The sequence below is a fragment of the Zootoca vivipara genome, chromosome 2, assembly GCF_963506605.1.
Source record: "Zootoca vivipara chromosome 2, rZooViv1.1, whole genome shotgun sequence".
Taxonomy (NCBI): Eukaryota; Metazoa; Chordata; class Lepidosauria; order Squamata; family Lacertidae; genus Zootoca; species Zootoca vivipara.
This window is the reverse complement of record NC_083277.1, coordinates 18,200,731-18,256,165: the sequence shown is the minus strand read 5'-3', so window position 1 is coordinate 18,256,165 and position 55,435 is coordinate 18,200,731. Positions and strand designations below refer to the sequence as shown.

Genomic DNA, 55,435 nt, shown 5'->3' with positions numbered 1-55,435 from the left:
CCCTAGCTCACCAATAAGGAGTGCTGCTTATCATCCCTCCTGCAGCACCTTGAGATTTCTCGAGGCATGAATCCTGTGCACTGCCAAGTCCATCTCCATAGAATTAAGGGATGGATAGAAATCTTAGAGCACCATCCACCCATTACTTCCAAAGCCTCCATGGGCTTCAATTTCAAGTTAATAATATGTGCCCCACTCCCATTGCAATTGGGACTTTACTGTGGCAGGAGTGCAAAGGGAATACAGTGGTACCTTGGTTCTCAAACGCCTTGTTACTCAAACAGCTTGGAACCCAAACACTGCAAACCAGGAAGTAAGTGTTCCGGTTTGCCAACATTTTTCGGAAGCCGAACATGCTCTGTTTTGAGTGTTATGCTTCTGTTTTGAGTGTTACGCTGAGGTCTGCCTGTTTTTGCTATTTATTTTGCGTTTTTGTTTTTGCGGCTCTTTTTTGTTCTGTTTTCGTGACTGTGTGGAACCCAGTTCAGCTACTGACTGATTGTGTGACTGCAGTACATTGTTTATTGCTTTCATTTTATGGATCAATGGTCTCGTTAGATAGTAAAATTCATGTTAATTTGCTGTTTTAGGGGTTGTTTTTAAAAGTCTGGAACGGATTAATCCACTGTGCATTACTCTCTATGGGAAAGTGTGCCTTGATTTTGGAACGCTTTGGTTTTAGAACTGCCTTCCGGAACAGATTAAGTTTGGGAAGCAAGGTACCACTGTAAATGTGTTTTTACGGATATCACCTGTGGCTCTCCAGATGTTGCCGAGCTATTGTCTCTGACCACTGGTTATGCTCGCTGGAGCTGATGGGATTTGGGAGTCCCACAACATCTGGGCAGCCACAGGAAAGCTACCCCTGTACTGGCAGCTTCAGGGTGCAATGGCACGACTCTGCTTTCAGACCACCCCATTTCTCACAGCTGTACAGTATCACACCAACCCACACATTCAAACATCATTAGTCTGAGGAAAGCCACTGTTCACAGGTGGGGCGGATGGGGGGAGAGAGATAGACCCTGCCCCTATGAAAGGAATACTGCAACAGTGTCTTTTGCTTCTGGGAAGCATACAATCAAGGCTCGAAGGCAAGAGTTCCTCCCTCTTGGTCCATCCCCATTACTTGGTAAAGGAACGAGCGACAAATAACACAGACACATAAAGGTCCAGCTTGGGGATACCTGAATGTATTTTGCATTCCAGTTATTTGCTCTTGGCACAGAACCAAGAGAGATCCCCGTAGATAGTGTAAGGCCCCAGACCTTTAACTCGGCTGTAGGAAAAGTGAAGATTCGGAGCAACAACACTTTTTCTAGGTTTTTTTAAAAAACAAAAACAAAACAAACACCGAATTACATGATTTCTCTAACTTGTGGACAGATGGGAGTAGTGGAAGGGAGGCAAAATCTGGCTGAGCTTGTTGCTACCAAGCTAGAGGAAACATCCCACAGTACATTTCAGAGAGCAATTCAAAGTGTTGGTGCTGACCTTTAAAGGAGCGTCTCCATCCCCATCTCTCAACCAGCTCCGAGGACCTTCTGGCGGTTCCCTCACTGTGAGAAGTGAGGTTACAGGGAACGAGGCAGAGGGCCTTCTTGGTAGTGGCACCCGCCCTGTGGAACGCCCTCTCATCAGATGTCAAGGAAATACAATAACTATCTGACTTTTAGAAGACATCTGAAGGCAGCCCTGTTTAGGGAAGTTTTTAAATATTCTGTCGGGAGCCGCCCACAGTGGCTGGGGAAACCCAACCAAATGGGAGGGGTATAAATAATAAATTATTAGAATAAACTGACTTGTTTTTAGTGTTTAGACCTTACTGACTGAGCCATTCTCTCACCCCGTGTGTGAGGAGGCCTGAGCTCAGCTGCATTTTAACCAGCCACTTTTGTTTCAGACAAGAATGGAGTCTGAAACTAATGGTTTTTTTATACCAATCATTTAGGAACTTTTTTGCCATTTTGTAACCAAGCAACATTTTACTGCCTTTGCAACTTTTTTTGATTGCTGTATGGAAAAGCACACGAATCTGACCTTTGAAGAATTTTGTAAGTAAACCCGTTTAAAACTTACTAAACGTATGGTTGATCTTCGTGCTAGCGAAGTGAGATACTTTGGAGAGAACTATTAAGAAGGGACATTTTGGAATTCATTGGAAAGGGCTTTTCTTTGCTGCATATTTTAACATGTTAAATCTCTGCTGAGGCTTTCTCACCAAAGAGTACTTGCCCCCAAAGTGGGTCTTGGCTTCCAGGGTTCCAACAGTTCCCCCCTCCTTACTACTACCCCCTCCTTTCTGCCCAGCACGGTAACTATATATACTAATGCCCACCCCTCACGAAAGGGGGGATAATTATTTGCTACCCTCCAATTCCAAGAAGGTACCCCCTCCACTTTGTTGTGCCTGGCGAGGCTGCCGTTGTATACTGCTTGTCGAACGCAGGACCTCCGCGACGGACACCACTGCGTCCACCATGGGGTGGAGGATATCCCGTGTGCGCCGAAGCTCCGCCTCAATCATGTTGAGCTCCTTAATCCTAATCTCCCTCTCCAGGTGGCTGTCCCTGGCCCTCGCCTCTCTATCCAGCTGGGCCTCCCTTGCCCTGGCTTCGCGGTCTAGCTGGGCCTCCCGTGTCCGGGCCTCCCTGTCCAGAAGCATTTCCCTCAGCATTGCCTCACGGAACTCCCCGGTGCTGATCTCGCCCCTCTCGTGAAGCGCCTCCATAGTCTCCCAGGTCCGACGGTAGTCGGTCATGATCTCGTGCATCATTTCTTCGTGGGACCGCCTCTTCCTCTCCCGCATGGACGCCATCCTCTCTGCTGTCGTCAGGGGGCGCCCCAGGGAGTTGTCCCGTCTGCCTCTGCCTGGAGAGGGAAAGCAAATTGTAATCTCTGGTGAGCTCTGTCAACTGCAAAGGTGTTGTTGTTGTTTTTAACCAATCGCTCAGCCCCGGCTGGCACAGTTGCAAAGGACAGAGAAGAGCAGGTGGCTGAGACTCCAGATTCCCTCTTTCCGTTTGGGTTTATCAGGAGAGCAGGGATTTACAGAAGCCTGAAGCTTTCTTTGCAAAGGTAGAGCAAGCTAGCACTGGGGGTGGGTGCAGGGGTTATAAGATGACTGGCAGGTGGTTTGGCCTGCAGGTTGGGGAGAAAAACCGGCCAGCTGGGCCAAAACACATCCCCCACCCCTGCGTTAGCGAGGGCCTCACTAGAGCCAAAGAGACCCGGGTTCAAGTTCCCCTCAGTCACAAAGCTCGCTGGGTGGCCTTGGGCAAGTCACCGCCTCTCATCCTAACCTGCATCAATCACATGTCTTTTCTAAGGATGACATGGTGTGTAGGAGAGAGCCATGTACTAAACTCCTTGGAGGAAGAAGGGGATAAACTTTCAATAAAGAGCAAGTCTCTTGTGCTGATCTTTAACATTGGCAGGTGGCCCCATTCCATTCCCTTGTTCCTGGATGCCGGGGCCCAGACTGAAAATGTCCCATAGAGCAGTATGAGAGCAGCCTTGAGTTCCAGGACAGGTGGGATATAAAAGTAGGAAAATAATAATAATAAAACGAATAACCCTAGTTGTATGCTACCATGTGCCACTGGTGGGTGTGCATAATGTGGCAACACGAGAAAAGGCCGTCTTTGTAGTGGCACACCTGGTGCTGAAATACTTGCCATTGCAGCCAGCGCCAGCTGGAGACCTGTTTGCCCAGGCATTTCCGGCGATTCAGGGCTGTGCTAGGTAGCATGCTCTATGGTGTGCGCTTCTGATTTACAGCCGTTTCGAATGGGATCTTATAGAATCTGCACTTGTACCCTGTCCTGGGATCCACTGAGGTGAAGGAAAGGTTGCAAATGCTCTTAATAAAATCGTATCTACGGTAAGCCGCAGCAGCAATTTTGTTTGGAAGAGTTTATAATGCAACCAAGCGTCATAATACATCTGTTGCCAATAATCAATGTCATGGGTAGCATAGCTATTCTCATATCGCCTGTGGAATCAAGCCCACTGACAGCCTTTCCCCACCCTCTCAGCCAGCCAAATCTGCCCCACAGACACTTTCCCTCCTGCCTCCATTTTCTGTCCTTCCTATAACCCTGCTTCCTTTTCCCTTGCCTGCCTGCCAGCTTATCCCACCATCCAATCAATTTGCCAGGGTGGAGCTGTGCACTCGCCCGGAATGAATGCCGATTGGCTGCAGGGATGAAAATCTAGGTAGCCTCCTCCCAGGCTCCTTCAGAGCCTCCCAGGCCCCCTCCCTCTCACATTCTGACCAAAATTGGCCAGGCCTAGACACACAGCACCATATGGCACTCCCGGCTAACCGGGGCAGTTTGCATAGCACCCAACCTTACGCAGGCTCCGCTTCCAAGACTAAATTTCAAGTCTGTTCCTCCCTGGCAAGGCAGATCTAATTCGGGTCTCTAAACAGGGGGGAAATCAGGTCGTGCCACCCTACCCAAGAGCCCAGAAATGTTCTTGTCGGTTCCCACAACTGGTTGACACTTTGCTGGCCAAACAGCCAAGAGCGCCCACAGAAAGGCCACCGCGGCAACAGAACGTTTGCTCACCAGCCACAGAATGGTGCCCATCTTCGCTGGGGCCAGCCACTGGTTGCCCATATAAAGGCAGAGATTTGTCACTGGGGCATTCCTCCCCTATTTTGGTTTCAATCACATCCGGGTCGCCGGCCACCAGCTCTCGCGAGACCCCGAGGTTCGGTTCCGTTTCAGTGTCCGTGTCGGCATCCATGCTCGAGAGGGTGTTTGGCGGCGTCATCTGATTGCCCTCCTCTTCGGAGACCTGCGCCTCCATGTCTTCCGCGTCTTCCGTTTTCACCACCACCCGGGCAGACCCGTCCATGCTCGGCAGGCTCCGGTTCGCCACGCCGTCCATTTCGCCGCCAAACATCCGGTCCAGCTCTCGGAAGTAGCGGCAGGAAACCGGCTCGGCGCCGGCGCACACCTGCGCATCCTTGGCTCTCCGGTAGCTGCGCTTCAGGTCCCGGGCCCGGTTCCGACACTGCGAGGCGTTGCGCTCGTGACCCCTGGCGATCATCTGGGCCGAGAGGTCCTCGTAGATGTCGCTGTTGGGAGGCCGGTTTTCGATCCACCTCAGAATCAGCAGCTCACCCCAGAGGGCGAGGAAGTTCCGCGTCTCCATCTCTGACCAAACTGGGGCGCGGGGCTGCAAGCGCTGGCGAGGGGTATGTGGCATGCCTGCTTTGGCCTTGCCCAGGATTATCAGCACTGGACTCCAGGCAGCTCCAGGTGCCCCCACTACCTGAGAGGTGCCAAACTTCCCTCAGGAGACCCAGCAGCCACAGCTGGAGGGAAGAACTCACAGCTTGCATGGAACAGGAAGGCACCAGAAGAAAGCCAAGATGGAACCTTTTGCACCAGCGAGTGTTCACATGAACAGTTGTTAGTCAGTAGTAACGTCGTGGGCGGAGCTTTGGCCGGGACTTGCAAGGATCTCTTTCGGACACTTGGCGTGGCCAATCCCGCCTCGAGGCGTCACAGCCCCCAACCCACCGAGTGGCTCCTTCCAGGGAGAGGTGGAAGCAGCTGCGCGAGCGGGCCAATAGGCCAAGCGGGGAGGCGGAGGCGGCTGCTGCAAGCAATGGATCCACCCTGCCTTTGCAGACAGGAAAAGGAAGGATTCCCAGCGGCGGCGGCGGCTTCCCACACACCCCTTTGCCCGCCTCGCCGGCTTTGCGTGCTGCAAGCGGTGAGAATCCATCGGAGCGCCTAGCGGAATCAGGGGAGGCTTCTCTCTGGAGCGCCTCTAAAGGAAAGCTACTGGGTCCCCCCCCTCTCTGCCTGCCTCCCCCTACAAGCCCCTGGATCTCTTGCTTTTCTTGCTCGGGTCGGGAGCAAGCAAAGCCATGTCAGCTTAACATATATTTCAAACAGCGCGAATGTTGACCTTGCAGAACTGCTTGCAATTGCGCCGCTGTTCTCCCCCTGCTGGTTTCGTTAGGGATTTGCAGAGCTGCAAGAAAGAAAAGAAAAAGAGATGGGTAGTAGCATCGGCGCCCCTGGATCAGTCCCTGAAAGAGCGTTCAAGAAGCTTGCAAACTTTTGCAGTTGGAAGCAATGCAGCAAATGGTCATGGAGGGCAGCGGGATTGAAGGGGCGGGGGCCATGCACTAGGGCTGCTTGAGAGACGAGAAAGACGTGGCATTGTGGAATGCTACCATTGATGTCTGGGGAAGAAACGAGGTGTTGGGGGGGGGGGATGCCAGTTGAAGCCGGATGAGTATGGCTGGTACTGCAAGAGATCCCGACCTCCGCCTCGTAGAGTCGTCTTAAAGATTTCTTACTCCGTTCCCCACGATTTTCAAACGCTTTGCTTTTGCCCTCTGGGGGGCGCCCAAGCCCGTTTTGTTAAAGCTGCATTACCGGTATACTGTATATCATATACAGTACAGCCAGATCGATAAAGGACTGGGATTTTCTCCTCCAATAGTTTAGACCTGGAATTAAAGTTTAGGAACCAGCAAACCTCCCAGAACCACCGGCTAGTAACATTATTGTTCATAGACAAGCCCACCCCGATATTTAGACTGTTGCTGCGTGTTTAAATCTGTTTTGGGTCTGTTGTTGATTTTATTTTTCTGAATGTTTTAAATTATTGTTAAATCTTTTTACCGTTTCCGTGAATTGCCTCGAGGGTTGTTATCGTTGTTGTTAGCAGTGTATATGTTTCTTTAATGAACAAATAAAAAAATAAAATATCAGGAGGTTTCTAATTACTATTCCCCCCCCCATTTAAAAACCAATCCAGATTCTTCCTCACTTGCTTGAATGCTACTGAGCACCTTTCTTTACCAGCCTGCCCCACACCGACTGACCTCTGGCCCCCTCACTATCCTTCAACCTAGCCTACCTCACAGGGATGTTGCGAGGAGGAGGAAACAGGAAACGGGCGCGCTGATTGGTTGGCTGGCAGCTTGGCCTGGCGTACCTACGCGCGCCGAGCGACAAACCAGCTCTGCGAAGTGAGGGCTCGGGAGGCGGCTTCGCTCGGCGGCTCTGAGCATGCTCGCGGGAGCCGGGCATGCTCAGTTAGCACCGAGGCATGGGCTCTCTTGACCTGCGTGCGTCCGTAGATGCCGATAGATACAAGTAGATAGGTAGATGGACACGCAAGGGGGCACCAAGTGAGTAACGAGCGGCGGGACTGCGTGGGCAGCGGCGGCGGCGGAGGAGACGCCGCTTGGGCACGCGAGGAGGGAGGAGCCCGGGCAGGTCTAGCGACCGCCGCTCCTGCCTCCAACGGGGGACGGGTCAGGCGGAGGGAGGTCGAGGCGCCCTCTGCTTCGCTGCCTCCTCCTCCAGCGACATCCCAGCGTCGGGTGGGATAGGGATGCTTCCCCTCGTGGGAAGGGAAGGGGCCCACACAGGCCTGGCTGCTATTAGTCCGTATTAAATTTTACACACACACACACACACACACACACACACACACACACACACACACACACACACAAGCCTATTTGTGGTTACTTTTGTCCTGCCTCATAATAACCCAGCGACGTAAGTGCTGCTGCAGCTGCAGCCTCTCAACTCCAGAGAGTAACAAGCAAGGAAGGGGTGGGTGGGTGGAATAATAACTAATAATAGTAATTATCATCATCATCTCATTTATACCCCTCCCATCTGGCTGGGTTTCACCAGCCAGCCACTCTGGGCGGCTTCCAGCAAAATATGAAAACGTAACAAAACGTCAAACCTTAAAAACGAAACAAAAAGTATTATTATTATTATTATTTTATTATGAAGTGCCTGTAAGGTCTTCTTGAAGACTGGAGTCTGCTTCATCTGCTGTAGTGTTGGGTGGTTTGTTTGTGTGTGTGTTTGCACAGGCACAGGTAATTGGAGGGTGGGGTGGGGGAGATAGTCAAACATTTCAAATGGGGAAAGAAAAGCACATAATATTAAGCACTGCCCGTTTGCAACAGCATCAGTTGGTTTGCACCACAACAAATGAGATTAGTTCTGTGAATAGCATGGTTGCATATAGATATTGCATTTATTTGAGCCAAGTAGGTGTCAAGTGGCTTGCTTGAACCTGAACTTCAGAAGGTGGTACTGCATTTTTAAAATTATTATTATTTTGCTGTTTGAACATTTTTATTCATGGCCCTCTTAGCTAAGGATGAAAGTTTCATCAGAAAGCGGTACTCTTTCTAATATTATCCAAGTCATGTAACATAATTAACGCTAAATTAAAAGTGCCCTACGTATTTTAAAATTAAAGAATGTTATTTCTGGAGTGAACCCTGTGATATAACTCTCGCATTCTGTGTTGTTCTAAATGAAAGAAATCAAATTACGGCTGCAGTCCTATGCACTGTTACCTGAGAGTAAATTACACTGCTCAGTGGGACTTTTGAGTGACATGCATAGGGTTGTGCTATAAAACACTTGCCTTTCCTATTATATCAATTGGAACGATAGTCTTTAATGAAATTTCCTGAATGGGAATTAATTTTAATTCAGGCAGGCTAAATACTATACATATTTATTTAGCTAAAATACTGTACTGTTTTGTTTCAGCTAAAACAAATCTGGTTTCAATCTTTTCTTACACCCTCAGTTTTGATTAGGAATAGCCAATCATACCATGTCTCCCAGATACGCAACTTAGCACTTCATGTTCTTACAAGAAGATAAGACAAGTTCCTGGAGGATAAGGTTTTCAATGGGTCCCTTCCAATTCTACAATTCTATGAATACCAGTTGCTGAGAATGACAGTAGGGAAGAGTGCTGTTGAACTCATGTCCGCTGTAAGAACAGGATGCTGAACTAGATTGGCCATTGGCCAGATCCAGCAGGTTCCTGTTATGTTCTCATGCTTAGGGTGAAGCTATATATTACAACTGGCAGTTGGGCCAATTTGTGTGAAATTGTAATACGCTTGGCTTCTGTCCTATGAGCTAAAAAAAACCAATATGAAGGATGTGAGAACATCAGGGACAGGTAGGAGCCTTATGTGTAGCTACTGAGCATAGCTCAGTTGGTAGATTACGAGACTCTTCATCTCAGGGTTGTGGGTTTGAGCCCCACATTGGGCAGAATATTCCTGCATTGCAGGGGGTTGGACTAGATGACCCTCGTGGTCCCTTCGAGTTCTATAATTCTGTGATTCTGCTGCTATCTAGTCTCCATGTGCAAGGTATGTTGCCACATTCTACAGTCCCACATGTGCAAGCTGCTCCTGCCTGCCACGCTCATTGGCTTTGCATGGTCAGAGCCAAGTGGGCAGATTGATAGGCAGATACAAGAAGGCCTTTTCTGACAGCTGCTTGAGATTGTAAGAGGGTGGCTTTCCCAGTCCAGAATGCCTCTTGTGCCCAAAAAAGCTACAAGCAATGACATTTGGTAGTATCATAGAATCCTAGAGTTGGAAGAGACCACAAGGGCCATCCAGTCCAACCCCCTGCCAAGCAGGAAACACCATCAAAGCATTCCTGACATATGCCTGTCAAGCCTCTGCTTAAAGACCTCCAAAGAAGGAGACTCCACCACACTCCTTGGCAGCAAATTCCACTGCTGAACAGCTCTTACTGTCAGGAAGTTCTTCCTAATGTTTAGGTGGAATCTTTTTTCTTGTAGTTTGAATCCATTGCTCCGTGTCCGCTTCTCTGGAGCAGCAGAAAACAACCTTTCACCCTCTTCTATATGACATCCTTTCATATATTTGAACGTCGCTATCATATCACCCCTTAATCTTCTCTTCTCCAGGCTAAACATGCCCAGCTCCCTAAGCCGTTCCTCATAAGGCATTGTTTCCAGGCCTTTGACCATTTTGGTTGCCCTCTTCTGGACACGTTCCAGCCTGTCAGTATCCTTCTTGAACTGTGGTGCCCAGAACTGGACACAGTATTCCAGGTGAGGTCTGACCAGAGCAGAATACAGTGGTACTATTACTTCCCTTGATCTAGATGCTATACTCCTATTGATGCAGCCCAGAATTGCATTGGCTTTTTTAGCTGCTGCATCACACTGTTGACTCATGTCAAGTTTGTGGTCTAGTATTGGATAGTTTGTTTTGGCCTTCCTCACTTTTCACCTCTTATAATGAATGGTATAAAGCCTGTTCGGCATTCCACATCTGGTGCTCCAGAGGGCAAAAGAATAACTGGAAAAAGAAGTCTGCAACAAATATCCTTGTCTATGTTGTGTTACATAATTTGGGTGCTTTTATGTGGAATATATTTCTTCTTTTTGGTATTTGGATATCTGATGTTGTTACTGTTTCTGTAAGGCCTCACAGGACAGAACTCTACGATGACATCCCGCCAACATGCTGGCCGATTGTGTATTCTCCAGATTACAATATTACATTTATGGGACTGGAGAAACTACATCCATTTGATGCTGGAAAATGGGGGAAAGTAATAAATTTTTTGAAAGGTAAAGTGCGTGCCAAATGGAGAGTCTTAAGCTTTTGTAGAAATTGTGCTGTATTAGTATTCTGCAAAAAAATAATCTGCAAGAAATAATTCCATGTAGATTGTTATTGATGTGTGCACCAGTTATGATTACTTTTGTATTTTTATTGTATTTTATATGGATGATTAGTATGCTGTGTGTTAGATCTGCAGTTCTGCACTGCCTTAAAAGCAGCAGTGGTATAGCTATCAGTCCTGAATAAACTATCGTTTTCTGCTTAGTGTGCAATGGAGTTTACAGCAAAGTAGAAGCCTAATTTAGTAATGGAAAGTCTTATGTGCTGGCTTCTCCAGTATTGAAATGTGTACCTTATTTATATGAGATGTTGGATGTAATGTGCTTTTCTTTTTCAATTCAGAAGCAAAACTGATTGCCGATGATTTGATTGTACAAGCTCGAGAAGCAACTGAAGAAGACCTTTTAGTTGGTCACACGAGAAGCTACTTGAATCGATTAAAGGTGTTGTATCTTCCACTTGTGTTTGAAACAAACTTTGATCCCCCCCGCTTGTCCTGTATGTTTCTCTCTCACTCACACACACACAGAAAACAAACTCCTCAGTACATGTAAGTGAACATAAAGCAGAAAACAACAAAAACATTTTCTTTCATAGCTTTAGAATTCTTGTTTTCATGATTTACACCCCCCCTCCCCAAGTCTTAGGTTTGTCCTTAGGTTATAGCATAGCTGCCAAGTTCTCCCTTTTTTTAAGGGAAATTCCATTATGCTGAATAGGCTTCCTCGCGAGAAAAGGGAAAACTTGGCAGCTATGGGTTATAGTGGCGGGTGGGAGGGGTATTGAATAGAAAATTAAAAATAGAAATCTGCCACAAATTATCTATAAAAAAACCTGAAATCATTAAGAAGTTATTATGTAATTTTAGAACTTTGTTTTAATAGGGTTTACCTTGTGCCTAATGGCAGTACAGACCAACAGTAAGAGGAACGTGAGTGTCTAGATTGAGAGACAGGCCTTAGCTGTACTATTTTCTTGGTACCTCTGTTTGAAAGCTGGAAAAGCCAGTTTCATATTAAAGCTTCACAGAGATTATTTACCTGACTGCTTTTAATTGGAAAGGCTTGTTTGTATTGAACTATCATATGACCAATTAATGCAACTCTGATTTAATGCAGAGAACGATTCCCTTAAGATCTGAATTTGGGTGTTCTCCAGCTGCATTAGTAAGCGGAAGAAGCTAGCTGATGTTACTAGCCTTGTTTTCATGTCACGAAAAGGCACGGTGTGTTTTTAACTACTTTAATTGTATGGGTGCTTCTGTCTTCACATGGGAGTCCCTCTTTGTGCAGCTTCTCTCCCTGCTCCCGATCCACGGCTCAAACAAGCTACTGTATATACTGTGGTTTATTCTGTCATCAGAAACCTGATGTTGGTCAGTCTGTTGATTTTCAAACAAAGCATGAGCAATAAACAATAAATAAAGCAATATCCTATCTTGTTGTAGTTGCTCATTTGTATAACTCAGGCCTTAAAATTTTAAATGGAAAACTCTGCAGCATTGTTGAGGGAAGCTGATTTCCTGTCTTCTGAAATTGCTTTTATATAAACAGGCACTAGGGTGCCAGTATTAACAAAGCAAAGCGAAACAAAAACATTGGGAGCAATTGAAGCAGCTGCATGGTTTCTGAGCCACCAAGTTTCCCTCTCTCTTTCAATTCAAGTTCATTCAGGTTTTTATGTCTTGAAGCAGTTGTGACTCTTTGCATGAATCAATTTTATTCATTATATTATATTGCAGACATTCTGGGGAGAAACTTAATCCTCTTCTGATGTATACTGCTTTCCTCTTTACTGTAGAATATTTACAGAAATCAGGAATGGTTTATGGTTTTAACCGTACAATTTTTATAATTCGCAAAAATTGCCTTTTTTATTGCCATTCCATTTATTTGGCATTTTACTGGGTCCTGTTCCTGTTCTTGGCCTTCTCACTAGCTGTGTGTATTTTCTTGCTTGAAATGTCTGGAAGATTCCCCACCACGGCTACTACTCCAAATCAGCCAAATTGGGCTGGTTTTTTTTTAATGGGATGTTTGTTTTTTGAAGTTTTGAAATCACTGAGAGTCTGCTGAATGCAAGACCATGTGTCATTTGGCTGGTTTTTCTTCAGATGATATCTCTTAAAACACCACTTAAATTATATTGCCTGTAGTTCGTATACAGGTGCAAAACTTAGGTTTGTGATAATCTCCCAAAGATGGTTTTTACTTGAGAGTCCAATGCTATTCTTTCCAGGGGTGCATTCTCTATGCATGCAAACTTTTCATTGCATGCGTGTTTTTTAAATCTCAGTGATGAGAAAAGACTATTAAAAACCCTAAAACAGATGTGTAGTTTATGCTCACATTTTAGAACTATCTTAGTTCTAAACCAGGCATCAGCAACCTTTTTCAGCCATGGTGGACCGGACTTTTTTGGGGTGGTGGTGGTGGTGGTGAACGAATTCCTATGCCCCACAAAAAAACCCACAAATAAAAGCACACATTCTACTCATGTAAAAACACCAGGCAGGCCCCACAAATAACCCAGAGATGCATTTTAAATAAAAGCACACATTCTACTAATGTAAAAACACACTTGATTCCAGGACCGCCCGCGGACCGGATTTAGAAGGTGGTTGGGCAGGATCTGGCCCACGGGCCTTAGGTTGCCTACCCCTGTTCTAAACAGTGGAAAACAGTCTGCTAAATTTGCATTTATTTAACATTCGGGCTCAGTGCAGACCATAGTTAAGACATCCTTTTCACTCACACATTCCTTCCTTCCTTCCAATTTTGGACCTGTGAATGGTAATAAGAGTTATGCATGCCCCAGGTTTTCCTTTTTGTTTTACTAATAGTCCATCGCCTAAGGACTGTGCAACTCCACTTTTGATTGTGTTGCAAACTTTGGTTTAGATTTAACCACCTTTAGAGGAAATGCTTGTGTGGATGCAATGCTAACCCTTGTTCATTCAGAAAATGAAATAAAGGGTGAAGTTCATGCAAAAGGAGAATTGTGTGTAAACATGGGGCCCTTATGGTTGCTTAAATTTGAGAAGGAGATGAGGCAGCATTACACTTGCATTGGCCTGTGTGCAAATTATGCTGACTTCTGATAGCTCCTTGTTTTGAAAGTCCCGTCCCCCCCCAAGAACTGCACTTGTTTCTTCCTAATGAAGAGTAAAGTTCTGCATTTCATGGATGTGGTTTTAGGACTGCTGATATTCTCCCTATGACAAGTTTGGGGGGGACTGACAGTGGTCTTATCATTTCTTGATGCCTGTCCTTTACTGGGGTGGAATTTGATTTTTAGTTTAGCAATCGGTGTCAATAGCCAGATAATAGCAGTTTGGCTTTGCCTTTGCTATGGGGCTAGCAGCAAGATTTGTGTCTTGGCCATTCCCTCATCCTCCGTCCAGGGGTCCTTTACCTCCATGTCCTGCAATGGAAACTGAAATAGAACAGGTTACGTACTGTTTCATATGATGGGCAGAAGGGAAATGAAAAATGAAAAAGCAACCAGAGTTTCCTAGGTTTCCTAGGCCTTTCTGTATTTTAATGTTTTGTTGGAAGCCGCCCAAAGTGGCTGGGGGAACCCGGCCAGATGGGCGGGGTATAAATAATAAATTATTATTATTATATTATTATTATTGACTCACCCTCATTCTAGCCAGCTTCCACACCACTGGCATTGCCCAAGATAGGAGAAGAAACCCCCTCCCAGCTCTGATCATGCAGTTGCACTTATCCTGGCCATATAATCAAGCCAGACTAATAATATTTCTCAGCGTATACCGCACTGGTTATTTTTTTCCTATGAAGAGGCGATGTTTGGGTAGGTTAGTAGCAGTGCTTCTAATGCAAAATGGTAAAACTCGTGCTGCTTTTGTGGGACCTCTTTCAAGACAATTTGCCATATACATTTAATACTTCCCTCAAATATATCGGGAAATTATATTTCAGTACGTAGCCCCAGGCCAGATTTTTGACATTGCAGTTTAGTTATGGCTGTGAGTTGTTCAAGATGTTTGAATATATTTTCTTCCAACTTTTTTTGTACTGCTTACAGAATCATATACTGGAAAGCGTTGAAGAGGTATTCCAGAAATCATTTTGCGCTTTTGCTGTACACTTGAAAGTGCTATGAATATGAAATACAGCTTAGTTATTTGTTGTACCGTCATTTTAAGTGTGCTGTTACCCTGCATTAGCTAATTACGGCACTGAAATCATTGCCATTATCCATTGTTGCTCTGTACTTTTGCCTTTGCAGTTAACGTTCTTCTGTTGTTGTTTTTTAATGTTTTCTAAATTATTTTTAGATTAGGCACAACAACTCTAAAGCATTATTAAAGAGCAGCAATAACTGCTTTATTTCCGAGACCAGTGATCTGAATTAAAAGATTGCATCATATAGCGATTTAATCTGCTCCTCTCCTTTGCTCATCTTACACTTTCCCTGGATGTCATTGGTGATTTTTGTAATTTTATTATTTGTTTAAATGCACACGTTTTTGCTTCGCATATAGCTGTATTATGAACAGATATGAACTCTAAACTGTCATACGAGGGAGTAAGTCACATTCACAACACTGAGGGATTTACTTCTGAGTATAAATGTTTAGATGGTGCTGCTAATGAATCAGTTATTTAAGCTGCCCACCTGTAAATACTGATTTGGGAGCGAGTCCTATTGAACTCAACAGTGCTTACTTTTGGGTAGACATGAATTGCCCTGAGAGTGACTAATCCGTCATCTTTTGTTTTCTTTCCAGTGGTCATTTGTTGTGGCTACAATTACAGAGATCCCACCTGTTCTTTTTCTGCCCAATTTTCTTGTTCAGAGAAAGGTGCTTAGGCCTTTAAGAACTCAAACTGGAGGAACAATAATGGTAAATATTTTGTTTCATTTTGTCTCTCTTCTGTTGATTCTAATTCCAAAGCCATTTTAAAAGGGTAATGCACATATTTAATTATTATAATTCTTAGGTCTATAAATAGTTATGCCCATTGGCCTATGTGCTACAAAAGGACAAAACTACCTTTGATGGAAGGAATGTAGGAAGCTTTGTTATACCAGATCTAGTGATGTGAAATTCTCGAGAATAATCTTTTGGAGTCGAAACAAAATAAAAAAAATTCCTTCCAGTAGCACCTTAGAGACCAACTAAGTTTGCCATTGGTATGAGCTTTCGTGTGCATGCACACTTCTTCAGAATATTCTTGATTAATGAGAATATTAGAGAATTTTCATTGAGGAGAATATACATTAACATTAAATAAATTATCATTATATGATTTCAGTATGTCAATCTCTGGTAAATGGCACCTTGTACCATTGAATGCAAAAGCCAGTTACTGGCACTAAATAAAAATATAGAAATGTCAACTGTTTAAATTAAGGCCACCTCACATGCTGTTACAGGGACACAGGTGGCGCTGTGGGTTAAACCACAGGGCCGAGGGCTTGCTGATCAGCAGGTCGGTGGTTCGAATCCCTGCAACGGGGTGAGCTCCCATTGCTCGGTCCCAGCTCCTGCCAACCTAGGGACCGCTACAGCGGGAAGGTAAACAGTGTTTCCATGTGCTGCTCTGGTTCGCCAGAAGCGGCTTTGTCATGCTGGCCACATGACCTGGAAGCTGTGCGCTGGCTCCCTCGGCCAATAATGCGAGATAAGCGCCGCAACCCCAGAGTCGGTCACGACTGAACCTAATGGTCAGGGGTCCCTTTACCTTTACATGCTGTTACACATAATTGTATAGGCCTAGGTACTTTAAGTGTATAAAACATTAAAGCTACTTTCTGTAAAAAAATAATAATGAAAAATCACACCGTATTGCCAAGGTTATAGAATTGCTAAGAATAAGGTCATACCAAAATAGAAAAAAAGGTTATTACATATCGTTGAAATACATATGAATTCAAACGTTCATAAAATTAATGAATAGCATTTTTAAAACTAAAAAAAGTGTTCTATAGCTCACATTTCAGAACTGCCAATGGTGAATTACACAATGCCCAGTAATGTAACTGGATTTTTTAAAAAATAAAATAAAATTATTCATTACTTAACATTGGCAATATCACAGCATGACTTATTATTTACTAGATTTTTTAAAAAGGTGGGTTGTAAAACTGGTTCTTACATTAGAATTTACAGTTTGTGGAGAATATTCTCCCGAGAATTTTCTTGAGAATATTCTCTGGATAATATTCTCACCTCACCTCACTAGCCAGATTTGCCCATCCAGCCCAACAACAACAGCAATTTTATTATTCATACCCCACCCCTCTGGCTGGATTTCCTCAGCCACTCTGGGCAGCTTCCAGCAGAATATTAAAATACAATGATTCATTGTATTTTGAAAATTAATTAATTAAGATTTTCCCCTCCCCTATTTCATTTTTTTGAAGGCAGGGAAACTGGCCATTGAGAGAGGATGGGCAATTAATATTGGTGAGTAGCAATGTATCTTTCTTCCTCCTTCAATGCCTCTCTGCAAAAAATTTGATCCACATTCTGGTCATCTTTTATATCTGCCCCGGTTTGTTCCTCTTTAGTCTTCACTGGCCACATCTGATCTTGCCAACCTTCTTGGGCAGGCATGTGCAAACTCGGCCCTCCAGATGTTTTGGGACTACAACTCCCATCATCCCTGACCACTGGTCCTGATAGCTAGGGATGATGGGAGTTGTAGTCCCAAAACATCTGGAGGGCTGAGTTTGCCTATGCCTGTTCTTGGGTCTGTGGAAAAGTTTTGTGCGCCGCAACAAGAAGCCTGCGCACTCTCCTCCAGTAATTAGATTTTTTAAAGGAGGCAATCCCCCATCTCCCCGCTGTGACCCTCCCCGTAACCCCTCCTCCATTGAAAGAAACCCTGTTGTAATCCATTTAAATCCTAATTGCAGTCTGGAGGGGTTCAGCTGGGGAGGGGAGAGCCAAGCAAAAGTTTCTGAGCTCCTCCACATGGGAGGAGGACTCTCTCTCCTCCCCCCTTGCATGTCTGCAATAGAAGGCTTCTTTCAAGCCTAAATGCAGTAGGGGCAGGAGGGGATCTTGCAGACATCAGGGAATATATTTTGGGGTGCATGTGTGCAGCGGCGAAGGAAGGCTTCGTGACACCTGGGGCGGGCGTCGCTACGTAGGGTGCATGTGCGGTGTCACTGCGTATGACACATGCGCTGTATGTAGCGACGCCGCTACATGTGCTGTACATAGTGGTTTGCCAGCGCTGCTGCTCCAGCGCTGCATGGATGGTGACGGGATCCTCTGCTCGCCGCTGCAACTGCAAACTGAAGATCCCGCAAACGGGATCCCGGCACTGTCCGTGCGGCGCTGAAGCGCCACCGCCAGCAAACCGCTAAGTACCGCGCATGTGCGCCGTCGCTACACAGGGCGCATGCGTGCGACACTGCACATGTGCTGTACATAGCGGTTTGCCGCCGGCACTGGGATCCTCTGCTCGCGACTACAGCCATGAATGGAGGATCCTCCACATGTGGCTTCGGCGGTGCAATGGCTGCTCGTGCTGCTGCGAGCCCCCGCAGGGTGACTTCTTGTCACCCCTGCAGACATGGAACCTGGGGCGCACCACCACCACCCCGTTGCGACGCCACTGCATGTGTGCCCATGGCCACCGCATTGGTGACCTATAGCCTAAACCATGATTCAGAGTGCCAGAACCTTGTGCCTGCAGGCTCCCCTCTCCCCATTCCTCTGATACGACTCAGGAGTTCAGAGGTTTCTGCTTATGGTGAGCTGCAGTTTGCTATGTCCTCCAGGCTGACTAAACTCTGCTTAACCTTAAGGAGGCTTGCTTTTTAAACAAGCCAGCTCCTGCCTGTGTCTGATAATGAAAAGGGATATTGAATCTCTTTTTGATTAGAGAAGCTGCCATTTCCCACACACTTTTCTTTAAACACACAGGAGCAGAGAGAATTTAGACATGCCAGTTATTCAAAGCTTTGCCCTTCGTAGGACAAGAAGCAGGACAAACGGGGAAAAGTGTAGGATTTTAGGAGAGTTTGTTCATTAACGTTGTTACAGTGCCGGTTAAAGAAGCATGGCTCATGAAGCAATCTGCTCATCAGCTGTATAATGACAATTGTATATAATGACAATCGTGTTTTTCATGGTGTCTGGTAGTTTAGTTAAATAAAGTATTCAGATTTACCGTTTCTTTTTCCAGGTGGTGGCTTTCATCACTGCTCAAGCGATAAAGGTGGAGGGTTTTGTGCCTATGCTGATATCTCATTGGCTCTAAAGGTATGGAAGACCCACTGCAAGCAACAACATCATATTTTTTTTGCATAAACTTAACAAACATCAGCATATACCTGTAGCCTAAATTTGTTATTGACAAATCAGATAGTGCTGCATGTGGAAATGAAGTACTATCTTTGAAAGCTGCTGTAATCCTAGTAAGATAGGTATGTCCTAACCAGCGAATCAACGAGGAAGGTGGACTTTGTCTTACTTGGAATGCTGCTGATTTCAGCGTAACTGAAGCTGTCAGTAATAAACTGTTCTGAGGGGATGGACACAGTAATACAGAAACTCTCATCTTAAGTCCTGTGAAGTCATAAACGCAGGAGCCCAAAACTAGAGAATTGGCTTTAGCTGGTGCGATCCAGGCAGTTTCTCATTGCTTAGGGCCAGACCTCTTTAGCTGTAGCCACAGACACATCTTATTCCTTTAAAGCCTTTAAATGATTGCTTAAAGACTTTAAATCATTGTAAAATGTGACAGATCCCAGATGGATGAAGACTGACCTTGAATTTAGCTACAGGTAGGTAGCCATGTTTGTTTGAGTTGAAGCAAAATAAAAAAAATCCATTTTGCTTCGACTCAGACCAACACGGCTACCTACCTGTAGGTTTTTCAAGTGTATCTGAAGAAGTGTGCATGCACACGAAAGCTCATACCAAAATAAAAACTTAGTTGGTCGTTAAGGTGCTACTGAAGGAATTTTTTTATTTTGCTTGTATTTAGCTATTTAACAAAGAACCAAAATTTCTTAAGGAGAGCCAGAGAGAAAAGCTATTTTGGAACCTATCTGTGCACAAGTAAACTGTGTGAATCTCATGGAAATGTTTGCAAGGACTTATTAGTCTGGATGTGAGAGCCTGTTTCAGAAAGCATCAGCTCGACCTGACTTTGAATACCTGCCTGTGATAATGAGCAAGGCCAGCACAAGCCCAGAAGAGGAAGGGAGAATGATTGAAACAAAAAACTGGAAGAAGACACAAATGTTGGCATACATATACTGTATATGTCTGCACTCTGTATGCCTGCTTGCTTTGATTCTAAATATTGGGATTTTAATAGAGAAGGGAAATGAGTTCTTGAGGGATTTCATTTAAAAGCCATGGGAATTTGAAAATTGCTAACTGCCCACCTTCTACAGAAGAGCAATCACCGAGGAAGGAATTATTGACCTCTGACAAAAAGAATATACGTTGAATAGCTCGGGTTTTGTTTTGCCATTGTGTTTCATGGACAGAGATAATTGGAATAAATATTTGGTGTAGTTTTCAAAAGCTTTTCAGTGAAGCAAAATCCATCTCAAAATGGATGTGCTTTATAGGAGTTTAAAATAGTTATCTAATTATACGTACTGTAATTCATTCGAGAGCAGAAAATTCCATGCAAGTCTGAAGCTTGCCTTTCTTCTTTATTTCTTTTCTCTGTATTCCAGTTTTTATTTGAAAGGATGGAAGGAGTTTCTAAGGCAACTATCATAGACCTGGATGCACATCAGGTGAGTGATCAAATGCAAAAAGTTTAATTCGAAACAGAACTCCTGAATCACGTAACGGCAGAATTGTGCCACAAAGTAAGTTGATTTATACTGAACAAATTGCAAAAACAAAACATATATAGGCAACTTGATATGTGAGACTTCTAATCTCGGGGTCGTGGTTGGGCAAAGATTCCTGCATTACAGAGGTTGAACTAGATGGCCCTTGTGGTCCCTTCCAACTCTATAATTCCATGAGTCTATGATAATGGAGTGGCATTTGGGGGGAATTTTGAAATCTGCAAAATAGGGAAGTGGTCAAACTTCCAGTGTGGGCATATTGCACATATTGACAGGGGCCCAAAGAACCCCGACCAAAAGCAGAAAATGTATGAGTTAATTCTTGTTCCGCGAGAATACTAGTGGAAGACTTCTTGCAGCGCAGCGCTGCAGTGCCAGTATTGGGATGTCACACTAAACCGTAGCTAAGCACGGCCATTTCTGAACCTGATAACCCTCAGATGTTGTGGACCACCTCTCCCAGCTGCTGGAAGTTGTAGGCAAAAACATATGGAGGACACAAGGTTGGGGAAGCCTGGTTTAGCATGGGATGAATGTGTCTCAGCAAACCTTGGGCTCAAATGCTTCTCCTCTATTGCATCTGCAAGGAAGCTTTCACTTCTGTTTTTGCTTAGCCACAGGTTGTCATGTTGTCAGAACTGACAGGCTGTTGTTAATGTTAATTGTGGGTTGCTTGAAGCCAACTTGAAATCTAGGTTTAATCCTCCCTGCTATCCCTTATCAGGCTTTGCAAAACTATGAAACCTCTGCAATGGATTGAAAGTTTAGGAGAGGCCATGCTAGCTTTCAGAGTTCCTTGGCTCCAAGCAAGTCAGAGGGAGGAGGGAGAGGGGAATTTGCTTCCCTTGCCCCAAAACCTAAAGAGAGTTTTGCAGGAGCAGTGATAGTTTAGTTTAGTTTATTGTTACGGTTCTCGACCAGCATACACATATATACATAAAACAATCCAAAATACCATCTAAAATATAAGCAATAAATATAAACCATTATAACCATTATAAAAATTATTAGATAAAAGAAGGTATCACTGCTTGGGAGGGTACAATAAATGGTAGCAATGGATCATCTTTGGCTCTGTCCTGAAATTTTTAGGCACTACTAACTAGGTCGGCTCGGATTCTTATGGCTCTAGCACAGAACTTGGCTACCTTTGCTGTCACATTAGAGTTGGCATCTGAAAGAAGCCACTCTATATAGAAATTGTCCGAGCGTCCAGAAAACTCAGCCAGCGTCGTGTGGATGAGCTCGCCTTGCACCTCCTCGTAGTAGCTGCATCGCAGGAGTATGTGGCCTATAGTTTCTACTTCCCCAGATCCACACAGGCAGCATCTCTCACACATTGGGATCCGTTTGTACTTCCCTTGAAGAACTGCAGGAGCAGTGATACACTGTATACTGCTTCCCTGTTTTGCGAACCTTTCTGGCTCATTGTAAGTTGAACACAAAAGGCCTCATTCCTTTGGAGCACAGCAAACAAAGGATATTTTAAAAAGCATTACTGTACAGTGCTTGCGTTTCAGCTGCAACAAGGAAGTGAAGGGAGGGGAAATCAGGGCTTTAAAATATAATGGGGGAATGGTAAGGAGTGCAGAGTTAAAGTGATCCTAACCAGCTGAGGTTGAACTGCTTATTTACCTCCCTCCTACAAAACCTCCACCCAACGTCTCTCACTACCAAGGAAATATAATAAACCAACAGAAAGAGAACCTACCCAAGTGACGCAGACGTAACCTCTCCCCCAAAAGTATAAGAATATAAGTTTACCGCTTCTCCCCCACCACCTCTTTTCTTCTTCTGTATACAACCTTATTCTGTATTCAACACTAATGTCTCACATCATATGTAACTGGTACAGTGGTACCTCGGTTTACCAACGGTCCTGTTTACGAACTATTCGGTTTACGAACTCTGCAAAACCGGAAGTAGTATCTTGGTTTGAGAACTTTACCTTGGTCTAAGAACGGAATCTGAACGGTGGAAGGGCACCGGCGGCGGGAGGCCTCATTAGGGAAAGCGTGCCTCAGTTTAAGAACAGATTTGGTTTAAGAACGGACTTCCAGAACAGATTAAGTTCGTAAATTGAGGTACCATTGTATATAGAAAAGACTTCACAACCTGAGAAAAGAGACAACACACATACTTTTGTAAATCGAATAAATCTTTAATAATTTTTTTCAAAAAGAAACCCTGTTGCAATAAATGAACTGACAAATAGAAGGCAGAGAAAGCAAAGGATCAGTAGTTTTGATGACTGCATCATTTGAAAAATGAGTCTTTAAGTATTCACTGTTATAGAAAACTAAGATATAAAAATGAGGCTTGAAAAATTGGAAAATACCACTTTGAATCTAGATTGTATGTACACTCCCTCCCCCCCTAAATCTGCCAGATTGGTTATTGTAAATGGAGAAGGTAAGGAAAGTGTTGGGTATATTAAACTTTTAAATGTGTGCCTATATCCATATCTGTATCTTCATATTTGCATACTATTTTATGGCATAATAAGCATAATAATACCCTGTACACTCTTTTCACAAGGAGCAAAAACAAATCGTGAAATTCCATTAATCCATGTTAATCACTAGTTGGGCTTGATTTGCATTAACTGAATGCGGTAAACTTACAGGGAAATGGCCATGAAAGAGACTTTATGGATGACCGAAGAGTGTATATTATGGACGTTTACAACAGGTATATTTATCCAGGAGATGGATTTGCCAAACGTAAGTGGGTGATCTCCCCAGCTTTTGTGACCTTAAAACAATTTAAAATAAAACTTGCCAATAGAGGGTTTGCCCTTTTTACAATTGAAATGTTGCTTTCTGGTGAATGAAACTATTTGCTGTTTTTTTTCCCCATTGTGCTGTTCAGATATTTGAAATCTTCTCTGTGTGAGACATCCTTGGGATCACAGGGTATTGTTTTTTTATAAAGTAATATGCTGCTGCATGCCAGCAGCTTGGAAAGCAGGACCCAGACATGGATTCCCAAGTTTTCTCCATGCCGTCTTTTCACAGTTTTACTTTTTTAGGCTCGCTCTTATTCCAGATTTTAAAAGTGGGGAGAATACAGTGGTGCCTCGCTTAACGAATGCCCTGCTTAACAAAATTTCCGCTTAACGAAAGGTTTTTTCTAGTGGAGGTTGCCTCGATAGACAAATTCGTTTTACGAAAAATTTGTCTAGCGAATCGCGGTTTCCCATAGGAATGTATTGAAAATCAATTAATGCGTTCCTATGGGCAAAATAAAATAAAATAAAATAAAAATTCAATGCATTCCTATGGGATTCGCTAGACGGATTTTTCGTTATAAGAAAAGACCCGTGGAACGAATTAAATTCGTCTAGCGAGGCACCACTGTACATGGATGCTGCTGTTGACTCGCCTTTGGGGGTGCTAGCTTGACTAGAATGTGGAAAGGAAACCAGCATACAGTATACTAAAAAAATCCAAATATCTCAGCCAGGGATGGCCACCCCGTGACTCTCCAAGATGCTGTTGGACTGCTAGTCCAGCAAGGAAGTGGCTAGTCCTGGTTTGACTAGGACCAGAGAGCCCAGTGTCCAGATGACCATGAGGCTTAGGGCCCCACCCTCTTGGGGGGGGGCCAAAAATGTAAAGGGGGAAAAAACTGGATGTACATTTCCAAAACATATGATAAAAAACAAATAAAATATACAGCAACCGTGTTTTGTTTTGTGTAGGCTCCTGTAAGTCATGGGCCCCGCCTGCTCGCCTGCTCCCTAAAATGTCACTGGTTTGCTCTTTCTAGATATAGGGTGCCTACATTCTGCATGGACTGGTGGCATGGCAACATGTGCAAATGGTTTTAGATACCTGTTAGGTCCATAAATTACCATATGGCATACATTCAACACAAAAAGCAGTGACATGGATGCTTTTTATACGGCTGGACGTATAAAAGGCCCCATTACCTTCAGTAGCTTGGGGCCTCATCAAACCTACATTCGGCCCTGCCCCAGCCTCATTTGCAGCCCAGGTTGTCGTGCTCCTTTTTATCAGGAGAGGAAGGGAATAACAATGTGCATCACCCCTCAGTTCCTTGGTGGAAGGGTAGGAAGTCAATGTAAGAAATTGACTTGATCAACCAGGTTAGACCTCATCTTTCGTACTTTGCTATAGCTTTTTTGGGAAAGATGACGGGTGGCGTTCAACGAAGCATTCCTCAAGAGTAGACTCACAGATTTTTTTAAAAAAATATATATAATTTTTATTAAATTTTCCAAATAAACAAAAAAGCAAAAACAATTTTTTAAAAATACATTTCATCTTATGTTCACCCATCTCAAATCATTTCGCTCTGCTGAGCTCTCCTCCTTCCCGTCATTTGGCTTTATTTCTCACTCTTATCTTGCAGTTTCTTTTTACCCACATGATTAAAACAAGTTCGTAGGGTTTATTTCAGTCCTGCAAGTGTCCTTAAACTTTTACAATACTTCTCCATATAGTCAACGAATTTACTCCATTCCCTTTGGAACTTTGTCTCTCCCTGGTTTCGGATCCCGCAGGTCAACTTTGCTAACTCTGCATAGTCAATCATTTTCGTCTGCCACTCCTCAATCGTCAGTATCTCTTGTGATTTCCATTTTTGGGCTAATAAAGTCCTTGCCGCGGTTGTAGCATACATAAATAATCTCTGATCTCCTTTTGCTATTTCTTCTCCCAATAGAAAAGCTTCAGGTTTTTTGGGAAAGGTATACCTAAATATCTTTTTCAATTCATTATACAGTGGTATCTCGACTTACGAAGGCGATCCATTCCGCGGCGCTCTTTGTAAGTCGAAGTCTTCGGTTGCCGAAGCGCCCGTTTTGTGCATGCACGAAGCGTGATTTTGCTCTTCTGTGCATGCGCCGACCGTGCGTACCACTTCTGCACAGATGGTGAAAAGACTTCTGGGTTTGTCGACTTTGGAAGTCGAGTCGTTCGGATGTCGAGGTACCACTGTATATCGTTTCCCAAAATCTTTTTACTTTTTTGCATGTCCACCACATCTGATAAAATTCACCAACTTTATCTTTACATTCCAGCATAATTTACTACTCATTCTATACATTTTGGCTAATTTTACTGGTGCTAGGTACCATCTATACATCATTTTCATTACATTTTCTTTCAGAGCGGTACATGCAGTAAATCAATGTTTCATTCCATAATTTCAAACACGCATCATACTCGATATTAATACCCAAAATCCCTTGCCCATCTTATCATCACCTCTTTTGTCATTTCATCTTTTGTAAACCACTCTAACAAAAAATTATACATTTTTGATAGCAATTTCACTCTGCCTTCCAACAATTCTATTTGAAATTTGGACCTTTTATCTTTGAACCCAACTTTTCTATCATTTAACAATACATCATTCACTTGGTGGTACTGCAACCATCCAGTCAAAACCTCTTATTTCCTCATATGGTTTTAATTTCCAGCCTCTATCTGTTTTTATCAAAATCTCCTCGTAAGTGGCTGAGTAGACTCACAGAAATTAATGTGTGTGACTAAGTTAGGGCCGTTAAGTTCAGCAGGCCTTCTCTGAGTAAAACATAATATCACCCCATGGGTGGAAGTCAACGTTGCGCTCTTCCAAGCATGGTAGCTTGCCGGACAAAATGTCTCCCCCTCCCTCACGCATTCCATGCTGTTTTGGGGCTCTCCTGACACACCACCAGCCAGGCTGGAAACAAATCCCACCGATTGATTACGAAAATAACAGAGCTTGTAATGGAAGTCTGACTCAATATCAGAAACTGTTTTACCTTTGTCCCACACCCAAATTATTGTATATATGATTCATGGTAACTTTCAGGAGCCATAAGACGGAAAGTTGAATTGGACTGGGGCACAGAAGACGCGGAATATCTTCAGAAAGTAAAAACGCATGTAGAAGGTGCACTGAACGAAGTAAAATCAGACATCATTGTTTATAACGCCGGAACAGACATTTTGGACGGTGACCCCTTGGGAGGCCTGGCTATTTCACCGCAGGTTCGTAGCACACAGAGTATAGTCTCCTCTAAAATCAAAGTCCGAGTCTGGGCTGAAGAGGACACTTGAGCACCCTGGGTTCCTAAATGATTTTATTTACTCCAGCATATATTATGAAACCATAAGTTAAAAAGGTTTATGAACAACAGTGAAGTTCAGCGCTGTGCTTCCTTTTTTGTGTGTAACTCTGCAGGGGATTATCGATCGCGATGAAATTGTGTTCAGAGCTGCTAGGAAACACAGAATTCCCATCTTGATGGTGACCTCTGGAGGCTATCAGAAGAGGACGGCAAGGATTATCGCAGATTCCCTTCTCAATTTGCATAGCCAGGGCCTGATTGAGAAGGAGCCTGCCTTTGGTGAAGCTGGAAGGGCCAAGGTAGAAATGATGCCTGGAAAATAAAAGGGAGATCAGCTAACTTGGCACTGCAGAACGAGGACATTGGGGTTATTGTAGAAGGCAACTCTTAATTGTTTAATATTTAAACCGAGAGACAAGAAATGCTCCAGTTCTCGTAGAATTAATATATTCTAATGGCGAAAGATATTTAATTTGCCTGTACTTACCAGCGGCAGTCAGTGGTCCCACAAGGAATACCAACAGATTATGTTTCTCTCTCCAGTGCTTTTAAATGCTGCCTTTAAAAGATTAATATGGGCATAAATTCTGGATTTGGTTATTTCTTGCTGTGGTCAGAGTGGTAAAAAACACTAATATTCTTTTTTACAGTAGTCCGTTTTTCTTTTCAAAAGAGAATTATGTAATATCTTAATTTTTTAACTTATTATTATTTTTATCTGGGAAACTTCCATCTGGCTTAATTTTTCAAAAGAAACTCAAGGCAGCTAACAAATCCAGCCAGATGGGCGGGGTATAAATAACAAAGTTATTAAAATTATTATTTATCCAAACTCCACGCAATAGTAAAATACGTCACAATCCCCATTCATAGCTGCAGTCAAAAGGCCAAAGTATTGATGTGAAAAACTAATAATTTCAAAACAGCCAGTAAACAACAACACCCTAAACCAGGCATCCCCAAACTTGGCCCTCTAGATGTTTTGGGACTACAGTTCCCATCACTGCTGACCACTGGTCCTGTTAGCTAGGGATGATGGGAATTGTAGTCCCAAAACATCTGGAGGGCCAAATTTGGGGGTGCCTGCCCTAAACAGTCTCAGGAATAAACCTGAACAAATAAAAACAGCCAGCTGCAAACTTTAGTAAACATCCATGTTTTTTGCCCGCCACCTGAAACATTACAGTGATGAGCGCCTGATGTCCCTCACCTGGCTGGGTGCCACCATGGAAATAACTTTATAGTCCTGGCTGTCACCAGCCGTGCTTCATGGAGTTGAGGGATCTGAAGTAGGGCTTCAGGTGTTGACTGCAGCATATGAGAAACATACAGGAAAGTCTGCTTCATTCCAAGGGTACAGCTATTCGTTAGGGCTTTAGGTGGATCAGAGAACCCATTTCAAACAAGCAGCAGAAGTGTTTTTGAGGAACATTTCCCAGCTATTGCAAACATAAGGAGGTTATGTGTGTGTTCTGAACTGCAGCAGGGGCTACTGTTCCCCAAGCAGATTCACGCTTGACTGGGATGATTTGATTTATTTATTTTTAAAACAACCCAAACAGGTTTCCCCTTTTGTCGTGAAGTGATTGTGATTATGCTTCACTTTATTACACCTGTGGTTCTCCGCATCAAGATGGCAAAATACTGTTCTTCAGCTTTAGCTTGTACGCCCGACGTCGAAATATATTGGAATATACCTGCATGCCAAGATACCTCCTGCTTATCCACCTGCCAGATGATCGGTGCGTTTCCTCGCCAGAATGGCACAACAAAGTCTTGCTGTCTGGTTGGTTTTTGTAGTTGTAGTTGTTTGCAACTGAGAAGATACATATTTATTTCTTTTCTACTTCAGGTGGAGGTAAATAGTAAAAGTCAAAACTGACCCTGAGGTTTAAAAGTGCACAGCTAAAAGCTCCGCTTGCGTTCCCCATGAAATCAACGTGAGGTGCACTTAAGTAATTCATCCGATTCCCCTTAGGACTTAAATGGCCAAATGAATGAATGAATGAATGAATGAATGAATGGATTGTGCCTCTGAAGACTGGGTTATCCAGGCACCCTTATTTTTCTAAACAAGGAGGACTGGTGTGATAATTACCTGCAATAGATTTTGATTGTAGATCTCTCTCAATGTTAACCTGTGACATTATGTGGTACTACTGTATAATATTACGAGCAGTGATGCCTTGAAGCATATATAAAATAGTTACGAGATGTAAAAAAGATAAAATTTATGTAAAATAATCAGTTTACATTTGTGTGCGTGCGTGTGTGTGTTGGGTGGGGGGAATCAGTTGTCATAGGACCTACACTAGGATTCTTTTGCAACTGTCCTCAAATTCTGTCATGTAATTTTGAGTGAATGCTCAAATAAAACGGGGTTTTTAATCTTATTCTTTTTATTTTAAAAGTCTGTTTTTTAATAACAGGGCTGGGGAACGTCTGTTCTTGGATGACTCTTATCAGCCCCAGCCCAGCCAGCATAGCCCAAGTGATCAGGTTGTAAATATTAAGATATCAGCAAGAATGAGTCTTTCTGTAAAAATATACATGATTTAAATCAAGTCTTACTGACTAGTGATTTAAGCAGTGATTTAAATCAATTTGATTTCAATCAAATGCACCCTGCTGGACTCCAACTGCGATCATCCCTGACCAGCTGGGGTTGAAGGAAGTTGGAGTCCGATGACATTTGGAGGGGAACTTAAGACCTCATCTACACAGGAGTGCCTGGCGTGCTCTGATCCATGGGGTCACGAAGAGTCAGACATGACTAAATGACTAAACAACAATAACAACACAGTGTCGTATCACTTTAAACAATCATGGCTTCCCCCAGAGAATTATGGGAACTGTAGTTTGTTAAGGGTGCTGAGCATAGCTGCCAAGTTATCCCTTTTTTTAAGGGAAATTCCCTTATGCTGAATAGGCTTCCTCGTGAGAAAAGGGAAAACTTGGCAGCTATGGTGCTGAGAGCTGCCTGGAGACCCCCTCACAGATAGGGTTGCCAGACTCAATAGAGGACAGGACTTCTGTGCCTTTAATTGCCCTGCTCTCTTTTGAGTCTGGAAACCTTAAAGAGAAACCAGCAGACCCTTTGCTTGGAAATTAAACAAAGGGTCTGCTGGTTTCTCTTTAAGGTTTCCAGACTCAAGAGAGAGCAGGGCAATTAAAGGCACAGAGGTCCTGTCCTCTATTGAGTCTGGCAACCCTAGGGATGATGGGAGCTGTAGTCCAATATCATCTGGAAGGCCAGAGATTCCCCACCCCTGGATTAAATTAAGGTTTTTACTACGGTATATGAAAAGTGAGGCAGTCTGTGGAGCTGAACTTTAAATTGATTTGGGAAGAATCTCCTTCAGTAGGTAGTAGGTAAAACGTGCCTCCTGCCTCACCAGCTTTTATCAACCTCACAGCTGGGAGCAATAGCTAAAATATAGCGTGTTCCATACTGATGTCAACATCAAATGGATTTGAATGGATTGGTGAAATAAGCTACTAACACCTCCTGCCCCGCCCCCAGCAATGCCAAAGCTGCAGTTTTATAGCCATTTTACAGAGAAGTCAGTCCCATTGTGCTCTTCTGAGGTAACAAGAGCAGAATCCCATCCCTTGTAAATGTTGTGGGAAAATGTTGTGAACACACCCACACCCAAATCAAAACAAACTTACAAGCTTTGGAAAGTGTATACTTTTTTTATTTTTACTCTTAAGTTGCATACAGGTCCAATGCTAGTTTATGGCATGTTTAAAGGATATATGTGTATTTCAGTTTTTCACAGTACTTGAACAATGTTACGATGTAATGTACTTGCTGTGCAATCCTGTATTTGTCTACTCAGAAGTAAGTCCTATTGAGTGAATGGGCGTTGCTTCTAGGTAAATAACGAATACAATTGCAGCCTTAAGCTCAGTTAATAATAGTTTTCACCCTGGGCAAGGTAGCTGTGGATAAATTTCTTAACTTGCTGTGTTTTTTTTAATTTTATTTTAATGAATTTGACACTGGGTTAACATACGTACCAAATAGCAATACTGTCCTTTGCACTTTCTTCTAACAAGAATGTTTAAAGCACTATTAAAATATCGAGATGTATTTTCTACACTGTCTAATCTGTTACCTAGTTATTATAATTTGAAATATTTTTTTATAATGTGTTTATATTTGTATTGCGCTTAAGCACAGGAATGCCATGTAGCATATGACAGATGATGGTTAATGTTCTTATTTATGGATAAAATTAAAACAATGCTAATTTTTCTGCCTGTGCATTTTCACTTCTTCTGCTTTTCTAGAGGCGTTCCTTACAACCCAGGACCACATCACTTCTTGCAAGAGGAGCCTCAGGTACTCAGAGCAGAGGCTGTGGGCCACATCCACACCCTTACATTTAACTACATTTAAAGCAGGTGGCTTCCCCCAAAGCATTCTGGGAGACGCAGTTCTGCTCTTTAATAATCAGGCCCTGCTCGCTTTCCCCAACCAAGGCATTGTTTTCATTTATGTGGCTGAATCTCAACGTGCAGCTTGAACGAAGATAAAACTATGAGCCAAAGCAACACCTTCCAAGCAGTATACAGTGAGTTCCACTAACAGGAAGACTGTTTTGAGTGTAGGATCTTCCATGCAGAAAATCAGCATCAATAAAAAAATCCTCCGAGACAAGTTTCTCACCCCTTTATTAAGACAGCTTGCAAGGGTACATGGAATTAAAAAGTAGGGGGGAAGAGAATCAACCATTGGTATTTATTTAGAAAAAAAGTAAAAGTTCTGTTCATTCATACAGAACAGTAGTAGAACAAGGGAAAATGAAAAGTGCCCATCAAACAACAAAATTAAATTTTCACATTTACTCATGCAAGCAGCAGAGGATTTTTATACAGTGGCGATGGGAATGATTACGGTATAGGCTTCCATCGTGGCATGAAAATGACACAGAAGAGCGTCCATGATGAAAATAAATTAAAAAAATTTTTTTTTACAAGAGACGTGTTAAATAATTTAGCAACTATGAATAAAACATTTGCAAGACATACATTTTTTACATCATTGTCAGAACAGTAAACAAGAGAAAAAGACAATAAATTCACTGCAACAAATTAAGGCAACTTATTTGAAAACGGCTGTTATGGTTAAGTGCTATATGCACAGAAAGCTGGCAGAATGTGAGCCTGCAATGGAATCAAAAAGTATTTTTCAATTACAATTTGGTCTTTTAGACTATTCAAAACCAGTTAAAATGCTAACTTTGCCATTACAGGTGGGAAAATACGAAATATTCCCTATTTCTCATTAATGTGAATATTAATATGTACTGTATATTAAAACTTCCCCACCTACAAAACTTTAAAAAATCCTTTTGTAATGATTGAACCTTAAGTTAACAAGCTGTACAGTTACTCAAAACTATTGCTTGAAATGTATTAACAACCAAAACAAAAAATGATAATTTGTTGCGATTACAGAAGAAATTCTGTCCACATTTATTTGTCAGCGTCTTGTGGAGGAGCTTTACCCATAATACATTAGATTTTTTTAAGGAATGTGTTCACAATAAAAACAGTAATAGATGCAGCCAGCAAAGTATTATGTAGATCAAATAACATTATTTGAATGGACATAGCTATGACGATCAACACACAAACTTAGGAACAGCTTTCTGAAATTTTGAAAACAAAGTGACTTAATCCTGTAAAACATATTTTAATTGCAGCCTGTTTTATAAAAAGCCAATTTCATGACGTGCTCTCAGCTTTAATGAACTGTTGATCAGTTATAAGAGAGTTAAGTCCAGGAGGCATAATTACATTTTGATAAATTGTCCGTCTGGTAATTAAAAAAGTAAAATCAGACTTAAAACTGATTGTAAAAACCCATCTAGCCTCTCATGAAGCAACATCATCATGATCTGTTTCCAATGTAGTACTGAACTATGGTTTAGTATAGTGGTGGGTAACCTTTGGCCACTCCCGATGCTGAACTACAACTCCCATCATTCCCTAACCATTGGTCACACTGCTCCAGCAGGTCAAAGGTCAGCCACCTGCGGCTTAGTGCTACTTGAAAGAGAAGAGTACTGGGTTTACACTCCCTTTCCCTGACCTCCAGCACAACTGCAAATTAGCCAGTTCATTCTGGGAAGGGAATGAAGAGTTTTGAAGCATGGTTTATTGAAACAAACCCAACATCAAACCATGGTTTAGGATCCCAGCTTGTTCACAAACCGTTGATTAAATTAACCAGAAATACTCTTCTTGCCCAGAGACACAAAAATTTAAGATTAGTTTAAAACAGAAAGTGGGCATTGTTGGGTTTTAGCCACAGAGATAATGGGGAGGGGGAAGGGGAAAATTTAAAAGCCCACAGCTCACTTCCAACTCTTTAACAAAGCACTAGTTTAGCATTATGCCCCCAAACTGAAGTAGCCCATTAGTTGCTATCAAAACAAAGCAGCAGTGGGTTAAAGTACCATCAATCCACTTTATCCATCACAATGAACAGGTTAAGGAATACTAAATGACTGCCTAAACCAGGCTTCCTCAAACTCAGCCCTCCAGATGTTTTTGGCCCACAACTCCCATGATCCCTAGCTAGCAGGACCAGTGGTCAGGGATGATGGGAATTGTAGTCTCAAAACATCTGGAGGGCCAAGGTTGAGGAAGCCTGGCATGAGACCCGTTATTTTCTACAGTGCTGCCTACCAAAAGCACCCATTTTGAACTTATTTTCATGTTACCATTTCCTGCACAAAAAGGTGCTCTAGAAAGATGGAGCACCTTTGAGACGTTTGTAGAGTTAGGATTTGTGGTCCAATGTACACTTGGCAAACTTTTTGAACGCTGATCAGTTGCACAAATGTCAGAGTTAAATGAATGCTCACAATTTTCCTGACCATTTGTCATGTCTCAAAACATCTTTTTGGAGTGTGGGAGGGAGAGAAATATTGTTAAGTAGACCAAGGAAAATGTTTCCTGCTGCTGTCTTTCTAATCTTACCAAAGTTCGGAATACAGCCATTGCTTTTTGGAATTTGGAAACCTCAAGTCATTGCATTCTAGGCATGAGAAAAATTAAGTGGATTATCACCTCTCAATTAAGGCATCTTGTTTTTCACCTGCTTCCTCAGTCCTGAAGTTTTGCAATGAATGCACTGCTTTTTCCAAGCTTTCCATTAAACCTACAGAAGCATGGAGAAGCAGAGGCCAGTGTTTTCAGCTGTGCATTCCAGCCTTTCCATTTAGCACAGGTAAGCAATCGGATCTTCAGCTCTCTTATCTCCCAAGTTTTATAGTCTTAACTCAGCAAGGTTAACATTTATTATACTGTACTTCATTTGAATTATAATCAAAAGGAGAGTCCCTTTTTAATGGCACAGTGTGTTAAGATTCGCAACCCCTGAATCCTCTCTTCGGAATTACACCCAACAGCCAAACATGGCCTATCAGCAGAAAAGTTCAATTAGAAATATATTTTCACCTACCACCACATTTTAATTTTGTTTACTTAATCTAAATGCATTTAGTTGAGTTTTATTGATATATGCACTATTTACAGAGCATTGATGCATGAATATTTGGGAGATTAAATGAGCCATGTCTGAATCCTTAAGCAATAGAAATTTTAATCTCGGTACAAGCACTTGAAAAATATTCAAAGCCTATCTTAAGGGCTGCTTCACACATCAAAATAGCAGACATCTAAAAATTTAGCATGTAGCTGCTTTTGATTCTGTAATGGGCAAGGTGGCGACCTTCTCCCCAGCCCCATCATATCTCCACCATGCTGTGCACAACTGGCGCCAGGATATGGTATACTTGGGGTAGGGATGAAGATGTGCACCCACTTCACATTAGAGGACTAAATATGCTAAATCCTTAATCCATATTTTCAATAGCAATCCATGAGGCAGCCCAGAGGAATATGTCAAAGAATTTAAAGAACACTGGCTCAGTGGTGTAGCTGGGATTCACACATGCCGCCCGTCAAATACTTAAGGTTTTGTCATTGCAATGGATGTTGGCAATAACGGTTGCCTGAATTCCCCACATGCTGAAAGAAAGGTACAATGTCCACAGCACTTGCAAGTAGTAACAAATCAGGATTTACTCTTATATGATTTAAGCAGCAGTACAATTAGAAGGACGAACGCATTATTAGCCGTAATCTGCTTGATTATAGTGACGCCCAGCAGGGTTGCAGACAATCAACTTCAATGGCACAGAGACAGTGCAGGGCTGGGGAACCTGTGGCCTGCCAGATATTGTTGGACTCTGAACTCCTATCTGTCCCAGCCAGCATGGCCAATGGTCAGGGATGATGGGAGTAGTCCAACATCTGGAGGTTGATGGGTTCGCTACCTTCCAATAGATTCATGTGGCTTATTAGCTACCGCAAAGCAGGACACAAATGGCAAGCAACGAGAAAGGCGATCGGGTCTTTATACTTCCCTCGTGGGTTTAGTGGAATGGTGCTTTTAAAATGTCCATGGCAATACACATAAGGAATGGAAAATATATGGGGTGGAATGCATTGTGCCATTTCGGCTTACCAAACAGAATGATCCCCCCTGGCTGTTCCTGGGGTTCTCCTGATCACCCACAGCACCATTTTTGGGGGTGGAGTGGGGAAAGCCCTGTTGCACAAGCAAAAGCCCATGTGGAGGAGTTCTGCTGATGAGATTCATTAGTTGAATGAATCCTCCCCGTGGCCAATTAATTACCTAGTTTAATGGTTGGGGAAGGAAAGTGCTACAGAATATCTTAATGGAATGGATATTGCATTGTACTATCACTGAACTTGAAAATGATTTGGCTTGTTAATAGACTGTTGCCCTCTGAACAGGATGAAGTTCTCTTATTTTAGTATTATATTGCACCCGGGGCTACACATCACACTGCACCCCAAAGAGCACTGAGGATTACATGATTGAGAAGGTACAGTGAGAAAAATAAGTAAAAAGTGGCCCGCCTGGCTTTACAATTTTTCATTTGATTGACAGGGGCCAATTGTAGAATTGGCACCGTTCTGTGTTAAGAGGACCACAGATAATACCCCAAACCAGAAATATTCTTGTCCAATTTGTTGAGACTCGAGAGAGATTAAGGCACACTTAAAACTAGACTTAAGAGGCAAAATATTCAGAACCCCTCTTCCTTTCCTTAAAGAAATAAGGAAATAGCCTCTTGCTTCACCTAACCAGCATTTTTTCTATCTCCCCAGGTTTTCAGCAGTCCTATGTATTAAGTGCCAACGGTCAGTCTTTTCATTTTGTGCTAAATGAGACCATTTTAGCAACATGAACCATGTATTAATGATGGGGATTTATAACATTTCTAGGGCATATGGTCAAAACACTGGAAGCTTCTATTCCTACAAATTAAAAAGGCAGGGAAAGCATTTTGTTTTAATGTAATAAATGCAGACTTATGTAGCACAGAAACTGCTGATGCTTTTATTTACAGAGTTTCTCTCAAACCTATGATTTTCCTGTAGTGGGATATACCGAGCTGTTTTACTAAGCCATAGTTGATTAGAAACTTTTGCTTTAATATAAATGAGCAGTGCGCTGGTGCACACTCCTCAGACATTTCCACAGAACTCCTCCCCTGCCTCTATACAGCAGAAAAAACAAGCCAGTTGGGCCATTTGAACTAAGGCTCGTGGGTTTGTTTCCTCTAAAACAAACCGTAAGCAGTGTGGAGGAAACAAACCATGAACCCAAAGTTTGATGGACATGACACACCAGACACACCAATGGCATGGAAGCAGGAGAAGAGGAGCACTATGGGAACACTAAACCAGAGTTTGTTTTAAACTCCGATTTAATGTGATGTGTGAACTAGGCCACCACATGTCAAACCGGCTTGCTTCTAGAGCAAAACTCTTGTAATGCACTTGCCTAGGGACTAAAATGGAAGAGTTGTCAGTTGTTTCAGTCATCTTCAGTTCTGAATGGCACTCAATACAGAGCAAGAGGTACTTTAGATGGTTTTCTTACAGTCCAGGATATGTGCTAAAAAATATAAATTGCAACTGAAAGCATACGCTTTAACTGAAACACTTAGGTTAAGACATGAGGCCAAGATATATAATCTTTTAAAGGCAAAGTGTTACTGCCATGTAACCATTTGTGAATTATTTGTTATACTTTTCTTTTTAAAAAAAGATGGGGTCACAATAGTCAAATACAGCATCTCTGTAACAAGAAACTTGGCTCAGTCTGTATTTTCTGTCCAGCATGAGACCAACAAAATATGTATCTCTAGACACTGTTGTGTGCTCTAGAGATCACCAATTTTTAAGTCATAAGACAGGGAAATCACTTTTAGGTCAACACAAGCAACATCAACACTAATTACTGACAACGAGAGCTAAAATGTAGTTAAATGGAATGGAATTTTAAAAATTGAAAAGCCATGCACACTAGATATCTAGAGATACATTTTCCATATGGATATTGCTGTATAAAGTATTGATGTGCCAAAATAATATCAACTCGATCAAGTAAATCAAGCACCAAGCTTGAGTCTAGTCGGAGTGGTAAATTTCCATCTAGAAAACTTCATTCATGGATTGGATATCTGCATATTCCTCGAGATACAATTATGTATTTCTCTGCATAGAAATTTTCTTGTCTGAGATGATTTTTTCTTCTTCTGAGGTCTTATGGTAAGCTTTGCTGCAGCAATCTACAAATATGCCACTATTGTAAACTTTTACAATCAAGTCTGAAACAGCAGACAGTGAAAATATAGGAGTAGCCCCAGTATGTTGAGTTTATTTCAAGGCCACACTGTTGCAGTATCTGGAACCGTTTATCAGAATACAATGAACACTGGACCTTTTGAATTTGTGCAGTACAACCTCTAAAGCTGCCTTAATACTTGAAGCCACAAACTTGCCCTAAATTGACATTTGGGTTAATTTTTCAGTGTTTTTATATAAGCTGAGGAATTGCACAAAAGCCATCCCACCAGAACTGTCAATGTAAGAACTGAAATGCTATCGCTACTTTGATCTCAGTCACACCAGCTGCCAAGTTTTTAATAAAAATTGATGGTTTTGAACTATGGACTTTTTCTATTGGCCATTTTTGAAGCCCTTTAATGTTTGATTGAAAATGCTACGTGGAAGAACGTTCAACACAGGCAGCTATCATTTAACCACCAAATGAACTCGGATACTGCAAAGCTTAACAAAATCTGACCATACAGTTGGTAGCCAAACAAAAGTGTATTTAGTTGTTTAACTCACCTTAAATCAATTGTACAAAGTCTTTGCTGATGTTTTCATTTTTATTTTCTCGAAACCTTAATACTGGAAGTCTGAACACACTGTAATCTCTCTGCACTGATGGAAAAAACTCTTTGCATCAAAGAACTTCATTTTTAGTAGATGGCACTTGGTTGTGGCCCTGGGTCAATTTCTTTTGACCCGATGGGAAATTAACATTCATCACAAGGCTATAAGACTGACACAACTAGATGCAAGCTAATAGCCTGGAGGGGGATTTTTGGAGCAAAATTTGATCAGCGCTGCAGGATTCAGACAGCTAAACTATGAATAATATTCCAATTCTGATTTCTAGGCTCATTTTTCAGAGGCTGTAGTGCATACCGAACTCTCAGCGTGTGTTAGAGGTTGCCTTACACAAGGAAATCACCAGGTGCTTCTGAAAGAAACACCTAGGCTTCAAACTCTGTCTCAGTGAGACAGTCCATCATTCTTACAATTAAAGACATTTACAGCAAGACAGCGGCCCTTTGGTTCCAGTTGATATAAAACAGTGTTGTAATAATGCCAGAAAGGTAGGAAATAATTCAGTTTTGTGATGCTTTGCACTTCAGCTGAAATTTGGCAATCCAAGGAGGGCACCAACTGCTCCAAAGTATCCCTGTATTTAAAAGAAGATTTTTCACAATTCAAGTTTTGACTACCATATTAAAGCTGGCCTTTTTCAAAACAGGCAAAAGTACATGACAAAAATCTCTTGCCTTTTCCTAATGGATACCTGGGCAAATTAGGAAGGAGAAATATATCCACAGTATAGTCAATCTATTGGCAATATTCTGGATAAACTCAATTCTAAACAAGCCTTTGCACTGAGCCCACCTATGTTTTGCTTCCTTCTCTCTCTCGTCACCAGTTTTCCTCCAAAGTTCCTTTTTCAGCCTGTGAATGTCGGCTGGAACATTGCCACACGAACAACTTTCTCAGCTCTGCCCACAAGATACCATTATGGGGCCTGTGCCCAGCATATTGTTTACCTCCCTGCAACTTAAGAGTCAGGAACAAAGGCTAAAAAGGAGGGAAACATACTGTTGAGCATACTTTCTATAGCACTGCATTGAGCTGGATCAGATAGTCTTCTCAAAATTGCCTAAACATCCCTACTCTCCACTGTAGTTTTGGAGCAAATTGTGCATGGGCAAATAAGTCATGGGGGCAGCTTTTTCTGAGAGACTGGTGGTAATTACTGTGGCAAAGAGGTAGCCTGAAAACTGCTAATATTGAAGCTCCAGTGAGGAGAGGAATTGACTGAAAATGCAGTATCTAAGCTGCAAAGGCACTAACTCGTGACTGTCAAGCACAAGTAAGACAGCAATCAAAGATTTATTATTTCTGAAAGATTAACACATGTAGGTACAAGCATGCCATTTACTATTCCAATACTTTCATTAAGGTACTTGTTGGTTTTTCCCAGGTAACTGAAATACTTGGGGGACAATCCAGCAAATCATTTTAAAGCACCAGTAATGTCAATGGAAGAGATTTCAAGCTCTCCCATTGACACCAGTCATGCTTTAAAGTACTCAACTTTGGCTGGATTGCACCCATTAGGCGTATTCAGTTCATTAACCCAAACATAAGTGAATGGAGAAATTAAAAAGAAAAACCCAGGGATGCAACCGTCTGTCCTATTCAGGAACAGTATTTTTCTTTAAAATGTAATCCCGCTTCCCCAAAACATACAATCTCTCTTACCATCCCAACAACTCAGGTGCAAAAAAACAAACAAAAAGTTTCTAGAGCTACACATCTTCCAAATCATGAATGAAGAAAACCATTACAAATAAAGGTTGTCTAGCTCTATATTCCATAGCTGTGGCCATACATACCTCATGTTCTAGGAACAAAGCCTTCAACTGGCCTTTGGACCAGTAATCCAGTGCATATGCCAAAAGCTTCATCGACAACGTATTCACACGTAAAAAGTTACCAACAAAGACAACACGGTTTATCTTCTAAAGAAAAACAACAACAACAGAAATCATGAGTAAGTCCCACTGGGGCTTATTCCCAGTTAAGCGTGAAAATGCTCGTGGAGTCAATTAACAATAAAAAAATTGTATAACTAACATTTAGGTAACATTTAGATACTTTAACCACATTTAAATCCTGGACAGTGTGCAAAGTTATGTGTGCTTCAAAAACCCATAAACTATAAATAAATGCATGCATTAAGCATAGAGTAAATTGCCAGAAAATTGGGGCCAGATATTTCCTTCTGTGAATATATAGCTCAGGGGTCTCCAAGCTTTCCTTGCCTCGGGCCGGTCTCGAGCAATGATAGTGCGGTGGACCGAGGGCAGGGGAGCGTGCGCCCATACACATGCATGCACAAATGCTATTTCCGGTGCTCCTACGACCCAGAAGTGAGTCCCCACGCCACGCCGGTAATAGTGGGCAGCAGTAACGGGTTGGGCGGGCCAGATAAACGAGTCCCTCAGGCCTTATCCGGCCCCCGAGCCGTAGCTTGGTGACCCCTGCTATAGATCCTGCTGGGGGAAAGGCTACTTTCACTAATTTGCCTTCCCCGCTCCTGCAGACCCCCTTTCTGGAAGGCCAGCCCCCTGGATATTTTCAGTAGGGGCAAGGGGTTGCAGGGGAAAATTGGTTAGTTGCCTCCCCCCACCTTCTGTCAGTAAGGGTGGTCTGAAGTGGAACTCCGTTCAGATGGTACAAGTCTGGAACCTGAAGATCACATGAATTCTGACCGCAAGCCCATCCAGTGTAAAGCTCATCAGCACCCACTCCCCCACCTTTTGATGTTAGGTAGGTGGCAACCCAAAAAGGTGGGCTTTCATACAGTTTTGCTTGTGGACTTTTCATTTCCAGGGAGGCTCAGCTAGCACCAAACCTGATGTTCCTCCAGCACAAAGCAAAGACCAGTTTATTTGCCCAAGCCTTCAACATCTCAACTAGATGGTTTTCAATCTGGTATCTCTAATCTTTTTTTTCATAGTATCATAGAGCTGGAAGGGGACCCTGAGGATCATCTAGTCCAACCCAAATATGCACCTGTCCCATACAGGGATCAAACCTGCAACCCTGGCCTTATCAGCAGCACACTCTACTCAACTGAGCTATCCATGGGGGAAAGAAGAACACACAAGATTCACAGAATCACAGAGTTGCTCTCCTCGGCATTTTATATAATTGTTATCAGTGCAACATGGTAGCTATGTAAATGCAAGGGAACAATGGTCAACCAAAGTCATTTCAAGTTGTAAGCAAGGTCCAGGGCTAGCTAATGCATACCATAGCAACAGGCATTGGCAATTTAAACGGGTTGATTTGTATATGCCACTATATTCTTAGTCCTAGATGAGAAGAACAAATTCTTATTTGGCTCAAGCAAGTGTAATGCAATCGAAGCAAGCCACTACTCTGACAGGAGCTGCACATTGTGCCTTCATAGCCCTGTACAATGCTGCTTGATCCATATGCAACAAGGCAGCACTGTAAAGAAGCCGAAGGCAGCAAGCAAGATTCCAGACGAGCAACTGCTCTTCCATATTTCCACAAGTTTGCATCTGAAACAGATGGGATGTTTCAGACAGCAGCAAAGATAGAAGTGTGTTCTCCAAAACAAACAAACAAAACTCATTAAGGTACAGATTTTATTATAAAAATAAAAGCTTATAAAAAAAATGTTTAAAGACCTGAAGACTTTTGATTTAACTAGTGCTTCTCAACTTAAATCTCCAGACAGAGAGAAAAAGGCAGATCCTGAACAGCCACCTCTGATTTGTGAGAGAAAGAACCTGTTAGTTCCCACACTATTCCAATCTGGATTTTAAATGCATTGCAGCCTCTGCTGTTCCTTCCCAGCAAAGCTTACCTCATTTACAGCACACATCCGTGCTATAGATCCGATATTATTGGTGATAGTAACCAGTGTAGCTCTAGCCAGGTCTTCCTTACTAACAGATTCCCGCTTTTCCTTGTAGATCATATTCCCAAAGCTAGTAATAAGAGAGATGCCATAACGTCAGATAACTTTCTGTGAAGAATATAATTTCTATGCTGGTCTTTCTTTCACTTAGGGCACAGATCTCTAGCTGGGGCTGGTAAGTGTGGAAACATGGCCAATAACATACAACTGTGCCTGCGGACTGCCCAAGGCCCAGAAGAACCTAGGCAGACTTTCACTGCTCCAAGAGTTGAAGGACTCGGGTCAAACTGCAAGGAAAGAGCAACAGCTTTGAAGTTTGAGGCCAAGTCCAACTGCATTGTGTTAGCAGACACCACTTTCCATTTCGATGGCTTGAGGTTGGCAGATTTGCTTTTAGACTAGCTACCTAACAGGAAAAGCCTCATGTGTAATTAGAACAAAGACTTGCAGAGGGAGACACAACTGCCTAGTTTAATCCTTTGTTATTATGCAGGCATGGGCCGTGTTTTGGAAGATCATGCACTACAGGCATGGACCATATGGGTGTCTTAAATTGGTTTTGTTGCATCAATGTACCTAGGCTAAATTTTAAGTGTCAATACTTTAAGCCAACTAAACCACTGGAGGTGGGGCAGGGAAGCCCTGTTCCCCATGTGGCAAATACTAACTTGGATACAATTTGTGTTTCCTCTAAGGTATCTGTAAACAAATACGTAAATACATCACATTTTTAAATTCCTTATTAGGTGTTCTAATTAAAAATCATTGGGTTGTAGCCAATTAAGTTCTACTTAATTAAATCAATGGTCCTAAGTTAGTCATGTCAGCTGATTTCAGCGTATGACTAACATTGGAACAACCCATTTTTTCATAGGCCTCTTAAATCCAGCATTTTTTATGGTGCTGTGTATTCTCCTACAACACCTACCTAGATGCCACTGCCCACCCTGGCAAGCCAAACCGTTCATAATCTCCTCCATAAATATCCCGGACTAGCTTGTCGGCATGTGTACTTTCCCCTTTAGATGCCATTTCTAGAGCTTCTTCGAAACTTTCACATCCAGTCAGCAAGCTGCACAAGCCAAGAAAGGTCCCACCACCTAGACTGGTGTGGAAAAAAAGAAAACACATTGGATTGTAAATTGCATTTTTAAAATTGACAATTTTAATTCTAGACATCTTACCTGTGCAACCCAGGAAATAAATTGAATAAGCTCAACTGACTACAGGCTACATAAGGGCTTAGGTTTATAGTTTAAAGGTAAAGGGACCCCTGACCATTAGGTCCAGTTGCGGATGACTCTGGGGTTGCGGCGCTCATCTCGCTTTACTGGCTGAGGGAGCCGGCGTACAGCTTCCAGGTCATGTGGCCAGCATGACAAAGCCGCTTCTGGCGAACCAGAGCAGCGCATGGAAACGCCGTTTACCTTCCCGCCAGAGTGGTACCTATTTATCTACTTGCACTTTGACATGCTTTCGAACTGCTAGGTTGGCAGGAGCAGGGACCAAACGGGAGCTCAACCCATCATGGGGATTTGAACCACTGACCTTCTGATCGGCAAGCCCTAGGCTCTGTGGTTTAGACCACAGAACCACCCGTGTCCCTAGGTTTATATTTTACAATTAGGCAAAACACATTCCTAGTGAACAAAGAATAATAAGCTGTTCATTTTAGTTGTTGCCCACCATATCATGAAAGTCCTTGGTGGGCAGTATTAAAAAATCAGGAACAGCAACACCAACCAAAACAATTACTATGGAACCCAACTCAAGCATTTATCTTTTGAGGTGCCTCTCCCAGCCAAGGAAGCTGAAATGGTGTTTAGGGTAAACACAAATATCCTGTCGACTAGGACTAAGTTATTGTAATTGTGTCTGTAACAAGAGCCACAGCAGCTGGATAGTCCTAATAAAAACAGAATAAATCTTCCCAAATCCTGGTATTTTCTTTCTTTCTTTTAAAAAAATATTCCTTTTTTTTACCAAGCTGCCTATAACATAATAAATAATGTTAAAGTTATTTTGTGAAAATGGTTAACAAAAAAATGAAAATGTAACTCTAAAAAAGAATTCACACTGCTCTTAAGACAGGAAAGCTGAACACACTGCAAAACAGAAATATACTTCTGAATGGCAATTTCTTCAATGATGTGTATGCATTTGAAAGAGACCCATGAACACAGATTTGTCATTTTATCTAATAGCTTGTTCTGGCATATCTACCTTGTTCCGGTTACTCTCTTATAGTTGTCTCTGGAATGGACAGCTAAAATACTGACTCCTGAACCAATGTTTACAACCAGCAACGGGTATGGATCATCCAGGTTAAAAGGCATCTTTTGGCATCTTTCAGGTTCTGATGCGTTTTCAAAATAGTAGCACTCTGCCTGGCCATTAAAACTGACAGAATCTATGTACAGCAAGCCTTTCACAAGGCAGTCAAGTTCATCCAGTTTGTGCAGCTGGAGGTCTCCAATCTGTAAAATTGCAAGAGAGACATTGTTATGGCTTCTTCTCATCACAAAATGATATCAGCTTAGGTCAAATTCACTCATATGCAGTTCTAGTTACAGGTAGCCGTGTTGGTCTGCTGTAGTCAAAACAAAATAAAAAAATTCCTTCCAGTAGCACCTTAGAGACCAACTAAATTGTCATTGGTATGAGCCTCCGTGCTCATATGCAGGTTTTAAAAGACTAGTTGTATACAAGCAGATGAATTAGTTATTGTGTCTTTAGAATGATAATTTATACTAGCGCAGGGGTGTCAAACTCAAATTCATCGGGGGCCGCATCAGCAGTTTGCTCACCCTCAAAGGGCCGGTTGTATCTGTAGGACTATGTGTCCACTCTTTATTATTATAAATTATTGTCACTGCATTCAATTATTACTGTTTTTTGTAATAATGTAAGTAATAACTAGCTCTGAAAGCAAAAACATAGTCAGAATAATGGCAAGTAGGTATTCAAATGTACAATTATTGTACAATTTATTGAAAAATGATTTTTGGTAACAGAGAGTGATTTTTAAAAAAAACATACAAATATTGCCAAACACTGTTTATTACACATATGGCAAACACAAGGCATTAACTTTTTTAAAAAACTTTTCTGACTAGATTTTACTTGCTTGCGGGGTTCTTCTCTCCTCTTTTATAATGGGCTAATTCTTGTTTTGTTTTTGGAACCGAGAGGAAATGCCTCTTAGACAGATGGCCTCCTCCGGCTCCCTCCCTTCTTGGGTTAGAATGGAAAAGGTGGGGGAGGACTGCAGCTGACAAATATTATCCCTCCTTGCCATCGATCGGAGAGTGTATAGATGTGAGATCTTGAGGCCGGCTGCAAAGCGGCTGCTCCCCCGTTGTCTCCTAGCTCTCTCGCTCTCCCCCTCAGAGGCTCCCGGTTTGTCCTCCTCCCCTCCCTCCCTCCCTCCTTCTCTCCCTCTCTCCCTCCCTCCCTCCCGCCTTCTTTCCATCCATCCCCGCTTGTTCTCCTCCCCTTTCCCTCTCTTTAAAATTGATTTCAAGGCGCTGCCAGCCCGAGAGCAGCTGTTGAGCTCTCCAGAGGGAAAGTGAGCGCTCGCTTCCCTGTCAATAGCCTCCCCGCTTCTCAAACAGAAAACAATCCTCCGTGAGCTGAAACTGCCCGACCAGCCATCCCTCTCTGGTGCCAGCAGAGATCTCTAAGAGATCTCTTTCCCCGTTCCCAGCTCCTCAAGCCCCTTCCTTTGCATCAGCCTGCAACTCCAGCCTTGCCACCTAGCCAGACTTCTCTCGAAAGCAGCGGAAGAAAGACAGCGGGTGAATGAGCTGATGGTACCCAGCAGCCCAAGGGTTAATCTGCCCGGGTGGGCTCCGGCTGCTTCTGAGAGCCTCCCTCCCTCCCTCCCTGCGTCTCCAGCGGCCACTAACCTTGCTCAATGGCTCAGGAAACGATCCACTCTTGCCGCCGCCATTCATTTCAGGGGGCTTTGCAGGGCGAACTCCCATGGAAATGAATGGCGCTTGCGCAGTAGGGTCGATATCTCTCTCTCTCTCTCTCTCTCTCTCTCTCTCTCTCTCTCTCTCTCTCTCTCTGTTCAGCTGGGGGGGGGTCCAGCAGGCTCACGCGGCGGCGGTCTCAGTGGCTCAGGAGCTCTTCGGGCAGTGCAAACACGATGGCTGCCCTCAGGAGCTCCGTGGCGCGCGCCGTGATGCCTCGCCGGAAGCCCAGCAAAGAGAAATTCTCCCGCTGCAGCTGGACTCCGCCCCCCTGAGCCCTATTGGCTGGCAGAGGGTATGATGCGGCGGCGGGGAGGGGCTGGTGCAGGGGGCCAACTACGCCCCCCTGCAGACGCGGGAGTCGGCCCCAGGCAGCACAGGGCGGCGGTGGCGGCAGCGGGCGGCGGGCGGGCTGCTCAGCGCCCCCTGCATTCTGGCGCTCTAGGCCACATGACGAGGTCTCGCGGGCCGCATGGCGAGGTCTCGCGGGCCACATTTGGCCCGCGGGCCTTGGGTCTGACACCCGTGTACTAGCATTTCCAAAATAATCAAGCCAGTAAGTACTGTAGTAAGAAACCTACGAAACTCCTAGACCAGGGGTCCCCAGACTACGGCCCCCGGGCCGGATGCGGCCCAATTGGCCTCCCAATCCGGCCCGCGACGACCCCCGCCGCCCGCCGCCGCCACCCGCTCTTACGGCGCGCGGCGGCGGTCTTCAAAATCGGCAAAAAATCGCCGAAAATCCTTTGTGCGCATGCGTATGGGCCTCTCCCGACCCAGAAGATGTCATTTCCGATGCACTTCCGGGTTGGGGGAGGCACATACGCATGCGCACAAGCGATTTTCGGTGATTTTTCCCCGACCGTGTGCGCATGCGCACGGGCGCGCACTCCCCCGCCCTCCGGCCCGCTGCGCGCGCACTCCCCTGCCCTCCGGCCCACCACGCGGTCGGCGCGGCGGGCACCGGCCCAAAGCCCGGTAAGTCTGGCGACCCCTGTCCTAGACTTTCATCAGCTTCTCTATTTCTGGCATATACATTAACAGTAGTTTTCATTTCCTGTGAATATTTTAAAACAGCTAGTGTATGAAAATTAGCTTCTCACAAACACTTTTTCTCTCTTTTGTCACATTTTTTAAAAATCCAAATCAGAGGATGAAGCTTTGTAAATTAAGAAAATGCAAGGCCCACACAACTCTTTTGCAGGCTATATGCACTCAATTTCTACCTGCAGACCATTTTTGACAACACTTTAAATAAAACTTTAAAAGGTAAAGGGACCCCTGACCATTAGGTCCAGTCGTGACCGACTCTGGGGTTGCGCGCTCATCTCGCATTATTGGCTGAGGGAGCCGGCGTATAGCTTCCAGGTCATGTGGCCAGCATGACAAAGCCGCTTCTGGCAAACCAGAGCAGCACATGGAAACGCCATTTACCTTCCCGTTTACCTTCCCGTTTACCTTCCTATTTAACTACTTGCATTTTTTGATGTGCTTTCGAACTGCTAGGTTGGCAGGAGCTGGGACCAAGCAACGGGAGCTCACCCCGTCACAGGGATTCGAACCGCCGACCTTCTGATCAGCAAGCCCTAGGCTCAGTGGTTTAGCCCACAGCGACTCGGCTAACTCCACCTACACTCACAGTCAAAAGACTGGATGGGAAAGGAAGTCATCATACACACACTATTTATTCCAGAACTACCCAGGAAAGGACTGACCTTAATCCTTTTATAAAATGGTAGTCATTGTTCTTAAAGGGTTAATGACTGCAGACAGAAGTAGGCAACTCATGACAATAGACAAGACATAGCAAGGAAGTGTGGCCCACATATTACATGCCCCCAGGACTGAAAAAAGTCCCAAGTAGGCAAAACATTTCTGGTTGTTTTCCAACCCTGCATATAAAAATTGGGTTCTGGGGGCTCCTATCAAAGGAAAATGAGAGAAGAATGCTAACTGCCAACAGTGCAAAGGCTAAAAATCTCTGTGCTCAATTTTTGTCCATGATATAGCACAACTTTCTGGTCTACATCAGAGGAAGAGGAGCTTGTTAGTCACCGATTCTGAATTAATGCCATTATTAATGCAGTTATGAGGAGGGGAAAGGATTATTTTGAAAGCAGATGCAGAGGCAGGACAAAAATTGTTTCCCTGCATATTGTCATTGCCATGCATGCAAAGATCTTGCACAAACGGGTCCAAAGTACTAATTCAGAAGTATCCTGACCCATCAGATCTTTGCCTATGATAGCAAAGGCAATGCTTTCAAAGACTTATTACTTAATCACCACAGACTATAATGTACTTCAAGAACAGATTATGTAACAGAGGATGCAACAGAACTACCTACTGTGCGAAAATCTTCTTCAAACTTATAGGCACCACCGCCAGTGGCACAGAGCACCGTATGCAGCGTTGAGAAGTTTTTGCTTCTTCCCATTTGAATAAAAGTAGGCAGATCATGGGTTGGGAATCGGATAAAGTGCAAGTTTCCCTTTCGCCCAAAAAGTATCAAGTCCTTGAGTTCAAGGTGGACATCCCGAATACCAGTGGACCCATAGGCTACATTTGATGTCAAATATCTGCGAATACTTTTCAAGCTTTCAACTTCTTCCTGCTCTTCTTCTGCAGTGATATCGATAGGTTCAAAATATGCAAGTTTCACGAGGGTTCCTCCAATGTCCATTCCAAACCATGGGAAAGCTGTGGTGAAACAAAGTTATTTGTTAGAGAATCATATGCATATGAAAATTGAGAATGAACATCTTCTCGGTTGCCAGCACCTTAACAGTCTCTCTTCTGTCTTTCTAAGCAATTAGCAAAAACTGCTTGACATCATAATAAATGTGGAACAGGTCACTCCTAGGTATCCTCATTTGTTAGCACATTTGAGCCAGTAATGATAAACCAACTGCATACAGTACTACAAACTACTGAAAAGCTAATCACAATCCAAACATGGATTTCTTAAAAAGTGAATTATACCACTTGGAAAGTAGACATTTCCAGATGGGTTTTGAAAAACACTCTTTTCAACTAAATAAGAAGACCTTGCTCTTAACTTTACTATGTAGTAAACAGAAATGTGAATTCTTTATAAGGACTAGCCGGGGGGGGGGACGACTTCTAAGAGCAGCAGTATCCATAAGATTAAATGATCTGCTGCTCTGTCAATCCAAACATTTATACCTAGGTCCCTGAAAAACCACTATTTTCAATCCTACACACACTTACTTGGAAGTAAGTCCCATTGAACTCAGTGGGCTTCCTTCTGAGAACAGTTATGTAAATATGCAATTTAATATATTTCCCTATATTGTACAGTCGTACCTCGGTTTACGAACCGCTCGGGTTGCGAACAGTTCAGGTTACGAACTCCGCAAACCCGGAAGTGTTTTCGGCGCGCTTTGCGCATAAATGGCGCTCGGTTTGCGACCTTTTTGGGTTACGAACTGTGATCCGGAAGGATCGTGTTCGTAACCAGATGTACTACTGTATAGGCTTAACCATTACTTCAACATACTTCCCACTTGGAAGATTTTTCAGAAACTTGTTAGGTAGCTTCTTCCTCACCTTGCAATTATAAAACTGCAATCCCTGCTCCCTTAAAGTACTTGGACATAAGCAACTTGTTTATAACTCTTCAGCACTGGATAATAAAAGATTGACTAAGGACATCCAGTAATCTTTGAACCTTGATTGTTCCTGACAACAGGATAACTATAATTTTTAGCCATAAAGATGAACGCTCACATTTACTTGTGGTTAGTTATTAAGTCCACATGAATGTGTTGTGGGTGGGCAATATCTTTGTATAAAATAGCTGCTTATGAGACCTGAAGGTATACCTTGGTTTTCTTCAGAACAGCAGTGGGGAAGCTGCGGTAGCAGTTTCCTCACAAAGGTTGCGCTACAGATGCCAATAATGTATGAAACTCTTCTTTGCAAAAGACTTTTGTACTAGATTTATCATGGGTCAAGACCTCATGACGCTCAATTTAGGGCTGACTGGTATTGAGTCTTCTTTAGCATTCTCCCCACTGTCATCAATGAAGCAATTCAGGAAGTTCAGTCCATATACAGGAAAAAATTTTTTATGAAACACAGCACATTCATGCAGCAAAGCAGAAAAAGGAAATTTCAACATGTCAGTGTTTACAGACTATGACTTGCACCCACTGTAACTCTAAGTAGCCATCTCCCACTCTTCTCGCTCCAAACAGCCCTTACATCTGTTCTGGGGGTTCCACCAATGCTCCAGAATAGATCTGGGGAGGGCAGGGGCACAGAGAAGAGGGAAAGTCCCCCTGCGCAAGTGTAAATCCTTATGCTGTTGTGACAGTTACTTAGTGCCACATTGGATATAAGCCTATGAGTTGTAGCCAATTTAATTGTACTCAAGAAATAAATAAATGAAATAAATGGGCCTAAGTTAGTCAGGGTCCTTAAATTCAATGGGTCTAACTCTTGAGAATGACCAAACACATGGGTTGTATTCTAGGGCGGCATTATCAGAAACAGCCAGTATCCCTGCTACTTATGGTAGCTCTCTGCATCATTACCCTATTGTTCTGGAGTATTCCCCAACCCACACAAACAGGTTTTCAGGGCGAGTAGGAGAACTGTTGAAATTCAGGTTTCCAGACCTACCCAAGCAGAAGAGGTGCCACATTTGGCATATATTGCCACTAGAGAGAAGTGGGTTTTATCGAATGCTGACATTGCCTAATGTCACCATTAGATACAACCCACTGCTTCATAGTGAGCAAAAACGTCAGCTACTGGAAAGTAGCACCTGCAAATCTGGTGGAACCAGAAATTATTTCTGTCATGCAGCTGTGCTTACAGGAATATGAGCATAGGCTAAATTTGAAGAATACAACTTCATATGTAACATTTGGTGATTATTTCTACATATGCAACGTGCATAATAACCAGGCAAGTGCTAAGCAGTGGTTAAGTCTTTTGAGACAAGGATTATGAATCTAGACAAATGTTACAGGAAATGTAGTAAAATCTTCACTGGCAACTCAGACATGGCTGCCTGATGTTAGATTACTTGAGTGGCAATCCTAACCATACTTACTAGGCAGCAAGAGTCACTAAACTAAATGGGACATGTACAGAATTGAGCTATCTGCCAGGTACATGACTGCACTTAAATAAACGGCGTTTCCGTGCACTCTGGCTTCCGTCATGGTGTTCCGTTGTGCCAGAAGCTGTTTAGTCATGCTGGCCACATGACTTGGAAAGCTTCTGTTGACAAACACCAGCTCCCTTGGCCTGAAGTGAGATGAGCACTGCACCCCATAGTCACCTTTGACAGGACTTAACTGTCCAGGGGTCTTTTACCTTATCTTTTTTTTTTTAACCTTGCCTGTGCTTAAATAATTTACCAGGCAGGAAATGTATGCTTACAGAAATAAAATTAAGTTCAAGATGCATTCCTATAAATGAATTTAAATTAATTGTTCTTGTTGTTCTTATTAAACATTTGATGTGTCATGTTGCTTACTTTGGAGCAGTCCCCTCAGCTTTTGTTACAACACTCAGAATGCAGGAAAGTGTTTTTTGTAAACCTAACTATGTTCACATATAACCATGAACAAAAGTATGAGCTGCTTACCAGAGGTCTATAAATCTGCTGGAAAGCATTTTATGAGTAGAGTAATAGCCAAAAGGAAGAGAAAGAGTGAGTGACAATTAACATTTAACCTCCCTTTTGTGCAAAGTCACCATGGCAGTTCGCACTTTCTTGGAGCTTTTTTTTATTCATTAATGTGACACTGGACATTTAAGTTAGAAACAAACATTGTATAAGCTCAGTTAGCAAAGGAAAAAAACAAAAGAATAAGATTTGTACTGTATAAGAAAGCTCTTGGAACTATTTAGGAGTCTGCTTCTATTAAGTTTACTGGATACAATTTCCCATTTTATTAAGTTGTTCAGTTTAAATTCCAGACTCCTACAGTATTTTCCTTCCAGGATCAAAGGGCAAGAGGCATATGCCACATCTGCAAGAATTTTGCAAGACTATCTTTTATTTTGATAATGTTTATAGTTGACTATCTCCTATATATTATTATAAAACACTGGTAAATGCTAACAATCACATGTTCCTAAAATGTAATTTCTTATACATCTCTCATGCCACTATTTAAAAAACAGCAGTCTCTCAGAAAACATGTATCAAAATTAAAAGGAACCAATTGCCTACTCTTGGGGCCCTACTGCACATGCCATTCAGGGCAAAAGGTAAAAAAGGGTAGGTGGGTAAAACACTCCTTTGTTAACCTAAGTCCAGCGTGGCTTTAAGAGAATTTAATTGCTTGTTAGACCGCAGTCCTATGTATCCTTATGTCAGGAGTAACACAAATTAGAACAAGTGGGACTAACACAAATTAGAACAAGTGGGACTTACTTCCAAGAATGCATGTGTGTGACTGAGCAGCTTATTTGTTGTTGTTGTTGTTTTTAAGTGTTCCCCAAAGTCTGTCACAGTATAACTTAAACAAGAATGCTCAATATGCTAATAACTGCACAGGAACTTAATCCTAGCTTCTACTGCAGGCTTCCTCAACCTCGGACCTCCAGATGTTTACGACCTATAACTCCCATGATCCCTAGCTAACAGAACCAGTGGTCAGGGATGATGGGAATTGTAGTCTCAAAACATCTGGAGGGCTGAGGTTAAGAAAGCCTGTTCTACTGCGGTCACTGAGAAGATTTGTGTTATTAAAGTTCCCTATAGAAGGGACGCAGGTGGCGCTGTAGTCTAAACCACAGAGCCTAGGGCTTGCTGATCAGAAGGTCGCTGGTTCAAATTCCCGCGACGGGGTGAGCTCCCGTTGTTTGGTCCCTGCTCCTGCCCATCTAGCAGTTCGAAAGCAGGTAAAAGTGCAAGTAGATAAATAGGTACCGCTCCGGCAGGAAGGTAAACGGCGTTTCCATGCACTGCTCTGGTTTGCTGGCCACATGACCGGGAAGCTGTACACCAGCTCCCTCGGCCAGTAAAGCAAAATGAGCACCGCAATCCCAGAGTCGTCCGCAACTGGACCTAATGGTCAGGGGTCCCTTTACCTTTAGAGGACTATATGAAATAATACATTAAGCAACTAAAATCATTCACAATATTTTAAGAAATCTATGAAAAAATCGGTTTCCAATTTTCACAATCACACACCCATTGAAAGCATGTAAACTTTAATTTACATGAAGGGCAACTGGCTGTAGAAAGGGGAGAAAAAAGAAGCAGGGATATCATCAGCTCTGCTGAAAAGCCAATCCTATCAGCCTCCTCCTTTCATCACTTGACACCAGCCATTTCCTCAGGCTGCAACAGAGGGAGAGAATGAAAGCAGGGCCACTCCAGGGCCTTTCTTGAGACCAGGAACTTTTGGCTCCTCTTCCTGTACTCTTACCATTCCAGCTGACAGAACTTTGGAACTAGTGCCTGACGTGGCTTTCTTTCCTCTTCCCTGCCAATCACTTTTGTAACATGTACTTTAAATTGTAAGCCTGAGGGCAGAGTATTGATATTTGGAAATCTCTTAGGCAGAAGAGGGGGGAAATGTATCAAATAAATATGTAGCAGTTCAAACATCATATATTTTAAAGAGAACTACTGTAGGGAAAGTATGACAAAAGCATACAGGTCAAACACAGCATGATCATATACAGACCCAATTCACTGGAACACTATGTGATGTCAGTTTCCTAGCATACACACACACCATGTGAACACAAAACAAAACAGAAATGTGTGCAGGTATCAGACAGGAGAACCTGCACATCATTTCCACATTTTGATAGACTGGAGTGTTTCCTACAGAGAAAATGCATAATGTGTAAAAGTGGTGCGGACACAGCGATCCCTTACCACTCACTGAAACCAGTTAAGTTTTTAACAATAAAGGAAAAGCAAACTTCACCGCATTAGCTCCCCCCCTCCATGGCAACATCTGGAAATCTCAACCCAAGCATGTGCCCCTGGCTACCAAAACACCACAGATTCAAAACCCAAACACCGACTTGGCTTATTTTGTAGGAAGTGAGATAACGCCAAGCAAAACGGCGTGGCTCTTCCCCTCCTGGTTAATCCCCATGTTTGACCACCCTCGGGTTTTCGTTTTAAAAAGCGAACCTACAGGTAACAACAACCTGCTCAAGCCCCAGAGGAGAGAAGGGAAGGAGGGGTTGGCAGGAAGAGGAAAATCTTACACGGCTTCTTGGCATCCTTGATCTTCATGACTCCGCCGCGGCGCTCCCGGCGGCGGTACCTCCGCTCGAGCCCCGTCGCTGGCTTCCCGTGGCTTGGGTGATGCCCCCGGAGGAAGAGGAGAGGGTGGTGGGGCTGGCGGCGGCGGCGGCAGGGCTGGCGGTGGGCGGCTCGATGTTACGCTCTCTGGGGAGAGGTGGGGAGAGGCGAGTGCGCGCGCCGGCCTGACAGCAGGCGCTACAAGGGCGGGGAGGGGAAGGCGAGGGAGGAGGAGGAGGCCGACGCTCGCTCGGCTGAGGGGAACCGGGGGGAGGCCAGGCGGGGCCGGTGGGGTTGTTAACGCCCTTCCCGCGAGCGTCTCATGGGGCTGAGCTGCCGCTGGGTGGCCCCACAGGGAGAAAGAGGAGGCGGGACCCGCCGCCGCCGCGCCAGCCCCACCCACACACTCGGCACCACCGCCAGTTCACCGGCCGCCGCCGCCGCCCTCCCCCCCTCCTCCTCCCCCTCTTCACTAGACGCCCGCTAACATAAAACAACGGCCGGCCGCCAGGCGGTGGGTGGGGCTGGGGGTCCGGAGGCTCCGGAGAGGGCCGCGCTGACGATGCCGCAACGCCTCCCGCCTCCTCTTCCTCCTCCCTCTCCCTCCACCCGAGGCACGGGACCCGCGCAAGGGCAGCTGGGAAAGGAGGAGGCGGGGTCGGTTGCTCCGAACTCCGCCGGCCTACGCCTCCCAGAGCGCACCGCGAGGTCCCTCCCGCTCCTGGGCCACTCTGAACTCGCTAAGCATGCCGGGAGCATTCGTAGTTCCGAGAGTCGGAAAGGGAGGCCATCTTCGCGCGGAGGCTTTTTTCACCACAGCGTAAAGCGGCATCGGTGGAACGCTCCCGACAACCCCCACCCTTCGCTTTTACCTTCGCCGCAAGAAACACGCCACTCACCCCACAGCGAACCAGCCAATGGCAAGCGAGGATTTCCCTACTCCACCTCCACTCGCCTCTAGGTGTGATTCTGTTGGCGGAAAGCGCCTCCTAGTGGTCACGCTTGATAGGCGGCGGGTGGCGGCGGCACGCATTCGCGGGGCGGGGCTGGTGGTGAAAATGAGTTTATTCTTTCCGGGAGGATAATAAAGTAAAAGTCGGTTGAAATAAAAAGGGTCTTCTTCGTTTGCATGATTTATTCTTCTTTTGCAATGGATGCCTCCTAAGCTACGATCAAACGTACCGCGTGATCCTCTGAATACCAGTGTTCTGAATTCACGTGCAGTAGGGAGGATGCTGTTGCGCTCGTGTTGTGCTATCTTGGGCTTCGCATGAGCCCAGACAGATCGGAATGAAGATCCTTCTACTCAGAGTCCAGCGCCCTGTTTCCAATAGCCAGACAGGACACCCCCAGATAGGACGCGAGGGCAATATCGCTCCCCTGCCTGTGATCTTCAGCATTTGGGCATTCACAGATCCTTGTGATTTTGAAATCAGAATCCACCTCGCACCTATAGCCTAAAACCCATGTCACGTCTGCACTCGTGGGCTGAAGAGATTGCAGGGGGAAGTATGCTGGAGTTGACATACCTGCACAGTTAATTTGTTATAGCTGTGGTTTTTATGTTCCAAAGCCAATGCTCAGTTAACCTACCTATGTTCAGAGCCGTCTTTCCCATAGGGCTTAGTGGTGCGTTGCACCAGGACGCCGG

General features: G+C 43.6%; 3 protein-coding genes across 5 annotated transcripts; 1 reads left to right on the top strand and 2 right to left on the bottom strand.

The window, feature by feature from the left end:
* Positions 1 to 1,171: 1,171 nt before the first annotated feature.
* On the bottom strand, positions 1,172 to 7,003 carry LOC118080926 (uncharacterized). 2 transcript variants are annotated; one of them, XM_035106962.2, is made up of 3 exons: positions 6,895 to 7,003; positions 4,575 to 5,997; positions 1,172 to 2,871 (listed from the first exon to the last, which is right to left on the bottom strand). In XM_035106962.2, exons 2-3 carry the CDS (start codon positions 5,218 to 5,220, stop codon positions 2,360 to 2,362), a joined length of 1,158 nt encoding a protein of 385 aa, XP_034962853.1. In that variant the 5' UTR covers positions 5,221 to 5,997; positions 6,895 to 7,003; the 3' UTR covers positions 1,172 to 2,359. The 2 variants fall into 2 exon arrangements, with proteins under 2 accessions (XP_034962853.1, XP_060126843.1); XM_060270860.1 differs by lacking the exon at positions 6,895 to 7,003 and adding an exon at positions 6,657 to 6,846.
* Positions 7,004 to 9,762: 2,759 nt separating this feature from the next.
* On the top strand, positions 9,763 to 29,445 carry HDAC11 (histone deacetylase 11). 2 transcript variants are annotated; one of them, XM_035106964.2, is made up of 9 exons: positions 9,763 to 10,428; positions 10,826 to 10,926; positions 15,243 to 15,359; positions 16,883 to 16,925; positions 18,658 to 18,734; positions 20,168 to 20,230; positions 22,917 to 23,013; positions 26,117 to 26,295; positions 26,489 to 29,445. In XM_035106964.2, exons 1-9 carry the CDS (start codon positions 10,218 to 10,220, stop codon positions 26,696 to 26,698), a joined length of 1,098 nt encoding a protein of 365 aa, XP_034962855.1. In that variant the 5' UTR covers positions 9,763 to 10,217; the 3' UTR covers positions 26,699 to 29,445. The 2 variants fall into 2 exon arrangements, with proteins under 2 accessions (XP_034962855.1, XP_060126852.1); XM_060270869.1 differs by lacking the exons at positions 9,763 to 10,428; positions 10,826 to 10,926 and adding an exon at positions 11,250 to 11,708.
* Positions 29,446 to 31,038: 1,593 nt separating this feature from the next.
* On the bottom strand, positions 31,039 to 54,385 carry LOC118080927 (pantothenate kinase 3). The gene is made up of 7 exons (XM_035106963.2): positions 53,748 to 54,385; positions 47,878 to 48,230; positions 43,777 to 44,030; positions 42,482 to 42,658; positions 41,500 to 41,623; positions 39,494 to 39,619; positions 31,039 to 38,268 (listed from the first exon to the last, which is right to left on the bottom strand). Exons 1-7 carry the CDS (start codon positions 53,773 to 53,775, stop codon positions 38,218 to 38,220), a joined length of 1,113 nt encoding a protein of 370 aa, XP_034962854.1. The 5' UTR covers positions 53,776 to 54,385; the 3' UTR covers positions 31,039 to 38,217.
* Positions 54,386 to 55,435: the final 1,050 nt, after the last annotated feature.

Coding starts and splice junctions, on each gene's coding strand:
- LOC118080926 (XM_035106962.2), bottom strand. CDS start 5,220: ATGCCACATACCCCTCGCCAGCGCTTGCAGCCCCGCGCCCCAGTTTGG. Junction 2,872..4,574: donor TGGGCACCATTCTGTGGCTG/GTGAGCAAACGT, acceptor TTCCCTCTCCAG/GCAGAGGCAGACGGGACAAC.
- HDAC11 (XM_035106964.2), top strand. CDS start 10,218: ATGTGGAATATATTTCTTCTTTTTGGTATTTGGATATCTGATGTTGTT. Junction 10,927..15,242: donor GCTACTTGAATCGATTAAAG/GTGTTGTATCTT, acceptor TTTTCTTTCCAG/TGGTCATTTGTTGTGGCTAC. Junction 26,296..26,488: donor GCCTGGCTATTTCACCGCAG/GTTCGTAGCACA, acceptor GTAACTCTGCAG/GGGATTATCGATCGCGATGA.
- LOC118080927 (XM_035106963.2), bottom strand. CDS start 53,775: ATGAAGATCAAGGATGCCAAGAAGCCGT. Junction 48,231..53,747: donor CAAGGATGCCAAGAAGCCGT/GTAAGATTTTCC, acceptor GTTTCACCACAG/CTTTCCCATGGTTTGGAATG. Junction 42,659..43,776: donor AAGAGAGTAACCGGAACAAG/GTAGATATGCCA, acceptor TTTCCACACCAG/TCTAGGTGGTGGGACCTTTC.